The 72,089-nt window shown below is 41.1% G+C and overlaps 5 protein-coding genes and 1 long non-coding RNA gene across 7 annotated transcripts in view; 4 read left to right on the plus strand and 2 right to left on the minus strand.

Moving 5' to 3' along the window:
* Positions 1–743: 743 nt before the first annotated feature.
* egfl6 (EGF-like-domain, multiple 6) lies at positions 744–15,811 on the plus strand (the record flags this gene model as incomplete). The annotated part of the gene is made up of 13 exons (XM_080752813.1): positions 744–817; positions 3,688–3,797; positions 4,166–4,258; positions 5,115–5,234; positions 6,320–6,439; positions 6,945–7,079; positions 7,164–7,286; positions 8,217–8,279; positions 8,967–9,191; positions 12,982–13,056; positions 13,161–13,256; positions 14,017–14,279; positions 15,707–15,811. 13 exons carry the CDS (start codon positions 744–746, stop codon positions 15,809–15,811), a joined length of 1,602 nt encoding a protein of 533 aa, XP_080608939.1.
* A 2,682-nt stretch (positions 15,812–18,493) lies between these two features.
* On the plus strand, positions 18,494–20,879 carry rab9a (RAB9A, member RAS oncogene family). The gene is made up of 3 exons (XM_080753075.1): positions 18,494–18,705; positions 19,013–19,134; positions 19,432–20,879. Exon 3 carries the CDS (start codon positions 19,482–19,484, stop codon positions 20,088–20,090), a length of 609 nt encoding a protein of 202 aa, XP_080609201.1. The 5' UTR covers positions 18,494–18,705; positions 19,013–19,134; positions 19,432–19,481; the 3' UTR covers positions 20,091–20,879.
* A 656-nt stretch (positions 20,880–21,535) lies between these two features.
* trappc2 (trafficking protein particle complex subunit 2) lies at positions 21,536–24,181 on the minus strand. Its single transcript, XM_080753353.1, has 5 exons — positions 24,118–24,181; positions 23,754–23,872; positions 23,497–23,645; positions 22,052–22,133; positions 21,536–21,953 (listed from the first exon to the last, which is right to left on the minus strand). Exons 2-5 carry the CDS (start codon positions 23,844–23,846, stop codon positions 21,855–21,857), a joined length of 423 nt encoding a protein of 140 aa, XP_080609479.1. The 5' UTR covers positions 23,847–23,872; positions 24,118–24,181; the 3' UTR covers positions 21,536–21,854.
* A 904-nt stretch (positions 24,182–25,085) lies between these two features.
* ofd1 (OFD1 centriole and centriolar satellite protein) lies at positions 25,086–38,246 on the plus strand (the record flags this gene model as incomplete). The annotated part of the gene is made up of 19 exons (XM_080752816.1): positions 25,086–25,181; positions 26,286–26,489; positions 26,660–26,728; positions 26,816–26,843; positions 26,996–27,103; positions 27,246–27,382; positions 27,520–27,693; positions 27,804–27,910; positions 28,022–28,141; positions 28,579–28,652; positions 28,742–28,833; positions 29,000–29,189; positions 30,024–30,154; positions 30,772–30,883; positions 31,275–31,928; positions 32,170–32,320; positions 33,489–33,580; positions 37,496–37,639; positions 38,038–38,246. The coding sequence occupies 19 exons, from the start codon at positions 25,086–25,088 to the stop codon at positions 38,244–38,246; spliced, it is 2,892 nt and encodes a 963-aa protein (XP_080608942.1).
* Positions 38,247–38,691: 445 nt separating this feature from the next.
* On the plus strand, positions 38,692–39,806 carry LOC308308050. Its single transcript, XR_013963260.1, has 3 exons — positions 38,692–38,825; positions 39,019–39,092; positions 39,713–39,806. It is a non-coding gene; the product is annotated as an uncharacterized lncRNA (long non-coding RNA).
* Positions 39,807–68,654: 28,848 nt separating this feature from the next.
* gpm6bb (glycoprotein M6Bb) overlaps positions 68,655–72,089 on the minus strand; it is a gene marked incomplete at both ends in the record, with an annotated part of 50,489 nt that continues 47,054 nt past the window's right edge. Inside the window, one exon of one of the 2 annotated variants that reach the window (XM_080752477.1) lies at positions 68,655–68,804. In XM_080752477.1, the coding sequence (XP_080608603.1) occupies positions 68,655–68,804 (150 nt within the window). Of the gene's footprint in view, positions 68,805–70,732; positions 70,835–72,089 lie in introns of those variants that run through there. The other variant, XM_080752478.1, reaches the window with a different exon arrangement.

Here is a 72,089-nt window from a genome sequence, read left to right on the forward strand (position 1 = left end):
ACACAACATCAACGGGAGGTGGCCATTGAGCTAGAAATTCGGGTAGAAATTCTGTTATTATAAAGAGACGGGAGTAGCAGCGAAACCATGTTTTGTATTGAAAACCTGAGTGTACGAACGGCACAATTTGACCCTGCTGGGGTTGAAGGTTCTGCAGGAAGAGCTTTATGTGGTGCTGTATTGGGTTACAGGCAGCGTATAGCAGCGCACCCCTCAACATAATCCCCACCCCCCCTTACAAACCCATTCCTACCTCCTCTTAACCCTCCTCACACTGCAGTGTCATTTCACACAGAGTGATACACAGCCCATACCCTGGAGTTTAGGAGAGAAAGAGGGAAGGAATTATGGGACAAGGACCACAGCTACCGTCACCTTCAAGAACGTGAGAGAGAGAGAGAGAGAGAGAGAGAGAGAGAGAGAGAGACAGACAGACAGACAGACAGACAGACAGACAGACAGACAGACAGACAGACAGAGACACAGAGAGAGAGAGATAGAGAGAGAGAGAGAGAGAGAGAGAGAGAGGTTATTCCCTGGAGGAGACTGTGAGTTTGTGTGGGGGTAGCACACCAACTCTGGCTCGCCTTGCGAGAGGACTCAATTGAAACTTGTTCGTGGGATCACTGTCTAAGCCCTTAATGCGTGGAAGCCCCCCCCGGAGGACTAGTAAGAATTCACAGCAGCCAAAGACAGCCAAGAGTGAGACACGGTACTCCTGCTGCTTACAGTTAAGAGACAATATGCAGCCATTTACGTGGATCTGTGCCCTTTTTCTCCTTTTCTGCATCTCCTCCAGCAGTGCTGAGCGCCACAGGTAAGTCAACCGAACAATGACTCCACCTTTTGTTTGCCGGGAAGGAGAAATCTTTCATGTATCAGTGCAACTCTGACTCTCCACCAGCAGCAGCAGGTGGAAAGCAGCACACTATGGTCCGACATCCCATTATTCCAAGACTGGTGAATGCTAACCTGGTGAATTCTAACCCTAAACCTAATCCTAACCAATGTAAGACTAATGAGATGTTGGATTTATGGGCAGTCCCCTATTGTTGTGGATCAGTTCCTAATCCCACTGACATTCCAGAGCAATGTCAAAAGTACTGATGTTTGGACATCAGTACTTTTACATACACTACGTATATTGCAAGTGTGGAACCTAATGTTGTTTTTGACTAACACCATATATCATCAAGTATGGCATTATTTAACTAGTTGCCTAAAATAGGGACAACAAACTTTCAACATGTTCATGTTGAAGGTTTACCACAAACATGTTATTCTTAAGTGCAGCCACGAAACATCACGAATGCCCCTACTTTGCATGCAGTGTAACATGTGGTTGAAGTGTGTTTACAAGGGAAAACATTTTGTTTTGATGGCATGCACTACGGAATACGGATCATGACACTCTCCGTCTCTGCCTGGAGGTGGACTATGGGAGGTATGACGCTGTGTCAGCTAAATGTAGCACAGCAACTGTTAATAACCGAAGAGCACCTGTCACACACTTTGCGGCCGCATCCTGTAAGGCTATTCTGGTTGATTTCTATCAAGTCTCAGATTCCTCCAGTCCCACTGGAGCCTGGGCTGCTTTTAGGAAGTCGCTCAGACGACGAGGCCAGAATGCTAAACATCTGGGAGAGTACACTTTGGCACTGGGCTAGAGGTTATCATGGCAGCTGAGATTACCTGTAGGCCTGGAATTTCGATGTTCGGGCCACTGACGGATTTTCCAGACTGTTCTCTGGTTCTCCTGACAAGTGAAGGGGAAGTGGCAAATTAACTGCTTTCAGCATACCTCCCTGTTTTGGGTAGGCATATGTCATTAGGACTATAGATAAAAAATACAAAATAATATATATATATATATATATATATATATATATATATACTTTATATATGTGAGAAATGTATATAAGTATATAGGGCTTCAATGGTTAACGTAATCTAATTTACTGTTGAAAAATACACGTGCAAGAGTTGCTGACTTGCTTATGGCAACTGTTAATGACTGTATAGTAAATACTGTGGCTAAAGTCAGATGGAGATGGGGGTAAAAAGAAACACACACACACACACACACACACACACACACACACACACACACACACACACACACACACACACACACACACACACACACACACACACACACACACACACACACACACAGGAAGTAAGGTTAACCTTGATGTATCACTGTGTGCAACACAACAAGTTCCTGATTAGTGAGCTTCTCCATCTGTGACCAACAACATCCTGCCTGCTGGCTTTTGCTCCATGGGGGGCCGTGTAGTAAAGGAGCAACTTTATTTACGCCGTTTGTTTTCCACACTAGTGCCATTGGGGCCATAATTAGATGAGGGTGGCTGCAAGGACTGCATTTGGAACAGCTAAATGAGACTATGGATCAATTGCCACTCCCAAACGCACATGGAGCCAAGCCAAGTTCACTGACCCAGTTATGTTGTTATTTACCATTTAGGCATTTAGTGGGAGACTGGTCAACACAAATGTGTGAGACCAGCAAACAACAGGTGCAAGTGCAAAGAAACAATCTAGGGTCAATCCAAAAATCAATCCTTGCATCTGTATAAACAAAAGGCAACATAACTTCCAGCAATGATGATGAAATAACACAACATTTGTGAAGAAGTAAGCAAACATATATCCGCTAGTACAGTGGTTCTCAATTATTATTTTTTTGGCTCAGGGAACCCCTGTAAATAACTTTTTAATCCACGGCAGCCCTGAATCACATCATATTACGGTAGTTAATATGTAATCTTACCCCCTAAGATACCGTATGTCACGAGGAAAACTTAAAAGAATATCCATTTCCATTAGGACAGATTGAAAATTACTTTATACTTGACTTTTAACCACTTGAACCCCAGCATCCCTATCCTGGGGGGAGCATTCACCAAAAATAGCAGATCTACAAGCCCAGAACGCGTCAGAACATGCCACGTTCTGGGCTTGTAGATCTGCTATTTTTGATGAAGAGATTTTGGTGTAGATTGAAAAAGAACGCACAGTGCAACTCAGGTCCGTTTTATAAAGTATGTGGTCTAAGGGGTTAAACTATACATTCCAAATATTAAAGTATTCTGGAGGCACCCCTGGACTTGTGTCACGGCACCCTAGCTAGGGTGCCAAGACAACCCACTTTGAGAAACACTGCGCAAGTATACAATACATACAGCATATCAAAATAGGTGACAAGAAGGGATACAAGGAGAGAGTAGTGCTAGGGGGTGAGGTGGAGTCTTAAGGGACTGTCACTGCAGTGAAGAATGGTGACTGAACCTGCAATCCTAACTGGCTACAATTCCATAGCTTGGAGCCAGGAGGGAGAAGAGTCTAGGACGCATATTTGAGGCAGGTACGAATTGTTGCATCAAATGCAAAATCGCAATGTGCCAGGTTTGCGTCAATGACATCAAACAAAAAATAGAAAGATTTCATTGAACAAGCAAACTGTGGATGTTCCATTCACTGCTGAGTTGGTCTGTAATTGCCTTGGTCCTTTTTTTTTTCCAAATCTCTTCGCTGAAATTAGCTTGAGTTTGTAGATCTGCTATTTTTGGCAAATGCTCCACCCAGACCAGGGATGCTGAGGTTCAAGCAAGACTGTAATAATACAGACGCTATCCCCCTGTCCTTCCCTCTTCTTCTACAAAGGCACTACAGACAAGTCCCTACTGGAAACCACCAACCAGGTGTGTGTCGCTATGGCAGGAGACTGGAGTGCTGCTATGGCTGGAAGAAAAACAATAAAGGACAATGTGAAGGTAAGAGGGTTCACAAACTCAATAGACCTCATAGATCCAAATATAATATCTGTATAATATTATAATGTAATATTGGTGTTCCAGTAATCAAAACCGTTCATAAAGTGGAGGTGAATGTTCAATACCACACGGCACTTTGATATAAAAACAACAAACCCACAGAATCTAAATGACCCTCAATAGTGTTCTCAAATTTGTTTTTTGTTTTCCTTGTGGGGATATTTTCCCTTCTCTTCCAGAAAATGTGGAATAAATTACATTTCGGATAGAAAAAAAGCTGGCCTGTACATTAAAAATGTGTGGTTTGACTGTAACCCATCTTTCTCCAACCGCCATTTCTGCTGGTGGTATTTTAAATGTTTTACCAGCTCAGTGTGAGCACGGCTGCAAGCACGGAGAGTGTGTCGGCCCCAACAAATGCAAATGCTTCCCAGGATATGCCGGAAAGACATGCAATCAAGGTCAGTAATTGGGGTCAACAAAGAGGGTCAACCAAGTTTCATGAAGATCACATTTCCAGTTTAAAGCCACTTTACTAGCAACTTTCACTCACATTTCATTGTTAAACGATTCCATATTTCATGTGTTTCATCTCGACACTGCAAAAAGAAGAAAGCCAAAAGAGGTTCCCTGCTGGCTTTACTAGAACATGTAATAGACCACATGAGTGCAATCAATGCCCTGTGTTTCATTACTGACCAGAACCTGTGCTGTCTGCTGTGTGTCACTCCTTTCCTCTGCTCTCACTCTCCTGTCTGTCTTTAATGTCATAATCTAAATGAAAAAGAAATACCATAATCTGATCTTTCTAAAAGAAGAAGCCAGTACAGGTCTGGCTGTGTGAGTAGGGCTCAAACTATCGATTATTGTCTCACTGCCTATATGGACCACCAGAGGTCCGGAGCGAGACTAACCGACATTATTAGTCGTGTGTGACCAGGTTACATTTTTCTTTTAACAATGTCTTTTAACTTTTAAGGTCATGTGAGGGGTTGGCTTTAGCTTTAGAGCAAAACCTCTGGACATAAAAGGCGTTAACTCTTTCAAAATCTTTTGAACATTTTTGAAAATAGCTGATGTACAAGCTCACAACGCCGGCCGGGGATCGATTATAAATCGATTATTTCATTAAATTATAGATGTTTTTCCCTGAATCAATTAAATCTATCTATCTTTTTTTTCACTGCAATGATGGGTCTGCACAAACAAGAATTGCACCCATATTACCTGTAATGTGTGATGTGACAAATAAAGATTGATTGAAATCGATGAGTTAAAATAACCTGTTGCATCCCTAACTGTGGGCCTGATTTCTAGATCTGAATGAATGCGGACTGAAGCCTCGTCCATGCGAGCATCGCTGTATGAACACGTATGGCAGCTACATGTGTTACTGTCTCAACGGATACACCCTGATGCCTGATGGATCCTGTGCCAGTGAGTTCTTCTATTATGATGAAACTAAAGATATGCAGTTTGTTTATTTAGATCAGTGGTTCCCAAACAGTGGCTTCAGGACTCATTTGTGAGTCGCGGACCAATTTTGATGTGTTGCGAGTTAATGAATATCTATTTATTTTTTGTATTCTACATTTTGTTCTTAAATATGATTAAAATGTTCAATACAATACGTTGTCAGCTTGTAGGTCTGCTGTTTTCACTGTGTTTGGGTCCCGGGCAATCTCTCTCTTGGGTCTCAACCTGAAAAGTTTGGGAACCACTGATTTAGATAATTAGTTATATAGTTGGATAGTTATTCAGACCACGGTTAGTTTAGACGTTTTGTTTAAGTGGTTTTGCTAGATTATTTTAGTGTTAGTTTTATTTATTGTAATAGGGGGTAGTCAGTGGCAACATTAAAAAAGTGAAAATAGCAGATTTACAAGCTCTCAGTGCTTCACATTGTGACGTTTAAGACGGGCACAGCTAAATGACTTAGTTATGATTATGAATAAACTAAGGGCATTTTCTCTATTACTTTACTTTTGTAAGCACACAGTACAGTTTGAGATAGTTATTGTTTTTTTGTAAATTCTCATTTTATTTCGGTTAAGTAAGATCTTTTGTCAATTAGTTATTTTGTTTTAGTTAACTATAATACCCTAACTTGATGCAGACAGATGCTAGGATTGATGTTTACCTGCCAATGCCATCCTAACTACTTTGTAGCATTTAAAGTTTCTTAGCACTTAGACTAGCAATTTACTCAACCACATACCCTGTTGGTTGACTATAGGGTTCATGTCACTTACACTAATCTTGCACATTGTAAGTTGCTTTGGATAAGAGTGTCTCCTAAATGCCTAAATTGTACATTGTAAGCCAACCACGTGTGTGTGTGTGTGTGTGTGTGTGTGTGTGTGTGTATGTGTGTGTGTGTGTGTGTGTGTGTGTGTGTGTGTGTGTGTGTGTGTGTGTGTGTGTGTGTGTGCGTGCGTGCGTGCGTGCGTGCGTGCGTGCGTGCGTGCGTGCGTGCGTGCGTGTGTGTGCGTGCGTGTGTTTGTTTGTGTGTGTGTGTCTAGACTCCAGGACATGTTCTCTTGCCCACTGTCAGTATGGATGTGAGGAGGTACAGGGGGAGATCCGTTGCCTCTGCCCATCTGCAGGGCTGCAACTGGGGCCAGATGAGAGGACCTGTGTAGGTGAGTACTGATGCTGCGGACGTTTCCAATCACGTTCAAGGTTGAAGGTGGTTAGAGCTTAATTTATACTGAAAGTCTATCATGCAACCTGAAGATTTGTTATCGTCTGTGAGTGGCGCGGTCGTACAACAAGGTATGCTTTTGCAAAATGGCACAACTGTCTAGTATACTGACAACATACTAGCTCTGTCTCACAGATTAGCTAGTATGTGTAACTAGTTCATGCAGTGCATGGGGTCAGCTGTCAGACAATATAATGGACAGACTCCATTATGTGGTTTTTTGACTTCCCGGTTGGTTAAGCGGTCTCCAGTCGAATGGATAAAGTGGAAATGTATTTCTTTCCACAAAACTGTTTGAGCAGAGACAGAGCCAATTTCCATTTTTAGTAACATGGGAAAAGTAAAGCAATAGCATTGGGGGAATGAGGCCTACCACAGATCTAACTGTTTAATCCTAGGCTAACATTCATGCATTATGTGTCCTTGCTTTTTTTCCCCCTCAGACATTGACGAATGTGTCACTGGAAAGAACCTCTGCCCATACAACAGGCAATGTGTCAACACATTTGGTAGCTACTACTGCAAATGTCAGAATGGCTATGATCTCAAATATGTTGACGGCAAATACGACTGCGTAGGTAAGGTATAAAATCATATAAGAGGTTTGTAACTGCCCTACTGTATGTTATACAGTGTCGATGAAATCATAAGCTTTCTTCCAGATCTTGATGAGTGCTTGTCCGGCACCCACAAATGCAGCCACCACGCTACCTGTCTGAACACTCAAGGATCATACAAGTGCCGGTGCAAGGCTGGTTTCAGAGGCAATGGCTTTGAATGCTCAGGTGAGACCGGCCGTCTGCAACAAATAATCATCCCAATGAACACTTGACAAAGTAGATGTTGACACCGGCGCATTAAGAATCGTTTCAATAGATCAGTTCTGACTGAGACAGCTCAGGGCTATGAGATATGAGCAGAGTGATATTAGCTGTTTTACAGACACATATGTATTTAACTTGGGCTCTTTAAACATCAGACAAACATCAGTCCTGCCAAGAGCGGTTTCCTGTTTTCAGACGACCCCTCTGCTCTTAACAGATGTTAGCTAGAGAGAGTCCTATAGATTGAAATCACACCTGTGTAAATATCTGACAATGTACTGCTCCACAGCCAGCCATCGAAAGGACAGGGGAAAGGCAGGTCTCAGTGTACTCCCTGAACCAGATACCAGATATTAGGGTATAGCCGTGGCGGCCATTTTCTGGTTCCACCGTTCCAGACCCCATGCATTTTTCCCATATCTATATAACAATCAGTTTAAGCCTATAGAATCAAGCCATCCAGGATCCTGGTGAATCGTGACCATAAAAGATTTGATAGTGTCAAATATTTGTTTTGCGGTTTTCAATAAAAAATGTTCACAGAATAATATGTTTTATGGCCATGATTCACCAGGATCCTGGATGGCTTGATTCTAGGCTTAAAATTATTGATATAAATATTTTTTGAAATTTCTACGGGAAAAATGAATGGGGTCTGGAACGAACCAGAGAATGGTCTTAAGTGGCACAGGAACATAAATGTGTATAGTTTATCTGGCTTGTAGAGGAAAAAAGCTGCATGGGTGCAGCTTTTTCTTCTCTTTTTTTTGGTAGCACAATGTGACTTAAATAAAGTTTGAGTAAATAAAGTCGACATCAAAAAGCCCAATACAGAAAACACTGTGTGCGTGCGTCATACACAACAAATGAAGATACCTTTATGTCTTGTAGTCAAGCCATTTTATCAGAGCCCGTGGGACGGAGACAGAGGAAGTGCAGATGATTCCCTCAATGGTGAGATCGTTCGGAATGCAAAACTATCGGTTTCCTCTTACCGACTCCTTGCCAGGCACCCCCACCCCCACCCCCACCCCATCCCCTCGACCCCACCCCACCTCTCCCTTGCTCAAGGCTGGCAATGCTGCACATGCATTAGTGAAAACAAGCTTGATATGAGGCACAGAACCCTCAGCATGAAACCACTGCATAGTCATAAACGCTTATGCACTCAGGATGACACTTAAGAAATATACTGAATACAGCATCTAGCTGTCATGCTTCAAGTGCATGGAGCATGATATTCCTGTCTGTCCACCTGCCTTCTTTGTGTATTTGCCAATCATTGTTCCTGTGATATGGTTGTTTACTTCTTCCACAACATGGTAAGTAACTGAGACAGATGTATGACTACATTTGTACGCCCAGGGTCCCATTGGCCAAGCTTCACAGGACGCACTGTGATTGGCTAGCGGGACACTTGACTAAATTAACTCATAAATAGCACCGCTCACTTCACACTAGGTGTGATTTCCTTTAACACACATCTTTGACATGAAAACGTTTGAGAAGCACTGTTCTACACAGTGTGTAATTCCAATTACGGCTCCCGGAAAAGTCATACACATTCTGACCCTGGTAATGTCGTTCCCACTTGTGATCGTAGTTCCAGAGGTCTGACACACTTCCTTTCCCTACCTGCAGTGATCCCAGAGTCCCTTGTGCCCAGGAACGAACTGCCGTTGCCCGTGGTGACGCGGCCGCCTCCCAAGACCCGCAAGCAGCCGTTCGACTATGATGTGGATGAAGACGGGAATGACGTCTTTGTTGGAAACCCCGGCGTTGAGGAGGAGGTCCAGTTCCCCACGGAAAAGACTTGGCCTAAAGAAGAGGAGGAAGACAACCAGTTCAATAGGGGAGATGTTTTCAGTAAGCCTCCTTCCCTCTTGGTTACCTCACAGTAGTTTTTCACTGGCGCTATAGGTGCTCTTAAAATAACCTTGCTTGCACATATTAACCAACTTAAGCCCATCATCAAGCTTGTAGATCTTTTGTTGTTTTTTGAGGGGGAAATAATATAATAACATTAATGTAATCGTGATAGTGATTAAACAATACTTTGATATGCATGTGCACACAGTGATAAATCAGTGGGAAAAAAATAATTATAATTAAATTATTATTTTTGCATTCAATTACAACAATAATGCGTAAATCATAGTCAACTTTTATGCACACAGCAAGCTGCGCTGGGGTGTAGTGATCCTGTGGCCATTCCCATACTGACCTAATGACCCAGCTGTGTAACTGTTTACTCTGCCTTTCTAGGAGAACTTGCATCCTTGATGGTCACCTGTCACAGATGTCTCCTGTCTGTTAAAAGACAATTTATGATGGTTAAGCTCTGCCATAATTACAGGCAAAAAACCTTCTCAGGCTGCAGATTTCTGGGCTGTGTTTGAAGGAGGTCTAGTCTAGTTCAGGTGTCCTGGGAGACCCCTTTTCCACCAGGGTTGAACAGGTTTGGTTCTATTTCACCCCACCTAAACTTGAACCAGTTCATAGTGTTTCCACTGAAAATTAATTGGTTCAGAACCCTAAAAGTTTGTTTGGAACTGGAACGAAAAAAAATATCATCTTGTCCTGAAGGTTGGAAGTTGCAGATGCGATATAATCAATGGCAAAAGCAAGCAAGGGGAAACTGTATCTGCCATTGTTGATTGAATTTCCTCTGTGAAATGATCAGTTCAGCCGATCATATACGACACATTGCTGGCAAGGCCTGGAATCGAACCTGGGGCCCCACAAGTGGGCGCCTAAAACTGGTGCTCAAAACTGGTGGAAACGTAAGTTGGTTTTAGTGAAAGCACCATGGTCCCGAGAATCTAGAACAGAACCAGTTCTAGAACCAAAGTTCTTTTGGTTGAAAAGTAAAATCTTTCAATATAATAATTGGATGTCATTATCAGCGTGGCCTTTCTCAACACAAACTGAGCTGAGCTGGCGTATTTATTCAGACAAGGAAAGCACGCAAAAACTAAAAACTGTGGTTGTCTGATTGGCCAAATGTAATCCTGGGAAGACTTCCCTTTCTTCTCCGTTAATGTATCTGAGATCCTAAAGTTTCACAAAAGTGCTGGCCTGTCAGACAGTATTACTTTGAGGATTACCATTCCACTAAGATAGGTCAGTGTTAAGCCCCCAACTAGAAAGCCCTGGGGTCTGTTGTTTCATGTTCCTCCATGTGCTCTTCATCTACACACTCTATGGGTTCCATGCTCTCTGAGTGTGCAGACAGTTCTAAAATACTGGGTGGGAAGTTACATTTGACCACCAAGCAAGAAAGACAAGATAGTGTAACAGGCTGAATGCCTCTGATTCTGATGATTCTGCTCCTACCTTGATTAATCGAACATCGGTACCAATTCCTCAATGTCATGACATGTTCTGTTCCTTTTCCTGCTTGAATCCTGTCGCTTACTGCTGAATGCTGTGTGGACATGCGACTTGAGGACATTAAAAAAGCAGCTGTTGAAAAGCAAATGCTGACCTTGAGTGTAACAACAATCCCACACAGGGAGAACTGACAAGAGGGCTTGGGAAAGAGGTGATTTAGAACCGTCATGTCCAGTTCTGTAACATCACTGCCTAATCTGACTACTAAATTAAGCAGTGGTGGAAAAAGTACTCACATTTTTTTACTTAAGTAAAAGTATCAAGACTGCAATATAGAAATACTCTGTTACAAGTAAAAGTCTGGAATTCAAAATGCACTAGAGTAAAAGTACGAAAGTATTGGCATCAATGTACTTAAAGTGCCAAAAGTATACAAAATGTTTGAGCTTGTAGATCGGCTATTCAAATAGCCTAGGTATAAAATAGGGCTAAAGTGGTTAATATATGTTTTCTAATACTATAATTTATATCTGCAAAGTAACAAGTAACTAAAGTTTTCAAATAATTGTAATGGAGTAAAAGTACAATATTTGGATCCGAGATGTAGTGTATTGTCTGCAAGTATTGAAAATTGGAAATACTCAAGTACAAATAAATCAAAACTGTACGGTACTTGAGTAAATACTTTACACCATTGAAGTTAAGAAAACATTATGGCCTCGATTACATTTTTCAAAAACATCAAATTTCATACTAGGCCATTTCAGACACGCACAAAGCAAAGGCATTCACAATTCACTACAAATGGCTCAGGTTCAAACGATAGCAATGCTCTTGATCTGACTATTTGTTTAACCTCAACGCTTATACGCACAGGCCCTGCTGAATTATGTCTCCTGACTGCATCCTCAGATGGATATCTAGATAAGAGCGGGCAGTGCTGTCAAGCAACGGAATGAATCTGAGTGCTGAGACAAAACAGTAAATGAGAATGCCTTTCACCGCCAGTCTTGATCTTTATGGAAACAACGACTCTGACAGCCAACTGTGAGTCTCTGTTGGCAGGGGCGTCACAAGGGGGGGGGGGGGGGAGTGGGACTGAGTTACTAGGGCCCAAGGTGGAGGGGCCTTCATTATTTTATACTTCAGCTACTGAAAAATAGCAGATATACAAGGTCACAGCGCGACACCGAGTGCCGCGCTGTGAGCTTGTAGATCTGCTATTTTTGAAAAGTCGTGAAAACGTGTACAAATCTTTGAATATATGTATTTTTTTAAGCGAACTTTTGTAACTCAAATTTTGATTCTGGGTGGTCCCTGGAACTAAATATTTTGAGATGGGGGTCTGTGGCCAAATACATATAATTTTGGGGGTCCTTCACATTGAAAAGGTTTGAGCACCACTGACATGGAAACATATGTTTTTCAAAAAATCTTAGAAGGATTTGAAATATTCAAAGACTTGCACACATTGTCACGATTTTTTCAAAAATAGCAGATCTACAAGCTCTGTGAGCTTGTATATCTGCTATTTGTCAATAGTTAAAGCACAAAATAATGCGCCATGAGGGGGCCTGCAGTGAATCCTTGTACCCAGGGCCCAGAATTTGGTGCGACACCCCTGTCTGTTGGGATTCAGGTAGCAAGAGGAGACAGGCCCCAGAGACATCCATCACCTCCAGGGTGGAATTTTACTCTGTCGGCATGTGAGGAGCCCAGGGACACAAGCTCATCCTGAGCTCGCACCCCCGTCTCCCCTGGGAAGAAGGCAGGGGAAGGAGGGAGGGGTACTAAAGACTCCCAAGCCTTTTATTATACTCCCCCTCGGAACAGCTGTTGTGCAAACAGACTTGACTCTCGGAGGGAAAGTCTGTCATCAGCCCTCTCCAGACCTCTCTGACACCAGCCCACTCTGGCCGAGCAGGTTCAATAAGCACATGCCTGTCGTACATCTGGGCCATTCAATGCAGGGGGAGTTCAATGCAGGGGCTTTAAAATGCTTGGGTTACTTTATCCTAAGGTTGAAATGTGCTCCCTCGAGAGATGAATGACAGCAGGACAGGTTTACACCTGCAGGTTAAAAAGTCCCCGCTCTTGGCTTTTGTTTTATTAGGGAAAATCTCCCCCTACTACATTATTTTGGAACGATCACTTACAACCACCTATTTTCGGAGGAATGCGTAGGTTGGAATGCTGTTGATGTTTTGATCAAGCAACAATAAGGAATTCAATATTTGACAAAACAGTCATCATATTAACCTTCACGATCCTGTGGTTGATACTCTGCACCCTCTGAACTCTCTTCCCATCTCTTTTAAAACAGCAGCAGAGGATTTTGAGTCTGTATTTGGACCTGCAACAGAAGTGAAGGAGATCCCGATTACACCAGTTCAGGAGGGTAATCATCAACCAACAGTCTGTCAAATCTGTCAAAAATACTGAAATTGCCATGTAGTTGATTTAGCTGATTTGGCATCATTTTATTTAATTTTTTTAATCTAGAATTCCTCATGGACTGCAACTTTGATCAAGGAGCATGTGAGTGGGTGCAGGACAAGACTGATGACATGGACTGGAGTGTAGCCTTCCATGACAATGGTAATAAACACATACACACACTAAAACACATTACCAAGTTACGTCATGTATATAACTCTCTACATTTGTGTGATAAAAACAACCCTGAAGAATTACGTTAATTCTATTCTTGGCCTGGACGGCCGGCATGGTGATCAGGGCACCATAGGCTGTAATGCCAACCTGAAATGTCGGGGTATGAATCCTGTTCCCGATGACCTTTGCTGCGTGTCACTCCCCATCTCTCTCCCCATTTCCTGTCAGTCTACTCTGCCCTACAAAGGCAGAGTGCAGTAACTACATTTTCGAATTTCACCAAAAAATGGGTTTAAAAGTGTTACAGCTTATCAGCCAAATGAGATAAAGATATAAAAGAGATATTACACTGATTGTACATCTGTCCTTGAGGTAATTGTTCATCCCCCAATATCATGAAGGCTAATTTGACCGTTGGGCGACACAAATAAGTCGGTGTGTCCCAAAACGTAGTTACTGCACTCTGCCTTTGTAGTACTGTCCTATCAATAAAAGGCATAAAAGCCCAAAAATAAACATTACAATAATAATAATTCTGTTCTAGTTCATCTTTATTTACCGTATTCCTCCAGGGGTCCTATTTTTTCCCCAAATCTCCTCACAGAATATTGCCGATCTAGCTCACAGTGACGCATTGTGAGCTTGTAGATCTGATATTTTAGCTGAATGTTCGCCCTAGAATAGGGATGCTATTAGGGTCAAGCAAGCCCCTTATGAGTCCTGAACTCCCTATGCATTCTTTCAGGCGGTGAATACTACATGGTCATGAACGGACTTCTAGGGGACGAGAGAGACGTTGCCAAGCTGAAGCTGCTCCTCAGTGACCGGACCCAGCAGGGCAGCTTTTGCCTGACTTTCGACTACCGCGTGGTGGGAAAGAACGTGGGTGCTCTCAAGGTGCTGCTGGATAACAACGCCTATCCGGTGTGGGAGCAGAGCGACAGCAGAGCCCAGGGCTGGGAGACGGAGCTCATCACCGTGGCATGGAAGGAGGAGGCCCCTCAGTCGGTGAGTTCTTCTTCACATATTAAAATGAATGACGATGGAGCAGTTTAGTGCCATGACTAAGGTTGGGATCCGGAACCGGAGGAAACGCAGGAACCAACATTGAGGAACCAGGAATCGGTTCCATCACATTTTTATTTTTCACACTGAGCTGGTTATGTGGACTTCACGTCTGCTATACAATTCCAATACCAGTGGTTCTGAAACATTTTAATTTCAAGGACCACCATAACTCTGAGAGAGTGTACAAATGGAACCAAATGGACCCTTATCCATTTGGTTCCATTTGTACACTCTCAGAGTTACAGCCCTGTAAGGGACCATTTGGAACCCCCCAATAGAAATCATTAAGGAATCGGACCGTTAATAAGGAATCGTTAACATCCCAAACCTAACCATGACATTTCTATGTACACAAGACCACTGACTGCTTCCTTATCCACTGACTTAATTAGAGACAGGACTGTTCAAAAGCTTTAACGTTCATGTACATTGTACACTGTGACCGGGAATTGTTTAGCTATCATCCTAGACAACCACCTTATTTTTTAAAAGAAGGAACTCAGTGTCGTCCAGTGGACTATTTATTGACTTTTAGTCACCGTATATTTTGGTTTACAATTTCAGATCACTAACGTTGCAGTAAATCTCACAAGTCTCTAAACTCTTCGCTCAACTAGACTAAACTGATGACAATCAAACAGCTTTCGATGGAATTACAAAGATTTTAGTTTTTTAATATAAATAAATAAAGCTGTTCCAAAGCAGTGGGTATAGGTTTGTCGCCACTGTTCTAGCATCTACTTTGCATTTAGAAGTCCCCAGACATATATATATATTCCTTTGTTGGTTTGGTTTTTCTTCATGTATTTACATGAATGTAATTTATTCAGATCACATCTGGTCTGCCACAGGTTTCTTTGCCATTTTTATAATTGGTCACAAGGCCCAGTGCTCCAGATATTCCAGGGAAACAAGGGATGCACTGTTAAAGATGACTAAAGGTTAAATGGATAGCAAACTGTTAGAAATGCCTACGTCATGGATTTGGTGTGGCTAATGTCAGGTATGGAACTGAGAGGGGGGGGGGGGGGGGGGTTACACAGTCCTGTTCACCCTGTATTGTCTAATGCAGTGTTCATTTTGATAGCAAAATTTTATTTAGTTTTCATCAGTATTTTGAATACATTTTTATTTAGTTTTAGTCATATTTTGGTCTTCTGAAATGTTTTACTTTACTTGTCTAATAAATATCATATAATGTCTTAGTTCTACTGGATCTCTTGGCCACAACTCCCTCGCACAAACACCATCTGTCAAACATAGTTAGATTCTTTACTCCCTTGCTTGGTCGGTGAAAAAGAGTCAACGAACATTTTTCTTCATAGTTTCAGTCAAAAGGAAATTAACACTGGTCTAATGTCTTACAGATTATCTTCGAGGCCGAGCGTGGGAGCGGCATCGGGGGAGAAATTGGGCTGGACAATGTGGTGCTGACCTCAGGTTCCTGTCAAGAAGATGAAAGGATCTTTTAAGAATGTGTCACACACTCACAGCCCTTTTCAACACATTTGAAACGTCCTGTGTAGCTTAGTTTGTGACCAAGGACATGTGTCTGAGATTCCAATTTTCAACTCCGACTGGTCTTTCTGTGGATTTTCTAAAGATTTACCATACTTTTTTTTTTAAAGCATGCATACATTTTCTCTTGTGGTTTTTCAACCCAATTCATCCAAGTAAAATACAATGGATACAGTTCGACATCCTTGGGGAGTAATTGGTTCGAACAAGAGTGCTTCGCAAGCTCACATCATGCTGCTACATCATACAACAGTCTTGAATTTAAAAATACATGTTGTAGTGGTTTCCGTTTGTATACTCGTGCTCTTATGACACAGATCATAATAAGATCTCAGGTTTATGTGGAAACGCCAGTCTTTTCTGTCAGCTATGACTAAAGTAACAGTATTGCGGCTTGTTTTCTTTTGTTTATCTGAAAGTACATTGTTGAAGTTACCTGAAATCAATCTAAGACGTGTAATGTGAATTAATAAGTGAGTCTTAGGTTGGTTAATTTGAATGCTCAAAAGTATCACTGCATAACTGCTGTAAATTATATGCTTTCATATTGTATAATTACATTTAAACGTTTTTTTTTCTAAGTTGGCCTTGATGTTCATATTTTTTCTCATATGCTTCAGGGAACAAATCATCCTCAAATGTGTATTTACAGAGTGGAAGGACAAAATTGATTAATTTGGGTTATTTGTTGCTTGTTCCCTCTGGGTTTAATGTGAAGTAAGGCAAAGTTGAGTAGAATAGGTCTATATAGTTGGCCTTCACATTTTAGCAATTCATAAACGTTTTATTGCCTATATTGTGACAATGTAAGGGTTGAATTGATAAAAGCATAATCTGTATCACCCACCTTAAATTATAACTTTATTTATTTATTTTAGGGACAAAGCCCATTTATCAACATCAGCTTTCACATCTATGTAAATAGGCCAGAGTTAGCCATAAACTAATTTTCATCTGTAGTCCCTGAGCAGGCTGTAATAATACGAGTAGTAGTTTCCTGACAAGTGACAATGAACGTTATCAAATGTATATTTGTTAATTTTAGGGTTGCAGACACACATATTTGGCAGTTGGCCGAACTAGCTACCAATTAAACTCCACAAGTCTCTGATATCAATCTTACAGAAATTGAGCCTCCTCCTTACTTCCTTCACAGGTGTTACCAATGATAGCCTACATGACAGGCTCTATTCCATTCTGGCCAAACCTTATAGCTCTATGGGCCAAACAGTCAGGGTGCTGATAGATATTGTGCATGTTAATTGGCTCACTGGAAACACTCTGCTACACCAGTGGTTCTCTAAAAAGTGTAGTCCAGAGTGTAGTCCATTGTTCATCGAGGGGGTTCCAAATATGGACCCCCTGTGGGTGTGTAACTCTGTGTACACATCACCAAATGTGGACACAGGGTCCTTTTGGTTCCATGTGTGAACAGGCTAATAATAATAATAATAATAAATAAATAAATAAAACACTCTGATGAGGCTCCTTGCAAATAAAAGATTGTACATTCTCAGAGTTATGAGGGTCCTTGCAAATAAAATGTTGTACACTCTAGTTATGGGGTCCTTGAAATACACACACACACACACACACACACACACACACACACACACACACACACACACACACATTTACGGTCGCAATTAGAACCACTGTGCTACACTAAATGGAACGAGCCATCATTAGACAGCTTATCATTGGTAACACCTGTGAAGGAAGTAAGAAAGAGGCCTTCTTTATAGTATGGATGCTGTGCATAGAGCATAGAATAATTTAGCTCTGGTCCATAGCGTCAGAGTTAAGAATAACTCAGACTATTAAAGACTCCTTTATGCAACAACTTACTTACCTTACAGTCAGAAATTGTATTAAAGATCCGATTCTGTGAGTGTCTGTCTCGAGACTTCAGTCAGGTTATTATTGCTAATAGTTAATGAATACTGCCCTCTAGTGGAAGAAGGCGTATAGTGAGTGAAATACGGATGGATGGATGGATGCGTGTTCCAGGTGGATGGACTCGGGCTGCAGCCTGCAGAAGCTATTATCAAACCCCCCTAATCAATTATTTTTTATTGCTTAAGTATCTGAGTGATAACGTTTCTGTATTGAGTGGTGGAAAGTGGTGGAAATCAATACTGCAATGGGGAAATACATGTTCAAAATGTACTTGATTAAAAGTACAAAAGTAAAATTGGCATCGAAATGTAGACATAGAGCCTACCTGAGGTAAAAGTAGTCATTACGCAGAATGTCCCATTTCACGTTTTCAAATGTATACCGGTAAAAATGTTTTGAAAATAGCAGATCTACAAGCTCACAATGCGTCACAACATCGCCTAAATGTTTAATGTATCTAAATCCACATAGTAAAGTTAGTAGTAGCAAGTAAACTAAAGTTTTCAAATAGTGGAATAAAGAACAATATTTTCCTCTGAGATGTAGTGGAGTACAAGTAAAAATAGTGGAAATTGGTTGAGAAAAAAAAAGGAAAAAAAGAAAGTAAAGTAGGGCCTACAAATACCTCAAAATTGTCTGTCGTCTCTCTTGTTCTGGAACGTCACCATTCCACTGTGTTGTGTTTGCCCAGCAGCAGCAGATCACATGATCCACATTAGAAGCTGTGTGTGCAGCTAGTTGGCAGCTAACGACAGCTTGTTAGCTAGCAGCGGCTAGTTACGTTAGCAGGTACGAGTCGTTTTTAAAGTTCCCTGGGCGAACCTGGCGTTGATTTAGGAAAACACAAACGCCATCTGTCAAACATAGTTAGATTCTTTACTGCATTTGTGGTTGGATTCTTGGAGACACGGTACAGCTGAACTGCACAACCAGGTACGACACCTTTCTGGTAAGTAAAACCCCTGGCTAACAGTAACATCAGCATTTTCTAAGTTGTTATTTAGACACGTAATGCTTTTAGCGGGCACTTAACGGCCAACTGATGGTTCAGTTTGTTAGTTGTGTATTTTGGTAAATGTGCATTTCTACTCTGAAACCACGGGACTCCGATTAAGATTAAATATTATTTAATTGAAAAAGATGTCACATATTATATACGCTATACTTTTAGGGCGATGGGAGGCGAATAGGCCTCCTGCCTCTACTAGTTAAATGGTCACCACCACCAGTAAATAACTGCCTCTTTATTATTACAGCTGATTGAACGTCACATACAATGTACCGACCAATATGAACCAGCGGTGCATGTGACCAAGGCCCAGATTTTACAGCACATGACCCGTACGGAGTGGAGGGGGGAGACTGAAACCAAGCACGGGTGAGTCACATACTGTAGTAGACTGACTGAGAGACTTTGGCTTGGTCACCATTGTTTATCCTCTTATGAATTGGTACTCATGCGCCTCATTCAATATTAGCACTAGATTACTGCACATTCTCCTTATTCAATATTAATAGATTACAGCACATTCTCCTTATTCAATATTACTAGATTACTGCACATTCTCCTTATTCAATATTACTAGATTACTGCACATTGTTCTGTACAATGTTAGGTGTTGCATCAGTGGTCATGTACATACAAACCTACATGAATGTTCCATCTTCCTATCAGGTCACTCACTACAAAGGAAGTGTTGAGTGGACGTCATTGTCTCATCGACCATGGCAGCAAAGACATCCCTGCTGAAAGTCATTCTCCTGGGTGACGGAGGCGTGGGGAAGAGCTCACTCATGAACCGCTACGTCACCAACAAGTTTGACACGCACCTTTTCCACACGATCGGCGTGGAGTTCCTCAACAAGGACCTGGAGGTGGACGGCCACATGGTCACCCTGCAGATATGGGACACAGCTGGCCAGGAGCGCTTCCGCAGCCTGAGGACTCCCTTCTACCGCGGCTCCGACTGCTGCCTGCTCACCTTCAGCGTCGACGACAACCAGAGCTTTCTCAACTTGGTCAACTGGAAGAAGGAGTTCATCTACTACGCAGACGTCAAGGAGCCGGAGACGTTCCCGTTCGTGGTGCTGGGGAACAAGCTGGACGTTGCGGAGAGGCAGGTGACTGCCGAGGACGCTCGGCAGTGGTGCCAGGAGAACGGCAACCACCCGTATTACGAGACCAGCGCCAAGGACGCCACGAACGTGGCGATCGCCTTTGAGGAGGCAGTGAGGAGGGTGTTGGCAATGGAGGATCGTACAGACCACCTCATCCCCACAGACACGGTCAACCTACACAGAAAGCCTCGCTCCACTACCACCTGCTGTTCATAACATCGAGGGGTTGACTTTCATGTCAAGTTGTTCTTATGCTGTTCTAATGCGCGTGTGATGAGGCGCTAAGCCTAACGGCTATATACTAAGAAAATCTTATTTAATCTAATTATGCTACTGGTTTCATGGTTTGTTGTACTTTCACAGATTTGTCATGCTAGTAGTTGAAATTGTCCACTGGAGTAGGAGACGAGAAGAAAAGAAAGGAAAACAAGTAAAACACTAGTAATCATATTCATAACCCAAATACAGTACAGAAATGTCTACTTCAATCTGCTGCAGTTTGGAGGGCAGGGTTGTGAAAGAGTTCCTGATTAAAGAATCATTGTCTTGTCTTGTCAACCCTGGACTCAAGATTTCGCAAGGGAGCTACTGTACATGAACTGTATGAATTTGCCATTACATAAGATGCATGTTTGCCAACTTTACTTCATTTATCACATTGTAAGATGTTCCTTTTTATTTTATTTTGAAAGGCCTTTTATACTGTATGACTTAATAGGATCAATATTGTACAACCCTGCAGTGCGAGTGTCAGAATTTTTAGACTTCCATTCATGGTCTATGTAATGGATTCATATTTATAACCTAAGTGCACAACTGAGAATAATTTATAATCAAATAACTATTTCTGGAATCTATAAAGTAGTTGAGTTACTACTTTATGTAACAGAGATGAAGGGTTTTCATGATTATTGCACCTTTTGGCCTAGAATGGGTTATGGTTTTGTGCTGGAAGCACTGAGGGGATAAGATCCCATCAATAAGCATTAAAGCAAGTATAACATGCATGGTGTATTGTGTAATTACATTTTTGAAAACTTTTGTATTTTGTTTTTACCTCATACTTTTAATGTTATTTAAATTACATTAGACTGGTATATTTTAAGTATGACAAAATGCTGATGAGATGATTTGAGTAAAACGTGATTTTCTGTTTATGCTAATATCTGAAACACTTGATACTAATATCAACTCAAGTCATATTGTTGATATTGATTTAGTATTTTGTAAAACATTCATTTAGTTTCATGTTTGTCCACCTAGGCTTAATTTGTAATCAATGTATTACTGTTATGTCAAAACAAACAATAAAAACCCTATGATTCTCCTAACACAAAAAAGCCCTGCATAGGTTTAATCATATCCATAGGTTTCAGCTAACATTTCTGGCAACGTCATTAACAGCCAAACCTGCATTCCTGTTGATGTCACTGGCATCGCCAGGGTGAGCACATCTACCTCATAGCGTGCTCTGCTGTTGCACAAGTAGGCCATACTTGGCCTACTTGTGCACAAGACGCAAGTTGGCACCTTGACAGGCAATTCTAGTTGCATTTGTAACTAGAGGGACAATCATGTTGGTATTGGGTGGTAAATAATGCATACCACAAGAAAGTTGTCAAATAATCAGCAATGAAGAACTCACAAGAAATACAGGCTTCTCAGGCTCATTTAAGAAATGGAGATTACAAAGATGTTATTGTGTCTGGCTATATTACACAGTATCAGATAACCCTCTTCTAAATTATTAATATATTTTCCACAACTAAAGAGGGATTACATCACAAAGTAAAAAAAGCAATGATACGTCGGTAAAGGCCAGACCACACAAATGCAACTCCTTGCAACTGCCATTGGGGATAATGGTTGCAAGGAGTTGCATTGGTGTGGACTGGCATTAACATTGGTGTCAGAATGTACAGTACACAACAAACAATAGTAGAATGAGTTTAAATCAGTTCAATACATTGGTCATTGTGATCAACTCAGGAGATGCTTCTTGCCCAGAAACTGGACTTTTCTGTCAAATGCTGTTGAACGTATTGGAGCATTGATTTCGTAGAATGGATTCATGGCAAACTGTGGAAGAAAGGAGATTTTTCTTTACATGAATATACTTGAATCTCACCAAAACTCGTGTTTAGATAATGTTTTGGCAACAAAGAGGGTCAACTTACCTTAATGTATAAATCATAGACATCATTAAAGAAGTTTTTTATTCCATCTTCTTGTCGTACGTCATGCAGCATAATGAGTCTCATATGTAGAATGTACAGTTAAGGAAAAATGCAACAAAGTCCTTACAGTTGAATGAGCAAAAAGAGACTCAGAGATCCATATGACTGACTTCCATAAAAACAAATAAGAATATTGCTTGTACATCTACTGCACATGCTTGCAAAAAGGGGACTGAGCATTGGTTAGACCTCCCATTGGTTAGACCATTGGTTTTACTGAGGTTAGGGTTAGGGTCCTCTACAGCTCTTTAATGAATGGGTCACCAATCAAAGAAGAGGCCCGCACAGTCAAGGACTTGCAAAAAAGAAAAGTACCTTTATTTGACGTTTCGGTCATTTGGACCTTCATCAAGACGGACACAATTTTGTCTGTCTTGATGAAGGTCCAATTAATGACGTCGAAATAAAGCTACTTTTCTTTTCAGAAGTTCAAAATGTGTCTGCTCATTTGTTTGTGTTTCATCATCACCTTCTCTCTCCTAACTGGATGAAGTTATTATCCTGACCTGAAAATGTATTTTATGTTCAGGAGTCGTCTGTCCTGAGAGCTGGAGAGATGGGGACAGGCCCTGTTAATGAACACACTACACTCTATAGCAATAGGAGGCAAGAGGAGAAAGGAAGGCTAAGGAGGGGGTTAATGGATGCGGTGAGAGGGTACAAGCAGGTGTCCTGAGTGACAGATAAGAGGAAGAAGCAGTGAGCAGAAACAGATGGAAATACTGTAGTAGATTATTTGCTGTGACTATGTCTTCTGTAGTTGCCGACAACTTAGACAAAATAATATCACACCCTACAGCTGCATAAAAACTTAAAAGGAATCAAACAATATAAAAAGGTGACCCTGCACGGGACCGTACCTATGTTCCCTAGGTTCTATGTTCCCCACTTTCTTACCACCTAAACCTACCCCTACCCTCACTAAAACGAATGCTGTGAGGTGGGGAACATAGAGAGGGGGACATAGAACCTGGGGAACGGGTGCATCTCTCCACTCCGACATGTCTCCTTTCCGACATGTCTCCATTCCGACACTTAACCCTATCTCTAAACCTAATCCTAAACCTAAGGCTAACCCCCATGGGAGTGTCGCCACTCCGACAATAAGAAGTCAATTTCGGAGTGGCGACATGTCGGAATGGAGAGAGCCTCCCCTGGGGAACATAGGGTGGACCCCCCCCCCTGCACATGCCCAAAATGTACAGATTTTCTGGTATTTCTTGTTTTCTGTGTGGGAATTGTCATCACATGGATTGATTGGCATAGTAATTTGTGGTTTCTGTTTTCATTATATTAGATCACTAATGAACAGCATCACTAGCAAGTCAATGGTACTAACCTAACCTGTGCATTCCATAAAAGACAGCAAAGGTAAGATTGAAAGGATATGTCCAGCAGTGACAAAGGCAGAAACAAACCACTCATTGAACTTGTCCACAGTTTTCAAGTACATGTTGTTGGATAACCACATGTTTTCATCCACCAGATCCAGGGCTGCATGTGCAATGAACTGGTTCAGGTGACGATGGTCATCCTGTTGACAAACAAAACAAATCATTTCAAAGTCACTGACATTTATAGACCAATTGCCCGAGCTCATTTTGGCAGCAATAGAGTACGTGTAGTTGAAAACGCAACACACCTTTGATTCAGCCTTTCCCGGTGGCAAGAACTCCATTTCAAAGACAGGGTTGTCATGATGTCCAACCATTACAAAATAAAAACTTCCAGACATTTTCCTTGCAGTAATGAGTAGCTGCCCTGAAATCAAAATGTTCAAGAAAAGACATTTCGAAAAGATCATCAAAACTGACAAAAAGTCAACTCAACCATTTATGTAAGGGTTTCAACCAAGCTGATCGATATGCGCATGTTTTCAGGGGGTATGACATCAAAAACAAACCACGAAAACATTGCAGAACGATTATATCAACGCAGCCTATAAGGAAATTGAACACAACCAACTCTAATCATATTTAATTTAGATAAAACAGACATTTGTTTACCTGTCAAATCGCTTTCCGTGGAGTGAAGAGAAGAGTCGCAAGTAGATGACGACGTCGTTGCGTAGTTGCGCTGGGCGCGTGATATTGAAACGTAACGGCATTGCCGCAAGCAGCCGCATAGAGCGCTCGTTTTCTCAGTTATTGTCCACGACACTGCAAGCGGCGCGAAGGCCAGCGGACCTTGGTCCTGCTCTTCGCCCCCGAGCGCCGCAGGCGCGAGTGGCCGCGAAGAGCGGGCCAGGGCCGCGCGGCCGGCGGAGCGCCGCGCGAGTTACGAAGCCGTGGTGAATGCAATCGTTCTATTTATGCCCAGGCCGTAAGGCCTGGGCAAGCGCACGATAAACGCAATGATAATTGGGGTTTGGTGCACCTCGCGCGGTCCAAGAGACCACAACGGAGCGCTCCCTACGTCCGGTTCAGCCAATCACAAGCTTCAAAAATGAGTCCGGGGCGTGGCTTGCGGCAATGCCGTTACGTTTCAATATCACGCGCGCTGGGCGTATCCAAACCATAGATCCAAACGCGTTCAGTAATTTGTCGGTGTATTATTGTATTTGTTAAATATACTTATTTGGGAATAAGTTGTTGTCAGACCCGTTTTTGTATAAAATGTACTTGTTATCCGAGTAAAAAATTACGTGGGAGAGAACCATAGAGTTAAAAATAAGGAGTGAACTAATCTAATGGCGTCATAATAGTGTGCCTGCCCGGAAGTGCTAATGTCAGTTGGATTTAAAAACAGAAAGGACGCTGCTGGTTGCTATGCTGGATACAGAGTACACTCAAGTCCTGCAGTTTGTCCAATTTCTAATCTGTTTAGTGGCATACTAATGTGGTAATGTTGCCCATCTAAGTCGGGAGAGGACGGCCTCTTAATTTATGATGAAAACCTAATTGTTCTCCTAACGCTACACTGTTGTTTTTGGACATAATCAGTAACCTAGGTATCAACACTTAACTTCGCTATCATGTCTGCTGACAAGGAAGAGGCTTTATCCCCTGATGAGCTGCGGAAGAGACTTTACCAGACATTCAAGAATAGAGGGGTGCTTGATACACTAAAGGTAAGTGTGGATCACTAACATCCTTTAAAATTGCCCAAACCACTTGCAGGCAGCAGCCGTTCGCAACTAGTAAAAAAAACAAACCTAGCCCAGCCATACCCTCCCCTGCCCCTTCTCTGTATATTCTTACTGTTTGTTTAGACCTACTGTTTTCTTTTTTTTGTTCTTTAATTGTATTTTATTTACATATCTACTGCATAGTACTGTGTTCTATTCGTCTGTCATTCAATGTTATATGAGATACTTAAAGGAGCTATAGTCAACTTTTTCTTGAAAAACGGATGCTAAAATAAAAATAATGTTTCGAAAATATTTTATAAAAAAATAAGCTTCATATATGTGTTTCAATTAAAAAATGACCACAAAAAGCGTAAAATAATGATAAAATAATCATTTTGGCCCTTTGTTTACATTTACAGGGCCCGTACTTTGTTTACATCCTAGTCTGTAGACTAGGATGTACACCTACAATGAAAAAGTTGACTAAAGCTCCTTTAAATGGTTTCCTGTGGAAATAAGCGTAGTCTTTTCTAGGATCTCCTTTTAGTAGACCTTGTACCAGTGAACTGTACCGTCATGAAACTGTACCTTTTCCTATGCAATCTTCTAATAAAGTCTTCAATCAAAGTAAATAGGATATGTCGTGGAATACTACTGCTGTTGTACATATTTGTGCACTGGTTCCCAAACAGTGGGTCGGGACCCATTTGTGGTTCAAGGACACATGGGTCTATCTATGGGTCCCTTAACTTTTGGTTTCCTACATTTTGTTTTGAATTATTATTTAAAAACCATAATAATACAAAAAAGTAGTGAAAATAGCCGATCTACAAGCTCACATCGTGGCACAAAGCAACGCGTTGTGTGCTTGCTTGTACATCTGATTTTTCACTAGCCCTAGAATGTCTGTGATCATTCATATAGACTTTGTCAATGATACATGAAATATTCTAGACATTCTAGGGCTAATTTTTCACTAGTTTGGGTCCTGGGCAAACGTTTAATTTCTCTTTTGGGTCACAGGCTGAAATGTTTGAGAACCACTGCCCTATTGCAAACCAACCTGTTCCAATCACCTCCATGACTTTGTCATTTGTTGTTTAGACTCAGCTTCGCAATCAGCTCATCCAGGAGTTAAAGCATCCGCTTGTGAGTAGGGAAGACACAGTTCCCAGACTGGTGTCTTTGAAGTCAGACTCTCTGTTGGTGTCTGCCTGTAACAGTCTTGTGGCTGATCATCTACGAACATCTGGGTATGAATACACCCTGTCTGTATTCCACCCTGAAAGTGGCCTTAGCAAGGACAAGGTGAGCCCAAAACTCATTCAGTAAAGTATTATTTATACACAGTTGTCCAATGGAGGATATTTAGGCTCCAAGAATTCAGTTAATACCACAGAATGAAGTTAATATGATTTAGAAGTGGAACCTTCAAAGCTTCAAATGAAGAAGCCAAAGTAAATTGTTCTGCTTGGCAGGTTTTCACAACAGGAGACCTTCTTCAGCTCATGAAAATAAGTCCAGAATCGACACTCTACAGATCACTGGTAATTGGTAATACAATAATTCAGAATATATATATTTTTACATTGAAATATGTTTTTATAATCTGTTTTCTATTGTTGTTTTCACAGACTTCAAACAAACAAAGAGATAGAAAAGGTATGAAATGCACTGTATTGTTTCCTTATTTATTTTGATATAAATATATATATATATATATATATATATATATAGTCTAGATAGATAGATATGTTTTTTAAGGCTTCAAGGCACAGAAGCCTGATCTATAAGATATTCCCCATATCCTCCAGGTTTTCTGATAAGCCTTCTAACAGAACTAACAGAATATTACACCCATGGGATGGGCTGTGATGCTGATACGCAGACCGCCACCTCACCGTCTTACCGAGGGTCTCTTGGTATGATAAAACACTTCCACTCGAGTCTTCATGCCTATCTTGCGTTTATTGTGACCTACAATATGTTTTTAAATGTATCTGAATGTTGGCCATAATAACTTAAGATGCGGTTGGGTGCATCATGGTATTTGTCTGTTCACAGTGGAGAAGATGAAAAGGATTGACCAGGAATACGACGGTCTCCATTCCAGGGGAGACCGATGGGTCTCCTATGAATCTAAACTTGCTGCATATAGAAAAGAAATTGAAGCGCAGATGCATGCAGAAATTAAAACTAAGGTATGTGTATTTAAAAACAGAAAGCTGCAATCCATAACCTACCATATCCTTGCTATATATATAATTATTATATGTATATATTCGTTATTTATTTCTTTTTTGTTTGACATTGCTTCTGGTTTGACTTCGTTCTCAAGATGCAACACTTTAAAGATGTTGAAATAGCCACAGTGAAGATGGAAGAAAAAGCTAAATCGCAAAAAGAATTTGAGCAGCTTAAACGAGACATGGAGAAGACGTATGAGATGAAAGCGGAGGCATTGATCAAAAGGGAGAAAAATGCCATTGAGCGGTTACAAAAACAACAAGAGGTAGATTTTATACCAAGAAACTCTTCATCCAAAACCTATAGAAGATCAGTGTTTGTGTAACATCATCCCAATTCCACTAGTTATGACAGTTGGATTTCTCTCTGTCACAGATTGAAGAAAAGGGCATCTATATGCAGAGACAAGAGGTGCTGAAAGAAATTGAAACTGTCCGAAACAGAGAAAATGAGCTGAAACTCAGGATGGAAGCTTTTGAAAAGTAAGAGCAATTTCAAACCTTTGACCATACTAAACAAAAGACAATAATGTGTTCCACGTTAACTAAGTTGGCAAGTAGAGTGTGTTACTCACCTATAGTGTATGATGACAGGACATGCCAAATTCATGAGGAGAAGATTAAGATCACAGAAGAATTACTTCGGAGGAGAGAACTGACTGTGAAGACTTTGGAGGACACCTACGACCAAAATCTAAAGAATGAACTTTCCAGGTATTTTAAGCTTAAAGAAAGAGAGATCTTGTCATGCAGCTCACATTGAGACTGTCCTCATATGAACCAGAAGATGTCACTGTGGAGTTGGGCCATGGTGTAAGCTTGTAGTTCAAGTCCCTTCAACACAATGATAAATTCAAGGCTTCATGGGGTGTGTAGTTGATAGAAAATAAGTCATTTTTTGGGCTGCCTCTTCTGTGTGTGTGTGTGTGTGTGTGTGTGTGTGTGTGTGTGTGTGTGTGTGTGTGTGTGTGTGTGTGTGTGTGTGTGTGTGTGTGTGTGTGTGTGTGTGTGTGTGTGTGTGTGTGTGTGTGTGTGTGTGTGTGTGTGTGTGTGTATATATATGTGTATATATATTATATATATATATATATATATATATATATATATATATATATATATATATATTCTAAATCATATTTTGCAATCATTAGGTATCAGCATGGGCTGGATGAGGAATTTGCCAAGAGGACACAAAAGCTCAGAGAAAATGAGACCATAAACAATGGTATGTCTTTTTTTTAAATCTATATAAGAACTTCTATACTGCTTACCACTCAGTTATGGTGTCATATTTAAATTATGTTTCTGTCTCAGTGGAAACTGCTCGAATACAAAAAGAGTCGTCAGCGGTTAATGCCAAAATAGAGGAGCACAACAAAGCCTGTTCGGAGGTGCGAAGGCTGCAGGTAAATATAACATGCACATTCTGAGAGTCTGTTACATACATATGGGAAAATGTTTATTTAGCATTGGGTAATTCCATAACAATTATATAATGCACTTAAACTATGTAGGTAAATACACTTGTAATCCATTTAGACTGTTTCTTGTCTTTGTGTTGGTTCTCCTTAGATTGAGCTGGACACATCACAACAGCAGGCTTCTCTTCTTAGTCAGCAAAAGGAGCTTCTGAGAGAGAGACTGGAGACCATGAAGGACTACCCCAGCCTGAAGAGAGAGAAGGTAGAATTGCAGGGGCAGCTGCGGCTGTTGAAGCAGCAACTGGAAGAGGTACAGGAGGAGAATCGTCTCTTCCGTGCAGGTGAGGAGCGACCACTCATCCCATGAACCTCCATGGAGACGCATACATATTGCTATCGCCCTCCACATTCAGATGTCATACAAAGCTATTGTTATGTGGTAATAATCCCCTACTGCCGCTATTGTGATTAGGGATGTTTATTTTTTAAAGTAACTTAACTTACAATTTCAGCCTTTTACTTTTCCCATAGTATATTGAAGACTACTTCATTTGATGCTTTCAGTGGGTGTGTGTTTGATGCAGTGTGAACTAACTGGAGATGTACTGTAGTGTGAAGATCTCAAGTGTTGTTATCTGTACAACTGCTTCTGGCCCAGTGGTCGAAGATTTGTTGATGTTTCCCCCCCCCCGCCTGTCAGTGAGGGGCCTCCATGCTGTTTGTAGCTTTGCTAACAGTTCTCTGAAGATAAATGGTGGAAGAATTGGGGTTAGGAATGGCATGGAAGCGAGCAAGAGGCACAGTAAGGAGGAACAGAGGGCTCTCTATCCCTCACAGATTACAAATGTTTTTACTCTCTCTCCCGCTCTTTCACTGATACACACAATCTTCTTCCTGTAAAATGATAGATCATGGGGACCAGTGGGTCCCTTTTGTCTGTGTGCCATTTGCTCTCATCTCAAGTCAACACAACACTTCAGAATGCTGACAGTCAAATAGCCAGAGAAATGTTTTCTGGAGCCCAACGCCATGATCCACTAAGTCAAAACTGTCTTTTGGTATAATTATGAATGAGTTTTTTCACTGAATACTTGTGATACATGTGCCTAATTTAAACAATAGCTAGCGCCTTCAGATTCTGTCTGACTTTCAAGTTTCACATTTATCCCACTCAGATTTGGGCAAGCCGTCTGTAGAGCAGCTGGCGTTACAGACGGAGCTCCGGAGGCTGCAGAATGCCCGGAGGCTGGACGAGGAGGAGTTTGACAACCAGAGACAGGTGCTGCAAGCACAACTCCAGAGTGAGGTCAGTGTGACACCACTGCCTTATTACAGAGTGCGGTAAACAATGGTCCACTTTCCCAAATAGCTCCCATCTTGTCCTGGATAGTACTGCTTATTTAATTTGCAACTTGGCCTTGCATCTAGATCAGGGTGGGCAGCTTTAATGATGGAGAGGTCCACTACATTTCCACACTCACTCCAGAGAGCCACATTGCATGTTGTCACATCCTACTTTGTCATTCTAGTATGTCATACAATAGAAGCAAAAATAAACAGCTTTTAGATCGGCTATTTTTGCTTCTTTTGAATTGGAATCCTGAATTATTTTCTATATATATTTCTTTTTATTGGAATCCTGAAATGTTACATTTTGATTTAATTTCAAATGCATTTAGTTATACCTATGTAAGACTAACATTCTAATACTACTAGTCATTCTACTACTGATATAGACTGAAGTAATTAAAGCGGGTCATGTTTGCATGTTTGGAGTTGGAACAGCTGAAATCAATAATATATCAGTAATCCAGTATTAAACTGCGGGTGAAGGTGGGGGCCACAATCTGAACTAGATTGCCAGATAGCAAAACATTTCAGAGTTGTAGTTGTTTATGCTGTCTTGCCTTGTATCTTATGTAGGTGGAACGTTGTGCCCAGTTGAAGGCCCAGCTCATTGAGTGTGAGGAGAGGGCCCAGTGGATGAATACCCATGCACAGGAAATTAAAATGCAGCTTTCCCAGACTCAACAAGGTATTGAGTGTGCATGAATGATCTCCAATGTGCCTCATTGGTTCCTCTATATAATTGTGTATTTCCCTACACAACAATGCATCTTTTATGAACCCACTTCCTCTCCTTGATATATTCTTCCTATTCCAATGAATCAAGTCAATCACTGTAGAGCACACCTGGCACAACATCCATCAAACAGGGAGAGGAAGCCATAATATGTTAGATGCACTTTATGGAGTTCTTTGATAGTTTACAAATTCCCAGTTTTTCTTATTCTTGCTCTTCCATGGTGGTTGGTCTTTTTGTATTAGATCTCATAGTCTCTTTTTTCCCCTTCTTCTTCTTTCCATTTCCTTTTCTCCTTCTTTCTCCATCTTTGGTGTGCCGTCTAATGATGTGACGACTGCAGCTCTTGAGCGCGAAGTGCTGCGTAACCCAAAGCCCTCTCTTGTGGACCGTTCTATACTGGAGCTTAGTGCAGACAAATTGCTTCCCCCTGACATCTATGTGGACAGGGCTCTGCTGAAGGGCAGGGTGGGTCATGATGATGATGATGGTGTGTGTGAGGGAGCAGGTGGGCCCATGAGACGGCACAGGAGCCACGCAGCCCGGACTGACTCTCCGGACTCTGACTCGGAGTGGCTGGCCGGAGCCAAATCCCGGATTCGCGAGTTGGAGAGGGAATCGGATAACCTGGAGGAGGTGTATAGGAATTACCAGCAGAGGGCGCTGCATTCCACGAGAGCCCACTCCCCGCAGCAAGTGCATCCCATACCGTTCTCCCGTCGCACCCGCCCCCGCTCGCCCCAGAGACCTCAGCTCTCTCAAAGGCCACTTTCCCCCCAACACCTGCACACTGTAGCCTCCTGCCCAGCGCCCCAGCAGAAAGTAACCTTCTCAGCAGACCAGGCCCGGCAGCAGACCTCAGGTTCGCCGTCGTCTGCCGACCCACGGTTCAGAGCAGATGGCTGCCCTCGCGATGACAGCTCCTCTCCCTCCCGCCGGCTGTCCTCCACCCCGCGCTCGCTCTCCAGTACGCAGCTTCAAACGGAACTCATAGAAGGTACTGCAGAAGCACTTTTACTTTATCCTGTCAGATCACTCAAAGTTGATGTGTCAGTCCCACTGTAAACTGTGGGGAATATAACTGCAAAGATGTTTACACTCTGTCAGCGCCCTTACTGGTGCCCCTCTCTGAATTCAATAGACACAATAAACCCATATCCTGTCACTTCAGGTGTTTGAATTTATATTCTAGCGGTGCATATTACAAACAAAATTGTTACCCCTTTACTCTCCATTAGTTGCCGTTTCTCCTGTGCCATTCCCTGACCTGTCTCCCAAGAGACACCCCTCTCCTGCCCCCTGTGGGGGGGTGGTATCCTCAGGGGACTCCTCTGACCTCAGCCCACCTCGCAGCCCCCAGCTCAAGAGCACAGCACGAGACCAGCACAGGTAACACCTGGCATGGCTTTAAGACCTGGTACGCATCTGTGTCGTGTTAGACCTGAACACCTTCAACGATTATTTTATGCTTTAGTTATTAAAAAATAGTGCGAACTGCTATTTTTGAAAAGTCGTGAAAATGTGTGCAAGTCTTTGAATATTTTTGACCCCTAAGGGTGGGTTCTCAAACTTTTTCATGTCAAGGACCCCTAGAATTATATATATATATGGCCGCCGACCCCCATCTCAAAATATTATATATCAGGGACCCCCCAGAAGCAAGTTTTTGAGTTACAAATGTTCGCTTTAAAAAGATATATTCAAAGATTTACAAAAGATCTACAAGCTCGCAGCACGACACTCGGTGCCGCGCTGTGAGCTTGTATATCTGCTATTTTGTTTATAGTAAAATAATGGTTGAAGTGGTTCAAATCTAAAGTGTCACAGGTTTTGATGGGTTAACCCACTTAGGCCTGACCTAAGTTATCTGAACAATGTCAAATATTATTCAAAAATTACAAAAACAAATATGTTTCTACATACTGTACATGTACTGTACTACACAAAATTGTGTTCCCGGCCTGAATGGGGACAGTATTAGTCTCTACCGGTGATGGCTTTCACACTCATCACTGTATTTTATATGAAAAACTGGGCTGGCCTTCTCTCGCCAACAACATTTTGTTTTTATTTATTTATAAGGCCCTGTGTGGCAAGCTCCCATTGTATTTATCTTCGTTTTTTAGAACCAAAAGCTACGGGATATCTAACACGCTGACACAGACACACATTACACTTGTCACTCCACGAAAAGAACAGTGAACAAGGAAAGACTGCCACCATCTGTTATGCCCCAGACAAATGGAATAACTCCAGGAGACCAGGACTCTCTGAAACTGGATGAATTGGCCTCTATAGAGACATTTAAGGTACTACTTGAGGATGCATTATACAAGGACTGCACCTGCTTTGTGTAGCCCTTATGTATTTGCATTATGATGTTTTAAAAGAATATTGCACACTATTTTGTTTAAAATTGTGTTGTTATTTTGTATATGCTGTACTCAGTGCGTCCTTGCAAAAGAGTCGTACTCTCAATGGACTTCCCTTATTAAGTGCTTACTGAGGGACAGACTATGCTAAATACCCTTATCTGTGCGTCATTGTCCCCTTTCAGCCCACAAAAGGTCCAGCATGTCTTCTCCAGCACAGAGTCCTCACCACAGCCTGAGAAGATAAGCCTTCAAGATCTCACAGAGACGCTGCCAGGTAGCCCACATTGCTCTTGGATTAGTGTGTGTAACTGTGTATGCTTCTGTATAAACATTAAGCATAGAATACACAGCCTGACGTTATGAGAAGACAGGCTGTCATGTACGTTGTTAATTAGGCAATTGCGTATATTCGCACTATGTATACTCATAGATTAAAGTTCTGTCGCCACAACTGTCATTTGGATTCCATGAAGTCAGCATGTTTTCTATGGAATCAAGTTGTAGATTTATTGTAGGTATTTTCGGTTATTATTCTAGCTGTGAGGCGTTGTCGCCTCGCTAGAAGGTCTTAGGTTTGATTTCCGCCGGGGATGCTGTGGGTGCTTCTCCGCATCATCAGTTCTCCACGTGTCCCCAAGGGTAGGTACCTTCACAAAAACATGCAGTAATCCTGAGCCCCGTTTTCACTGAGCAAAACTTCTGGAAGTCTTGTCAAAAATGACGGCAATTTTGAAATTCACGCCATGTGAAAACGGCCACTTATTTTGTATTCCGGGAGTTTTGGAGGCCGAAATTTGACGGGAAAATACCTAGTAATTTTTGGCTAAAGTACCGTTAGAATACAAATTTCCCTTCTGTGAAAACGCATACCGTTATTTTTGACGGTTTTTTGACAAGCAGGTGCGTAAGGAGCCAATGATAACAGTTAAAGCATTGTATTTGGGATTGAAAACGATCAGAATGTGAATGGGATATAGGCCTACAGTCGAAATATAATACAGCTTCACCTTGCATTAGGGATAATTATTTAGGCTATAAAGAGTAGAGTGAGAGTCGCATTGTGACCATGGCTGGCTGCCTGCAAAAGTGCAACGATTTCTTAACGGCAGCTCCTTTTGGAACCTCTTCCTCCGCTATCTGCGGAGGGACTGGAGAGGTTCTGAAAGAAAGAAGCTGTTCTCAACAAAAGGTGCATCATTAGTTTATCGCCGTTGTCATGTGATGATTAGCCTAAAAGTCTTTTGAGCACCGAGCGAGTCCACAGACCACAGCTAATCTAAAGCCCACAGGTGCAACACGTTGCATTAGATGAGATCCTTTCTGAATGGACCTTATGTGTTGTTGTTGCTGAGCATGAAGAATATTTTGTTTTAGTAAATCCATTTGTAGCGTTCAGAGTGAGAGAGAGAAGAGACAGGACAGGCACCGATGCCACCGCAGTGAACGCAACGAACTGGGGAGAGTGTTTCTTTTTTTTTCATTTTTTTTTCAGGTCTTTCAGTGCAAGTGTTGCCATGTCTGCTAATTATAAGCGACTCTGGGCTTCATTTCCGTAAAGTTGTTTGTATATGATAGTTGCTGGTTTCGTTTTATTTGTTGTGAGCTTGTAGATCGGTAATTTTCAATTAGCTGATGTGGCGATGCGGGTAGTTTTAAAGTGCTCGTGTGGCCTAGATAATATCACTTTTTGGGGATTATTTTCGTACACCTGGTTGCTTAGTTCTCTCGCAAAGTCTGGCAACACGGACACGGACAACGGACAACACCGCGACAACGGTTTAGTGAAAACGAGGTATTTTATGGCTATGCCAGCATTTTTGCTTATGTGAAAACACCCAAAAAACTAAACTCCCGGCAAGTTGAAAATCATTATGCTAATTATTTTGCAGGAAAAATTCCGGAACTGTAGTGAAAACATGCCTCTGGTCTCTATATTGCCTCCCCCCTGTCAGCCAGGGCGCCTGATGGAGGGGAAAGGAACTGGTGGAAATAACATTTCACGTGCTACATCCCACTGGGGAAACTCCCCCCTGTCAGGTGAAAAAAAGCGACTTGGACTCCTCGTGCATAGAAGGAAGCATGAGGTCAGTCCGTTGCTCTCCCCAGGTTGGCAGAGGGAGTGTAGCGCTCAGGATTACACTTAGAAATTGGCACTGGGTGAAAAAATGTAAAGTAAAAAAAAAAAAGCATTTGAAGTGGTCAAACTAGCAATATGTTCAGAAGCATCTTCCATAAATCTTAATTGTCTATATAAAAGCAAAGGTTAAAATCTCATTCTGTGACCTTTTCACCTGGTTGGTAGTACGTAGAAGAGCAGGAACAATATTATAAAACATCATAATGTGACATTGTGTTTGACACTGTTTCAAAAATCACACATTAGGACTTGGTCATACAAACATTTTCAGTGTTGAGATTTTATTTCGATTTGTGACATGATGAAAAAACATGATTTGTGGTGTACTGGACCTTTAACCGGAAGGCGGAAGCATGATCAAGTGTGCGTACTCCACTTTGATGATTTTAGCAGAGACTGTGACATGTGAGAGAAGCACGAAGCGAACGAAACGGAAGGCAACGTTTTAGTGCGTGAAGGCAACCTGCATGAATGCGCATGGGCACTGGTTTGGTCCGCATAAAGTAAAATGTTGCCCAATCAGGCCTGATGCAAAATGATCCCTGTCAAAGTCTACTATTTATTTGAAGTCCTTCTGAGAGGCTTGTTGTTGGTATCAGCCGAGAACGCAGGAGTCTCTCCCTCTTTCAATGTGCTAGGTGGGCTGCAACACCTACAACAAATCCACTAGTTTTGTCCCAATAATTCTTTCAATGCTGTACATTTAATCACAGTTCTTAGGATTAATACATTCGCTCACATTTTATTGTGCTTACCGTGATTCTCCCATCATCTGACAATACGTGGCCCTCCTGTCTGGAAATATGACTGATATGCAGGAAAAGCTATTAAGTTACATATTGCATGTATCATATACATGGTATTTAAGTAGAATAGTGTGTACTTCCAACCCAATTCGGGTATAGAACTAACAGCAACTTGCAAACAAAGGTTTCTGCACATTGGTTATAAATTCAGATGTTTTTGTTCCAATGTAACTGGTATTGACCAGAACTGTGACTGAGGGTGGTTAATCAGCAGTCTTTCTTTGTATAGCACAACTAAGTAGCACCACTGATGGTTGTATTCTGTATTTCTGTATTTGGAGCATAGATGATGATTATGGTCTTGATCCTGCTGTGCACCGCCTGCAGGTTTCCTGTTATGTCTGATCCATGAAGCTGTGATCAGAGTCTGGGATGATCAGAGATAGCCTGGGATTTCCCTGGACATTCTCTATATTTTATCATTAGCCTAATGAGTGAGAGCTATATGCATTTGAGGACCCAAGACATTGAACACAAAGAAAATACCCTTCAAAAAGATTAATTTACAGCAGGCTTGTCCAACTGGTGGACAGTGGGTCCGATGCGGCCTGTGAAGGGGTCCAAACAGGATGATTTTTATTTTATTTTGTATGAAGCATTCCGCTGTCTCCACTGTCTTTAGCCTGTGTGACTGCCCATAAGTCCGAAGATTCATTAGTCCGAATTTAGTTAGGGTTACTGAGGTTAGGGTTAGAGTTAGGGTTAGGCATAGTATTCTTAACAAATTCGGACTAATGAACCTTCGGACCAATGCCATGGCACCGTGTTGGGCAATTTGTTGTGTACTTAAAGGAGCAATTCACCCATTTTCAACCTTATCTTAATAAAACATGACACAATTTCCTTCTACTCACTCATTGGTTCAGACTGCAGAGTTCAGAAAGAACAGTTCAGAAACTGCCAGCTAATTATTACATCATTGATGGTGATTCCAAGCTAATATAGACTACAGCCTTTCTGAAATGCTGAAATAGAAACCATTATGTAAAATTAGTTTGACACCCCTAAGTCGTACAGTATTATACCTGGACACTTTAGAGATGCTGTTAATTTCCCTCAGTTTTGAATTCTGCTAGTATACATTAAATGTATAATGTGTGACTGGCCTCCAAAGTGTCCTCTCAGTGGCCTCTGCACAATGGTGGAGATGAAGGGCAGCTGATTATGTATTCTGTGCTGGTCGTCTTGGCCAAGCCACATTATGGTGGAGCATGAAAGATCTCATTGTGTGTTTGTCTCCCTCCAGAGCCCAGCCGCATTCCAGAGCCGCTCCTGGACACGGCCATCCCTCTCTCAGAGGAGCCCCCCGATGGCCCCGCTGTCGCCCCTCTGCAGGCTCCACGGGACCTCCCAGACACCCAGGTCCACACGCAGGCTCACGGAGGAGGAGGTGGGTCACTTAAGTTCTCTTTAGTTGACCCCTCCACAAGCACGGCTGTCTTTCACCTTCCATTTATGAATTCCGCGATCGACATATCCATAGTACCACTGTCTCTCATGGAATAAGCCCATACGTACCAGTCTCTCATGCAATACATATATTCATACATAACCGTCTCTCATGAAATACATCCTCAACACAGTCTCATGCAATACATCCATACATAGATACCCTCATGAAATAAATCCACACCACAGCCTCTCATGCAATACATCCATACACACCACAGGAAAACTCCTCATCATGGAATATATCTTCAACACAGTCTCATGCTGGCAGGTGTACAATATATTGAAGCTCAGAGAAGCTGTAATTTAACTAAACTGAAATTGTCATGGTCGTGCAAGGCCAACAACGTCCAGGTGAACCATCCGCTCCTCAAGACGATGAGGAAGATGAAGAACTGAGGTGGGAGAGGGAGAGACGGGAGCGCCAGGATCGTCGTCAGAGGGAGCTAGAGGAGGCCAAGGAGTGGGAACTAAGAGAACTGGAGAGACTGGAGAAAGAGACGGTAAATGATCATCTAAACCAGTCGTTCTCAACCAGTGGTCCTTGAGGGGGTTCCAGGTGGTCCCCATCTAAATGATGGAGAGTTGGTAACCAAGTGGACCCTTAGAGAGCTTTAACTCTTGAGGGTGTAAAATTAAACCATTTTACGCTCTCAGGAGTTTTCGGCATTACTTAATTTACAAGAAGTCCACACAATTAGAGAATGTTGAAGGAAATGTTATTTTGATCAACGTTTGCCTGTTATCTCTCCTATGGTACAAATAAATATTCTTAAATTTATCTCAAATGTAATCGAATGGTGGTCCGTGGCACAAATGCAGAATAAATAATGGTCCTTGATATGAAAAAGGTTGAAAACCACTGATTCAAACACCACATTTCCCCTAAATGCCCACCTCTCATCTATGTGGATTGAGCATTAACACCATGTGCATCTGACCAGGCTTTTGAAGAAGTGGTGCAGTGTGGAGCGGGAGTGGAAGAGGAAGCGAAAGAGAGAGGAGGGCACGAAGAGGAGGAGGAGAAAGATAAGGAAGCCGGCGGGGAGAAGTCCTCCTCTGGGGGAGATCCTCTGGAGAAGTACATGAAGATGGTCCTGGAGGCCAGAGAGAAGCAGCGTACACAGGTGAGTCACTTACACATAAACTTGGGGCTTTGACATTTTGTGTGTGCTGCTTGGCGTGCGTGGCTAAAGATCACAGGAGGGACGTGAGGCCTTGTCTGTTTGGAGGGAGTCCAAATGTTAACGTTCCACCAAATCATAACTTGCATTTATTGGGTCATTCATTATATTTGTAAATATTCTATGTGTGTGTCAGAGCCCCGGACAAGAGGAGCCACAACAACACATGAGCCCAGTTTTCAAGAGTTTGTCTGAGGAGAAAGATGACAGGTAACTAAATTGTTTTACTTTGTACTGAATGGGGAGAAATGTATGCTATTTTGCTGCCGGGTACACTCAAGAATACCCGTCGCATGATCTGCCATTTTTAGCCCATTGATAATAATGTACTGTATACTCGATGTCACTGCTGCCCATTTTCCATAGTGTGTTTAATTTTCAGTGAAGCCATTAGATTCATAATTTCAAGAACAGAAAAATCTACTTGCAGACAAACACTTTATTTTTATTTCTTAATTAGTTTAGTTATATTTTGTGTGTGATCTCACCTTTGGATGTAGAATAACTTTTCTCTCCCTTCCAGATATAAAGCTCAGTAATAAAGGTTTATTGATTTAGTGTTCTAGATCAGGGGTTCCCAAACTTTTTTGTATCAGGGCACCCCATACATATTTTTTTAATCCGAGGCACCCCTACATTATAATCTTTGTATGATGAAGCAGGGCTTTGCTTTACCAAAAGACGTACACATTTGAAACTTGGAGTTACAAGGTTTCTGCCCGTGGCATTCTGTAATGTAGCTTGTATTGGTTGATTGAGCGATGCTAATTATTTCCCACATTCATATTGGCCAGAGGCTTCCACTAATCAACTGTCCTTTGTTTCCTCAGCATTGCTGTCTACTCGCATGAGGCTGTGGATGATGACTTCTGGTGAAGTACTACTCAAGATGCATAATGAACTGAACACAGTTACTTGACTTGACATGTACTTTATATATTTTTGTTTTAATGGTTGTCGGAGCTTGTATATTTTTTTATTAGTTTGTTTGTTTTTTGTATCGAATTGGTTTGACCAATACATTCTTATTTTTTTTAAACGTAATTCTTATTTGCAGATTTTCCTTCACGGTTACAGTGCAGGGGTTCATATGTATCATTATCAAGCATGATATTGCTGCATATCGTCTTGTTGGGTTCTATATTCTGTCTCCCTTTGGAGGAATATGTTACGTGTTCACCAATACCCGTCAAGCGGCACATATACATGTACATGCACAAACCTAAAGTTGTGTGATGTGTGTGTGTCTTTGGCAAGGTGAATGACGGTAGGGTACACTCTACTAGGACTATGACCCTCATTGCATGTATGAATATACAAGCCAAAGATGAGTATTTACAAATGGAGTGTGAGGCATTGAGATTCAGGAGATGATAGCAAGGGTGAAAAAGGGGGGGGGGGGGGGGCACACGCATTGGCTGTCTTGGAGCAGTGGTTCCCAAACCTTTTAGCCTGTGACCCAAAAGAGAAATTAGACATTTTCCTGGACAAACTAGTGAAAATGGTAGATCTACAAGCTCGCTTCTCGTTGTGAGCTTATAGATCGGCTATTTTCACTACTTCTAAAACATTTGTTTTCTAATTTATGGAATTTTGTTGATTTTCTTTTATTTATTCATTAAATTACTGCTTTTGGGGGGATGTTTTTATATATATATTTTTTTAATAATGATTAAAAACAGAATGTAGGAAACAAAACTAAGGGACCCATAAAAATGTGTCTGCGGCCCACAAATGGGTCCCGACCCAGTGTTTGGCAAACACTGTCTTAGAGTGTGCATTGGCGAATATGTACCACAGTGACGGAACAGCTCCAGGATGAAAACTTTAGCCTGATGTCACCACAGAGACCCAGGAGAGAATGAAATGACAGCTGGCAGATTCACCAGGTTACCCGGCTAAGAAATCACAGCTTTATCTAAGCTCTGGGAATGAAGATTGACACTGTCAACTTCCATTTGTATATTCACATTTGCACAAAGCAGTTTAGCAATGAATATCTCTGAATTCCCCTCGTAGGGTCTTCGGGTCACTTTGACCCGGTTTTCAATTTTCAACATCAAGAAAAAGTATGTTAAAATATGATTTTTTCCATGAAACTTCTTCTGCTTGGCTTATTTACTGTACTAAACATGTGATATGAAAATGATACATGTCATGCATTTGCAACACAACCCTGTATCAACATATAACACCCAGGGTCTTCGGGTCACTTTGACCCGGCCATTGAAAGTGTATGCTAAATGGCTAATATTTAGAGCATTTCTTTCTGATAAAACATTGGACATATGAATTCTGGAGTACATCATTTGCTCACCATTACAAACTACATTGATAACAATTCAATCAATATTATTATTATTATTATTACATTTACTCCCCCGGGAGGCCTCGGAAGATATTCAACCCCAAATCGTCGTTTTATTGCACCACCATGAGGCAGAATTGAGCAAAACAAGTTGTGGGGGTTATTTACAATACCGATTTTGACTCTTGTCATTTGATCAATGTCGTGACCTACAGTATGTGTCACATTTTCTATTCAGATTGGCCACGATTCCAAAGATGCTTACGATTTTTGCGGGAGTGGCACATTTTGCTACCAAATGGGAACTTCATCCCTATGCCACTTTACAAATACCAAGTTCCATAGCATTCCGACGTGATTTGTAGCATTTATTTTATTTTGAGTAGCCAATTATAGTTTGTGTGTGTGTGTGTGTGTGTGTGTGTGTGTGTGTGTGTGTGTGTGTGTGTGTGTGTGTGTGTGTGTGTGTGTGTGTGTGTGTGTGTGTGTGTGTGTGTGTGTGTGTGTGTGTGTGTGTGTGTGTGTGTGTGTGTGTGTGTGTGTGTGTGTGTGTGTGTGTGTGTGTGTGTGTGTGTGTGTGTGTACACGCGCGTGTGTTTGCTAGCGTGCGTGTGTTTGTGTACATTTGTGAGGGTGTGTATAATATTTTGTGTGCAACATTTTGTGGAATATTGGGATGCTCAATGGTAAGGACAGTTAGGGGTGAGCTGCAAATGATTTTGCCTTTTTGGATCAAGAAAGTTATCTGAATTTGGTAATTTGCGGTAAGAGGATGAGTCATGAGTGCACTGCTAAAGGATTCATAATTTCTCCAGAGTAACTTGTGATGAGCGAGATTGAGTTTCGCTATCAAAGCGTCCTGTGCCTCATAGCATATAAATAGCAAACCCGTCCTTTTGGTCGGCTCTCAGAAACCACCATTGCAGAGCACAGCTACCAGCACAACTGACTTTGCATTCACACAAACGTGCACCCATAAATAATCAGAATACCGTTTTGTGTATCATTATTTTATGCTTTAACTATTGAAAAATAGCAGATATACAAGCTCACAGCGCGGCACCGAGTGCCACGCTGCGAGCTTGTAGATCTACTATTTTTGAAAAATCGTGAAAATTTGAATTTTGACCCGATTCTATAAGTGTCTTTTGAATCCTTCTAAGGTTTTTTGAAAAAACCTATGTTTCTATGTCAGCAATCTGGCCAGCCATCGTCAAAGAAAAGGTCCTTTTCACTTTAACTGGAGCTCAGTTAGTCTGTTCTTGAGAGACTACTATGTCAGTGGTTCTCAAACCTTTTCATTTGAAGGACCCCCAAAATGATATTTATTTGGCCACGGACCCCCATTTCAAAATATCTAGTTCCAGGGACCACCCAGAAGCAAAATTTGAGTTACAAACGTTCGCTTTGAAAATACATATATTCAAAGATTTGCACACATTTTCACGACTTTTTCAAAAATAGCAGTGAGCTTGTATATCTGCTATTTTTCACTGGTTAAAGCATTCAATAATTCTAGGCCTAAATGGGTTAAAAGACAACATGGCCACCATTAACAGGACAGTAGTGGACAGGGTGCAGTGTCAAGTAACTTGGTGTGCACACTACTTTGGACTTGTCATGGACTATACACACAGGCAATATGGCAAAGAAGGCTAGGCTAGGCAGTGTGTTTCATCTGAGACCGTTGAGACTGTCTGGTATGGAAATAGCTCCTCCAAGGAACTGTGAAAATGTGTCGCCAACATTTTGAGCTTGTACCTCTGTGAGTGACAAATAAACCCACTTGAATAGACAATTTAAACTTTTTGCCTTATTTCCTTTACATAATCAATACATTGTTCCTTTTGTTGCATTATTATGCTTTAGCCTACATACCATTAAGACATCAGCAGGAACAGTCATTTAGCATGTAGGGAAAGTATTAATATTTACAGTCGACATGGATTTGAAAATAATAGGCCCAGATTTTCTGTGACGTGCCTTTGAGAGGAGATGCAGAGCCTTTTGATTCAGATATCAAATGAAGAATGAGTATTCATCAGTGTCAACACACAAATATGTTAATGTTTTTGTGTGTGTAGAGGGAAGCTGGCATATTCATTTCCTACATATTTGCATCATGTTAGAGATCAGCTCTCTCAAAGTTGCATTGATTAGCCAAACTAATAAAAGGTCAGATGTTCATGTAGAAGGTTATTGGTGCCACCTACTGTTGAAACAGTTACTTGTGGGGAAAACTTTAGTCAGGCCTGAAGCACTGGCTAAATCTCCAGCAAACTAAAGTCATACCTAAAACATTTTGAAATGTTCACCTTTTAATGAAGTGGATTTATTTTTTCCACATTTAATAATGCATTTTTACAATAATCTCCACACCAGAGACAATTTATTCCCAGCATCAGCGTCATCTTCCTCCCTAAGATTTACTGTAGCCTACATTAACATTTTGCTGACTACCATCATTAGTGGTTTGTTCGCATACAAAGCCGTACTTTTGAAGTTTGAAACGGGTCAAAAACCTATATTAATTATTTAGTTCATCCTTGCATGTTAGTCCATACAAGGATGTCATCCTTCTGTATAATGGGATGGTTTCATCATTAATTATGCCATTGCCATAATTAATTTGCCCTAGCCAAAATGACTATGCATGAGATTGGATCATTGCAAAGTAAATCAGAACTGCTTAAGGACATTAGTTAATAATTAAAATGTACGTTTTCAACTGTTCGATGTAAATGTACAGTATACAATGTTTTATGTGACAATGTTGTAATGTTTTTTTTTTGTTAAACTATATTTTTATCCCACGTTTTTTGCAACCCATTTTCTCACCCAGTGCCAACTACCTAACCTGTAGTCCTGGTTTCCGCCCTCCCCCTGCCGCGCCAGGGGAGCACCTGGCTGGCTAGGGGGAGATAGTATAGAAACCAGGATTACTGCATGTTTTTGTGAGGGCATTTACCCTAGGAGACACGGGGAGAACATGCAAACTCCACACAGAAAGGCCCTATCGCCAACCCCACCTAGGGTGTGGGCACTGATGACGCGGAGGGAGGAACACGCCCCCAGCACCCACAGCTTCCCCCGGCGGGAATCGAACCCAGGACCTTCTAGCTGTGAGGTGAAGCGCTAACCACTGCGCCACCGTGCCCCCTTGTTGTAATGTTGAGTTAAAATGTAAATTGTTCCATCACTGAAGCAAGCTTTAGGCTTCCTATCTTCCCTTCAAAACTGTGGGATTGGATCATTCATTGTAAAGTAGGTCAAAATCAGGACTGTTTAACGAGGAGTACAGTAGCATTAGTAAATGTAAGTTTTCAATTATTCAACATAAATGTAATATGTTTGTTGTAACTGAGGTTACATTTACAGTAAGTTGCAGCAGATATTCCACCACTGAAGCAAGCTTTAGGTTCCTACTTCCTATACTGTGATAATTTATCGCATGCTGATCTACAGATATAGCTTGATGGATGCTCTCTACTGTATGTACTGTACTTCTCCTTGTCCCAGTCTTTGTTTGGTCGCTGATCACATCCTGAAACTGCCCACCTGACACAGCACATCACATGCCCCTCATTATTACTGTGCTCTATGGGCATTTCTGTGTGCTTGCACAGGGCTACTTCTTGAATACATTTCTTCCATATTGGTAGACAAGTTACAGCTTGTTCTTCATCACATCGGCGTGGGGAAAATGATCACAGTGTAGGAAGTAGGACAGTTGAGGCAAGTTGAGTATGTCCAAGTGTATGATGACAGGACATGTCAAATTACGGAAACAACTGGCGGTGAAGACATTCTTCTAAGATACCAATAACATTAGAATTAACTTACCAGGGTGTGAGGCTAGCAAGCATCTTGCAGCTCAATGGACCTCAACATTGTTGAAGCTTATGACTGTCCTCATACTAACCAGAAGATGTCACTGTTGTGTTGGATGGACCATAGTGTAAGATTGCCTTAACACATAATTTAATGAATTACACATTTGTCCTGGGTTCAACTGGTGTAGAGCTGATGCAGTGCGATGCAATCCAATGATGATGTTTTGGTCCCTAACAGCCTTGTTTATTGTTTTTGGAATGACTTCAGGTCATCAATTGCTCTTTCATTGCTCATTCCCCACAGATGAATCACTTATTCAGTTAATGCATCCATTTTTAGAGAGAGCACATAGCAGGCTGTCATAACCATCAACTTATACAGCATTGCATTTTATTTTGGCCAAGTGATATGTGGCCTTACAATGTTATACATGTTGGATAGCTACATGGATTATTGTATGTGATTATTATGTGCAATGAGGCTCTAGCTTTTTCTTTGTCTTTGATGTAGGTAGTCACTCTGTCTCCAATGATTGATGCAGTTGCTTACCATTAACACACAAAGCCAAGAAACGTAATACTAAATCTATTAATTCATTCAATATATTAGATCTCTTAACTTAATATACATGTGACACATAATTGCAATATGGTGGTCAAGAAGTAAAATTATGAATACATTGTCATAAGTAAAACCTCATTTGATTCCTTCAGTGGGTGTGTTCTGAGACAGTGTAAAGTGTAAACCAGGGGTCTTCAACAGGGGGTCCAGGACCCCTATAGGGGGTCCTCAGAGTTACTACAGGGGGTCCACAAAATCTTTGTGTGATAGAAACCTTTTTTTCTCCTTTTTTATATTAACCACTTGAACCCTAATGTACTTATTCTGAGAACTTAAGCCAAAAATAGCAGATCTACAAGCTCACAATGCCTCGCAGTGCGAGGCGTTGTGAGCTTGTAGATCGGCTATTTTCAGCAAAGAGGTTTGGTGTAGAGGGGGAAAAAAGAGCAGACTCAGTACAGAGTGAAAGGTCAAGTTTATTAGGCCTAAGTATTGGGGTTCAAGTGGTTAAATATCTGAAAACACAAATTGACATGAATTCAAAATACACTGATGATTGTGCTGTCAAAAAATGAAACTATATGGAATCTATGAACAGGTTGTGGGGGTCCCTGCTTCATCTCTCTCTCAACAAAGGGGTCCTTGGCCTCAAAACGTTGAAGACCCCTGGTGTAAACTATCTGGAGATGCACAGTAGTGTGAAGTGAACTCCAATCTTGTTCTCTGTCCAATCTTGCCTCTGGCTCAGTAGTTGACTCTTTTTAGATGTGCCCTGCCTGTCAATGAGGCGGCTCCATGCTGTTTGTAGCTTTGCAAACAGCTCTCTGAAGAGAAAATGGGGAAGAATGGAGGGTTAGATATGGCAGAGAGAAAGGAGCACAGTAAGGAGGAGCCGAGAGCTCTTTCTACCCCTGGCAGAGTACCAATGTTTTAACTCTCTCTCGCTGAGGCGTGCAATCTTCTTCCTGTTAAGGATAGAGGGTGGGGATCAGTGGGCCTCTTTTCTGTTATAACTCTTTGCCATTTTCTCTGATCTCTGCACAACATCACGTCATAATGCTACCATACAGTGGCAGTAGGCTATATAGAGTCAGAAATGTTTGCTAGTATCCTAAACACAACCCACTAAGTCAAGACATTCTACTTTTGGCAGTTATTAATCAATTATTTTTTTGCACAGAATACCTGCAATAGAAGTAGGCCTAACAGTACTTTCCTATTTGAACACAAGTTGAGACATAGCTGGTACCATCAGATTCTGTCTCGCTCTCATATTATCCCTCTCAGATTTGGCCAAGCCGTCTGTAGTAGAGCAGCTGGCGTTAGAGCTCCAGTCCGGAGGCTGCAGAATGCCCGGAGGCTGGACGAGAGGCTTGACAACCAGAGACAGGTGCTGCATTAAGCACAGCTCCAGAGTGAGGTCAGTGACACGCTTGCCTTCCCGTAGCGTGGGAAACAATATGGTCCATTATTATGTATTATCTCATCTGCAACTCCATTCTCGACCACAAGGAGCACTTATAATTTCCACCAGGCCTGAATGGCCAAGGGCTGGAGAATACGTTTCGCTCCTGTCCGTGTGTGTGTCCGACTGTCCGTGTGTGTGTGTGTGTGTGTGTGTGTGTGTGTGTGTGTGTGTGTGTGTGTGTGTGTGTGTGTGTGTGTGTGTGTGTGTGTGTGTGTGTGTGTGTGTGTGTGAGTGAGCAGATAATCTTGAACACCGCTGGGCCAATCGGTGTTAAACTTTGCACGCTCTACCCCAGTAAGCCAAGGAAGAACCTTTACCACGTCCATGACTGACCCTATACGCAATAACGCCTGGTGGAGTTCTTCGCTCCAAGGAGCACACTTTTCTAGTTTATTATGAATTTTCTTTTGACTGTTTACTGTAAACACCACCATCAAGACTATTGGCCCACAATGCCAGTTGAATAATTTGCCTTAGGACTAGACCTTTGTGCAAAGTTTTGTTTATTTTTATGCCTGATATGGCTGATTTCCTGATCGGATCGATTTTATCCAATCAGGAAATGTATTTGCCGTTCTTCTGTCTTTTGTCCAATGAATGACAAATATAAGCTAGCCTCTAATGATAAACAAAAAGTAACAGCAAAAGGCTGTCCAAAAATAAACAAACCGGTTATAATATATGTTTTAATTCTTAGTGCTTGGCCTAGGCTACAGCGTATCAGCTTAGTGCAGACAAGCTGCTTCCACCTCACATCTATGTGGACAGGACTCTACTGAAGGGCAGGGTGGGCCATCCCCACTCTTAATAATGATTATGCTGGTGATGCTGTGTGCCTAGCAGCAGGTGTTCCCTGCAAGGGCACAGGAGTGACTCTAGGACAGGGGTCTTCAACATCTAAGGGGCCAAGGACCCCTTAGCTGAGAGGGAGATAAAGCAGGGACCCCCACTACATATTGTATAAAATTGTGTTGCAGATTTTCACAGATTTCATGCATGGATTCATAGACTTGTTTGACAGCACTGTCATCAGTCTATGTTCGATTTGTGTTAATGTGGGGGTTTTTCTTCAGACATTTAACCATTTAACCTCTACACCAAACCTATTTGCCAAAAATAGCCTATTTACAAGCTCTCAAAGCCTCGGAGGCTCTGAGAGCTTGCAGATCTGATATTTTTGGCTAAAGTTCTCCACAAAATAGGGATTCGAGGGTTCAAGTTGTTCATTTAAAAGTATTATCCTATCACACAAAGATTTTGGCGGCCCCCCTGTAGTAACTCTGAGGACCCCCTAGAGGAGCCGGACCCCCTGTTGAAGACCCCTGCTCTAGGACTAATGGAGGTGTCTAGGAACTACCTGCAGAGGGCAGTGTGCTCCATGAGACCCCACAGCAAGTGCATCCCTCCCAATCCCATACCATTCGCCCATCTCAACCTTCAGAAACCTCCCTGGGTCTCTCCAAGTCCAAGGACGCTCTCTGCCCAACACCTGCACTGTATAACCTCATGCCCAATCAGGGAACCCATCGTCAAAAAGATTACGGTACTTCATGCCCTGTCCCCCAGCAGAAAGCAACCTTCTCAGCACAGCAGAGCAGAGCAGGCCCAGCAGCAGATCTCAGGTGTGCTGTCTGTCATCTGCCGAGCCCCAGTTCAGAGCTGACAGAGGCCCACGTCCGCACTCGCTCTCCAGTGGCAGCTTCAAAGAGAACTCATAGAAAGTACAGAAGTGGTTTTATTCTAGCCTGTCAAAATCACTCAACGCGATATGGAAATCCACTTTAAACTGGGGGGGGATATGACTGTCTGTAAGTGTGTTTGTTTGACCCTGTCAGCACTCAGCACTGGTGCCCGTCTGTCTCTATATTTAATACAGCTTAAGAAGGTTTTACACATTTGACACAGTAAACCCATATCCTGTCTGGTCAGGTGTTTGAATACTTGAATACTGTTCATGTTCTAGGAGCGGTGTATAATCAAAATTTAAACCCCTTTCCCCCATTTCTCCTGTGCCATTCCTGAAAGGTAACACCTGGCATGGCTTTAACGAGGACAGGACAGTATTAGTCATTACAGAGGGACAGTCTATGCCTAGAGTCTTCAAATGTTTTTCAGACCAAAGACCCCTTAGTTGAGAGAGAGGAGAAGCAGGGACCCCCACCACCTTTTCATACATTTTATAGTTGCATCGTTTGACAGCATGATCATCATCATCAGTGTAATTTGGATCCATGTTAATGTGTATTATCAGACATTTAACCACTTAAACAGTCAATGCCTATTCAAACTTGACCTTTCACTCTGTACTTGGTCTATTTTCCCGAGTCCCCATAAACCAATCCAGTGACTTTGATTGGTGCAGAGCTGAGCATGGATCAGATTATAAATACCATCATTTATCTATTTCACTCCCTAACCCTTAAATTCAACACATTCTTTCAATGTACTAAAATCTTGTTTTATTTGATGGCCTTCCTGCCCTGGCAGTTGGCCTTTGTGCCCTAAAAAAATGGACAACACCAAAGGCCAAGTAGCCTCGCCCCTAAAATGACGAAAAACCAGGCCTCTAGTCAGCGCCATGGTCATTAACCATATCAGCACCCTAGTCAGTCGACAGGCCTTGACCACATGCCTGCAAGCAAGCCTGCACTGGCCCTGTCCAGGGCCACTTAGGGCTGGCCAAACGGCCCCCTGTAGGCGGCCCACACTGGGCCCCAGAGGGTTTGAACATTGGCAAAGTGTTGGCCCCAAAGTGCTGGGCCTGCGTGGGCAGCCCTTACTTAGCCCTCACATTGTGAGGGCTAAGTAAGGGCTGCCCTCACAAGCCTACACTGGGCCGGCATAGGCCCACTAGGGGCCCTGAATAGGCAGCCCTCACTTGGCCATCAAGAAGCCCTATTTACTGCCCTAACTAGGCCCTCACTATTCCCACAATGGTTTTGTAGTCTATTTCCTCTGTTGCATCAATAATTATGTTTAAACCATTTCAACTACTGTAACTTAAATTCACTTTAGGAAAAAAACAAAACTATTATTCTATTCATCTAAAATGTATAAAAAAAATAACAATAGTCAAAGGGATTAAAATCAATGTATTTATTAAATGCAAAACAAATATAAAACACCACAACATATACATTCAGTTGAACAACATTGGGGTTTCCAATTTTCAATACTTTTACTTCACTATATCTTAAAAGGCAGACATTGTACTTTTATTCCACTACAATCATTTTAAAACTTTAGTTGCTATTTACTTTTTAGATTTTGATTATTATTAAAAACATACATTGAACACCTCAGCCCTATATACATTTCGGCCATTTGAAAAAAAGAGCTCTACAAGCCTGTGATGTGACGCATAGTGAGCTAATAGATCTGCAATTTTCAAGATCTTACATTTGAAAACTTGTGAAATGGGACATCCAGCATAATAAGTACTTTCTACTTCTGGTACTTTAAGTAAATGTTGATACCAATACTTTTGTACTTGTACAAACTTTGTTTGTTTTAGAGTATTCAGGGATTAGGATAACATTATTTACATGCATCATCTCTTAATTAAATCCCTTATAACTACTCCTTATACCCCGACCTCAGCACTACCATGCAACTGTGGGTAATAAAAAAATACCCACAGAAAGAAAATACAATGTCAGGAACTGAATAGCACAGTCTAACTTTGCAGTTTATTGTCAAGTGTTGATCTGGGTGGGGTGGATTGTGATTAAGGTCAACCAATAAACTGGAACGAAGGACCCAGAATTGTGTGATTGATTTCAAACAACAACAAAAGCACACACATTTTTAACAAATCATTTTTTTTAAACAAACTATAAACAACAACAAAACAACCAACCTCCAGATGCAGGAACTCTTCAACTATGGGCTTGGATTGGCTTTGTCCCATTTTCTTGTATCCACTGTACCCTATAGATGGAGGTCTGCAAAATGTATCGGCCGAACTTATGTTGTTTGTCAGCCACTCTGACATTTGCAGGACTTGCTCTAGCAGTTACATCTGATTCTGTGATGAGCAGAGAAAAGAATACATTCTCACTTAGAAAATAGTGGTAGATGAAGACATCCGAGTTTACAATGTAGAGTTCTTTGTTGCAAAGAGCATACAGTCATCCACTTCGAAATGCAAGTGAGTTGAATATACTATTGACACCTTGATCTTGATGTACCTGGCAGGATGACTCGGGTCTCTTCCCTCTTGAATTCAACCCTAGCGCTGTCGGCACCTTTTCCAGACATTGTGGAGGTGCTCCTCCAGGTACCCTGATGCTGGTTTATGACTCCTCCCCGGGGTGAACCATTCATCTTAAAGTAAAGGAAATAAGCAGAGGAACACACACACGTTAGGAAACAACAGGCAGCAACACCAAGTTGACAATGTGTGTTCATAATTTGCTTTGTGCATTATATAGGATAAAGTGTATAGTAGTTAGTCTAGCTCAGCTAGACAATCCACCCATGTTAAAACAAGGTGATATTTACTGCAGTTAGCGGCATTAGTATATAATCTGGCTAAGCCAGGCTATATAGTAGTAGCTTTACTTACATAGCATGTGCCCTGACAGTCCCTCAGATATGGAAATTGATCCACTATCGATAATGCCAGGGTTGCCTTCATAGCTGAAGTTGGACTTACTGTAGACAATAGATATATAAATGCTACTAAACAACCTAAACTATTAATTGAATACAGTCCTTACAAAATATTTTATGTAAAAGCTTTTTGAAATGGATTGCTTGGATGGAACCCTACAGTATGTGGTTCACATAAGTGAAAATGTATCTACCACTAGTTAAAAAATTGCTTAATCTTGATTGATACTCACTTCTCTCCGAAGCGCTCCTCCATCAGGTGGGCATACAGTATATGGACCATTGATATGGAGATTGATCAGGAGAGCTTCTTCTGAAAACCACAAAACAAACATTTCCCATCATCTATTTTGCTGAAGATCTAACAGATATTTTTAATAAAAAAGAGAAGGCAAAATAAATTAAAACTACAGAACATTAATTTCAAAGTAGACTAGACCACCCTCCCCTCCCTACAGTCAATGAAGCAAGGCTGCAAAGCTGCTCGCCCAGACAAAGTGAACTTACGAATGTTGCTCCATCTTCCACCAAAGCTCTTTGCTGGTCTGTAGGCAATACTGGTTGTGGTGAGTCTTCTGGTGCTGGTATGGGCTGCAGCAAAATAGTAGGCTCTGGTGTGGGGCTAGAATAATAGAAAAGTATAAAAGTATGAAAAGAAAATTATTAGCACCAGGGTCAGAGCTACATTGTTAAAATGATAATAAAAAAATACAAATAAAAACATTTACACAAAACATTGCATACACTTACTATACAATAGTTCACCCTGTAATCCAGTGGTTCTCAATGTGTGGGTCAGGACCCTTCAGGGGATCTACAAGCTCACAACACCAGTTTGCAGTTGAACTTCTGAGCTTGTAGATCTGCCACTTTCACACTAATTACCAATGGAACGGAATCAAACAGTCCATGTGCTTGTCAGGGTTTTGGAGTCCCCAATTCAAATATAATATTTTTAGGGGGTCATCAATTCAAATCTGATTACCGTATTTTGTTGGGGTCCCCAGTTCAAAGTGGGGTCACAGTTGCCTGAAAAGGTTGAGAACCACTGCTGTGATCCATATTTAAAATGCATGTCACATGGCTTAGACCAGAAGTTAACTACAGGCCCCAGCTTCCTGATAAGTAATGAAAGGAGCGATTCCCAGTTTTGAGGGAAAAAAAAGAAAAATATCCTTTATCCCCAAATACCTTAACTAATAACTACATTTTGAAACACACATAACACATTTTGTCTCTTTAGACCTACTCTGGTGTACCTCAAGCAGGTGTCGTTGAAATTTCAGCTGTGGTCCAAGGAGATATACAGTATGAGGGATGCCAAGCGTTCTCCATTCCAGGAGAAAGAAGCACTCTGTGTCAATCCGTTGCTCTGCAAAATATTGTTTTAACAGAGACACAAACTGTTTTTACAAGCTGTTTATAAAGGCTGTCTGTTTCAAGGGATAATGTGGTTATCTAATATGAGATAATGCCATAACAGTCATGTGTACTATTGTACATTCAGTAAAATGCATTCAGTAAAATGCCCATTACAGTACATACCTTCAAAAGACGTGACCCACTCAGTCAGATTCCATGTAGGCTATATGGTTATCTTTGACAAACTCATCCAACTTTAGGAAAAGAAGTAAGGAACAGAAACATATTTAGGGCAACATATGGATGGTGTGTGAGTGTGCACAAATTGTTAGCCATTTCTCACTAGTTTTTACACAAACCAAACTATAGCTAGCTAACAAATAATTCACTTGTTGCCACACTATTTTATAACTTGCTAATTTAGCTAGATATGTATTTGACACAACAAGGTTAAGCTTTATTTATGCTCCATGGCACAATGTATTTGGTATCCGAAAATAGCAGATCTACAAGCTCACAAAGTTTACAATAATAACTTGGTGTAACTCTGGGTAAACAGCTGGCCAGCTATGGCCAACATTAGCAAGTTGAGTTAGCTAAGTTAGCTAATGCCAATATCCACCCTTTGTGGTTTGTGTGAACAATGCTAAGAGAAATGAAAGAACAGAAAATGCATTATCTTATTGGCTATTATCTTATATTAATGTCAAAAGCAGGTCCTTACTGTACCATTTCACCATTAAATAGCAGCCATGTCCAAATCACTGGTTCATCTCCTCCTGTCATTAGCTGCTGTCCAGTGGTAGTGAATGAAAAGGCGGGAACAATAAATAAATACATAAAAAAGGTGAAAAGAGCGGTAAATTTTGAGGGCTGCCCTCAGTACGCCCGTTTAGGCCCATAGCATAGTTCTACCTTTGGGCCCAATGCAGTTTTTGTGTGGGCAGCCCACATCATTTGCCGCTCCTTTCACACGTACGGGCTGCCCACAGTACGCCAATGGTTAGCCCATGATGAATCAACAGCTGTGGGTCTTATTTGGGCAATGCCACTATGGGCCTGTGGAGGTAAAGAGAGGGCTGGCATTGCCCTCACTGCCCACACATAGCCTGCAGAGGCCCAACCAGGGCTTGCTTGCAGGGATGTGTACTGAGATTTGGACACAATCTGTCGGAGTAATATTATATAACATTTGGCTAGTGTAAAAAATCCTTGTGTTTCATAAACTTTCATTTTGTAGCATTATTTCAGTGGGTCCTGTTTTCAGTGGTTAATTACATTAGGTTTTACTTTGCTCTTGTGTTCCTTTTATTTTGTAGGCATCATTGTTCCTAGTTTGCTCTTTTTACCCTTGTCCTTGTTACTGTTACCTGTCTTGTCTCACCTGCCTATGCTTGCGCGTTTTCTCCACCTGTGTCCTGCTAGTCTCTTAGCCAATCCCTGTGTTGATTGTCAGTTGTGTTCACCTGTGTCTGGTTAACCCTGTGAGTATTTGAACCCTCAGTTCCATAGGTTCTCTTCCAGTTCTTGAATGCTGTTATGTGCAAATCAATTATTTTCTAGTGGTTGCTGTATATGTCTACGGTCATTCTTGTCGTCCTGTGTTTGGTGGAATAAACTATCTTTTATAGACCTGTTTCTGCCTCCTGACTGTCTCTTGAGTCACACCCTGACTTAAAGGAGTTTAGGATGTTTTAAGTCAGCTCCTGCATTGGCATGGAATATTCTATGAAAAACATCATACCCTGACAAATTAAGTCATACAGTATTGCAGTTAATAAAATAATGTCATACTCTCTTGTGAGGCAAAATGTTTGCAGTACAGCTATCAGTTCAATTTAAATGATTGGTGTTCGTTGCAATAAATACATAAAATGTAAGTGTTTGTTTTCAATTTAATACGTAATTTCTTATTAGAAGAACAGCTCAAAGCAATACAGTTTAGAAGTTTTCTCGAATAAACTTAATTAAGATAAACAATGAAGCTGGGGTTATAATACCACAATGAGAAACTAGTTGCAAACATAGTCATATGTTTTTATTCAACAGTCAAAAGTGAAAACCGCAAATGCACTTGATTTTACAAAAACATATTTAAAAAAGAACTTGGTAAACAACTGCTATTGTCTTGATCATCTGAAACTAAGAAATTGTGCTTTCAATGAAAGTGTAAATCTGGGTGTTCTAATAAGATGCTTTTAAAGAACAACCTAAATTGCAGTTGTCATTATGAACCCTAGTCATATCTAGTAGAATCATGCATTCTGTCAGGGGTAGAGGTGTTTGCTGTGGATTTTCATCTTTTGACCTGTCGGCTATCCTTTTCACTTTAAATGTAACCTCCAACCTGTTATTAGTGTGAAAAGCCTGGTGGTAGAGTGGTAAAGCAGAGGACTCACAACCTGAAGATGGTGGGTTTGAATCTTACTACTTACTACTAAGTCTTTAACTATGGTCTTTTTAAGGCGAAGAGCATGGAAGCAGCTCCACCTCCCTCGTCACGCCCTCTTTTAGCTCTGGTATGAGAGGGAGGAGCATTGGAGGCAGCCCAACCTCTTTTAGCTCCGGTAGGAGAGGGTGGAGCATAGATAAAGCCTGCCTCCAGGGGGGAGGAGTTTAAGAAATTTGCATATTCATCATATAATTAATTCTTACATTTTTATCCCCATCTTTGTTTGCTTCTTTTGAGGCATTTGTTATTGTTTAATTATGTTCTTTATTTTACCCCATCGCAGGTTTGACCTTACCAGGTTATTTTAGTGAAGCTTTTGAGATTTTTTGTTATTGTTTGTGCTTTGGTTTTGTTTGAGCTTTGAACCTACAACCTTTGATGCTTTAACCTTTGATTTATCTTTTGAGCCATGCTGGCATAAAGATACAATTCACCGTTTGTCAGCCTTCTGATTGGTCCCTGAGACTCCCTGACTGGCCAACCAGAAAAAACCATTCACTTTTTGCTATCGGGGGTGGAGTTTGTGCAGTGGAGAATGTTGCTTCAGGCTTTCAACAACTGTCTGCTCTGCGCGACACGGCGTTCGTCCAGTACGGCCGCGGGCGGTGATAGCGATCTCGCTCATCATAATGAATAAGCTTCAACAAACTAGTTCACATGGACCTTATCAATGGTCTAAGAGTTACGATTGGGTACATATATTTTAAATGGGCAGAATTACGAAAAGCCAGCCTATTATGTGAGGAGAACTATAATCTGGCTCTCCTCTTCCTACCCAAGATGCAATGCGCTTTCTCTTTCTATTTCTATTCTCTCTCTGATCCAGAGGATTAAACTAATTAAAACATATATTTTCGGGGGAAAACTACTGTATTGCTATGTAATTACTGTACCTTTTTCTTCCCTTTTTATTAATATCACGTAGATGTGTTTTTTTTGGTACTTTATATAGCTGTAATGAGGCTATGAAAAAATAAAAAAATACCATCCACTTCCACTATAAAAGAATCGGCAATGGATGATTCTGTCCCACTGGGATTAAACAAATTAAAACATATATTTTCGGGGAAACCCCCTGTTTTGCAATGTAACTACTGTACCTTTGTCTTCCCTTTTTATTAATATCACTTAGATGTTTTTCCTTTGGTACTTTATATAGCTGTAATGAGGCTATGAAAAAATAAAAAAATCCCATTCACTGCCACTATAAAAACAATCTGCCCAGGGTCAAATGTCCCACCATAGTAACAGGGCAGAATGGGGGGGATTTGCAAAAGCCTGAATTGGGAATGTAATACTTGACCCACTTTTTAGAATTCAAATGGACAGTGAAAATGTTCATCATGAGTTTTGAACCCCAAACCTTTCATATATGAACCCTTGATTTATCTCTTGAGCCACGACAACTTGTAAGAAATAACTGAAACGTAATACTTAATCCATATTTTAGAATTTGGATGGACAGTGAAAATGTAACCTGACATCGCCAGCCTCTTTCACACACTTCGTCGTGGGGTGGAGTTCAGTCGGGCTGGAACCCAGGCTATTGAAAATGCTCCTTTAGGAGCTTTGAACTCCAAACCTTTGGTGCACAAACCACATATTTATCTTTTAAGCCACACTGGCCTACAAGATGCCATTGACAACCTAATACTTAACCCAGCTTTTAGAATTTTGGTGAAAATGTTCTTTGTGATTGTTAAATCCGTATTTGAAAATTAGCTGGGAGGGAATCCGTCAAAAAACATCAACTTTGGGCACTTGGTGACAAGTTTTTGATTTTTAGTATGGTGTTAGGTATGGTTATAAGGTTTACAAAAACCATCGCAAACAAGTTGGGCTCGCCCCCTAGTGGTCTGTTTGCGATTAATCAAATATTCGATACATCAGTATATGGTTGAAACCCCAAATAATTGATAAAAGAGATTTTTCAATGGATTCTGTTGCTATTGGGTATGATAAACAACATACTAAAGAATCTTGAAAAAATAACTACCGGAAAGGCACCATTTTCAAGATGGCGTCCACGATGGCTGCCGGGAGCTGAAAATGCCTATAAACTGGGTTTTAATGTCTAAAAATTCATAATAAATCTGCACTTGGTGAAGAGTTTTTGATTTTTGGTATGGTGTTAGGTATGGGTATAAGGTTTTCAAAAACCATCGCAAACAAGTTGGGCTCACCCCCTAGTGGTCTGTTTGCAATGAATACAATAGTAGATCTGTCAGTACATGGTTGAAACCCCAAATAATTGATAAAAGAGATTTTTCAATGGATTCTGTTACTATTGGGTATGATAAACAACATACTAAAGAATCTTGAAAAAATAACTACCGGAAAGGCACCATTTTCAAGATGGCGTCCACGATGGCTGCCGGGAGCTGAAAATGCCTATAAACTGGGTTTTAATGTCTAAAAATTCATAATAAATCTGCACTTGGTGAAGAGTTTTTGATTTTTGGTATGGTGTTAGGTATGGGTATAAGGTTTTCAAAAACCATCGCAAACAAGTTGGGCTCACCCCCTAGTGGTCTGTTTGCAATGAATACAATAGTAGATCTGTCAGTACATGGTTGAAACCCCAAATAATTGATAAAAAGAGATTTTTCAATGGATTCTGTTACTATTGGGTATGATAAACAACATACTAAAGAATCTTGAAAAAATAACTACCGGAAAGGCACCATTTTCAAGATGGCGTCCACGATGGCTGCCGGGAGCTGAAAATGCCTATAAACTGGGTTTTAATGTCTAAAAATTCATAATAAATCTGCACTTGGTGAAGAGTTTTTGATTTTTGGTATGGTGTTAGGTATGGGTATAAGGTTTTCAAAAACCATCGCAAACAAGTTGGGCTCACCCCCTAGTGGTCTGTTTGCAATGAATACAATAGTAGATCTGTCAGTACATGGTTGAAACCCCAAATAATTGATAAAAGAGATTTTTCAATGGATTCTGTTACTATTGGGTATGATAAACAACATACTAAAGAATCTTGAAAAAATAACTACCGGAAAGGCACCATTTTCAAGATGGCGTCCACGATGGCTGCCGGGAGCTGAAAATGCCTATAAACTGGGTTTTAATGTCTAAAAATTCATAATAAATCTGCACTTGGTGAAGAGTTTTTGATTTTTGGTATGGTGTTAGGTATGGGTATAAGGTTTTCAAAAACCATCGCAAACAAGTTGGGCTCGCCCCCTAGTGGTCTGTTTGCGATTAATCAAATATTCGATACATCAGTATATGGTTGAAACCCCAAATAATTGATAAAAGAGATTTATCAATGGATTCTGTTACTATTGGGTATGATAAACAACATACTAAAAATCTAGGAAAAAATAACTACTGGAAAGCCATCATTTTGAAGATGGCGTTCAAAATGGCTGCCGGGAGCTAAAAATGCCTATTTAATGTGTAAAAATTCATATAAAATATGCACTTGGTAACTAGCTTTTACATTTTGACATGGTGTTAGGTGTGGGTATATGGTTTTCAAAAACTATCGCAAACAAGTTGGGCTCACCCCCTAGTGGTCTACAATATACTGACCTATCTAATATTTGATTCATTGCAAACAGACCACTAGGGGGCGAGCCCAACTTGTTTGCGATGGTTTTTGAAAACCTTATACTCATACCTAACACCATGCCAAAATTCAAAAACTCTTCACCAAGTGCATATTTTATATGAATTTTTACACATTAAATAGGCATTTTTAGCTCCCGGAAGCCATCGTGGACGCCATCTTGAAAATGATGGCTTTCCGGTAGTTGTTTTTTCCAAAACTTTTAGTATGTTGTTTATCATACCAAATAGTAACAGAATCCATTGAAAAATCTCTTTTATCAATTATTTGGAGTTTCAACCATATACTGACAAATCTACTATTGTATTCATTGCAAACAGACCACTAGGGGGCAAGCCCAACTTGTTTGCGATGGTTTTTGAAAACCTTATACCCATACCTAACACCATACCAAAAATCAAAAACTCTTCACCAAGTGCAGATTTATTATGAATTTTTAGACATTAAAACCCAGTTTATAGGCATTTTCAGCTCCCGGCAGCCATCGTGGACGCCATCTTGAAAATGGTGCCTTTCCGATAGATATTTTTTCCTGAATTTGGAGTATGTTGTTCATCATACCCAATAGTAACAGAATCCATTGAAAAATCTCTTTAATCAATTATTTGGGGTTTGAACCATATACTGATGTATCGAATATTTGATTCAATTGCAAACAGACCACTAGGGGGCAAGCCCAATTTGTTTGCAATGGTTTTTGAAAACCTTATACCCATACCTAACACCATACCAAAAATCAAAAACTTGTCACCAAGTGCCCAATATTTACGAATTCCCTCCCAGCTAAATGTGGTCTAGAACCACAAACCGTGAGCTTACAAACCACTGACATAGCTGATGCCACAGAAGCATGGAATAGCTTTGTCATTTACCATAGTCAGTACCATGGAAGATCTGACCAACATGCCTTGACATATAAATATGTGTACTGATTTGCATGAGGTTTGAACACAAATTGTAGAAGTAATATAAAACTTAGCTAGTGTGAAAATCCTTGTGATTGATTTTGTAGCATTATTTCAGTGTCCCTTGTTTTCAGTGGTTAATTACCCTAGGTTTTACTTTGCTCTTGTGTTCCTTTTATTTTGTAGGCATCATTGTTCCTTGTGTTCCCTGTCTACCCTTGTTACTGTTACCTGTCTTGTCTGGAGAGGGAGGAGCAATCTCCGGTAGGAGAAGGTGGATCATAGATAAAGCCTGTCTCCAGTGGGGAGGATTAATTATATATCCATTATTTTTTACATGTCATTTTGATTCTTTTGAGGCACTTATTACCCCGGGGCGGCATAGCTCAGGGGTAGAGAAACCGTTATTAGAGCACGAAGGGTTCCCGAAGGGTTCCCAGTTCGAATCTGGGCTCCCCCTGAGTTAATGTCGAAGGATCCTTGGGCAAGACTCTGAACCCCACATTGCTCCCGGTGAGCTGGTTGGTGCCTTGCATGGTTTCCTCCGCCACCGGTGTATGAATGTGTGCGTGAATGGGTGAATGTAATGCACAATCTCTGTAAAGCGCTTTGGATAAAAGCGCTATATAAATGCACCATTTACCATTTTATCCCATTGCAAGCTTGATTTCATCCAGTTTATTTTTTTTATTGAAGCTTTTGGGATCTTTGTTGTAGTTTGAGTTGTTTTATTTTGAGTTGATCTTTAGTTTTGTTTTGAGTTTTTTTTAACCTACAGCCTTTGGTACATGAACCTTTGATTTATCTTTTGAGCCATGCTGGCATGGAGAAATAATCAGGAATGTAATACTTAACCCACCTTTTAGAATTCAAATGTGCAGTGAAAAGCCTTTTATATATAATCCTTTGAATTATCTCTTGAGCCACAACAACTTGAAACAAACTACTGAAACGTAATAGTAAATCCACCTTTTAGAATTTGGATGGACAGTGAAAATGTAGCCTGGCGTTGCCAGCCTCTTTCACACACTTCGTCATGGGGTGGAGTTCAGTCGGGCTGGAACCCAAGCTAGTGAAAATGTTCCTTCAGGGGCTTCGAACCCCAAACCTTCGATATACAAAGTTACAAACCACACATTTATACTTTAAGCCACACAGATGCAATCAACAACCTCATACTTAACCCATCTTTTAGAATTTTGGTGAAAATGTTCTTTGTGATTAACCTTTGATTTATAAACCCCAGAATTAACTTATGCCATGCCAATGTATTGTGACACCTGCAGTGCAGACATATTTCAGGTAGACAGCTCAAAGCATCGCCAACTCCTGATCAATTGATGTAGTCACATGCACAGTTGGGTATTTCAGGGTAGAATGTCCAATAGTCAGTGTCCTGTTCTTCAAAAAATAAGGTTAATTGTTTTCTTTACAATTTATTTTTCGTTCCCACCACCCCAGTATCCCCCATGATTCTCTGGGGTCTTGTCAATTTGCAGATCATTTATTTATAATAAATACAGTATAATCATGCTTACAGATAATGAATAAACTGACACAGGCAAAATACATGGTTCTGCACCAGGGCAGGAATTGTAGGGAGGCCATGAAGGCCATGGCTGTCTTTGCCTCTCAGTTTGGCCTTGTGTGCCCCTCCAAAAAATGGCATGCCCGAGGCCACAGTGGCCTTAATGCCCCAGCCCAGCTGACTGTACTACTTTTTCCTCTGTCTCTGTCTTGTCAATATTTAGACTCCACTTATGTCTCTTTCTTGTCATGTAGACACCTGATAAGAAAGAGACATTTGTTAACCAATACAGTATCTTTGATTTGTGCAGGGCTGAGCATGGATCAGATTGTGAATACCAATTTATTTATTTCACAGCAGATAGTCTACATTTTACATTTAAAATAATCCTTAACCCTTAAATTCAATCAATTATTTCAATGGACTAAGATCTTGTTTTATTTGATGGCTTTCCTGCCCTGGCATTTGGTCTTTGTGTCTTCAAAAAATAGACAACCCCAAAGGCCAAGTGGCCTTGCCCTAAAATGACGAAATTCCAGGCCTGCTTGAGTTGTCTACTATTTGAACTAAAAAAGACTGTTTTGCAAAAAAAAACTTTTTCTCTCATTGCCTGTTGATTTATGATCACAGTTCTATGGATTAATCATGAATTCACTCTCATTTTATTCAATATAAACGGTATTGCCCAGAAAAGCACTACTAAGTAGGGATGGAGCTCAAAACACTAGGCCATTACAAACTCGTTAACTAATTTATCGAGACCCTGTATCAATAAGCTTTGGGCTTATCATGTGGCCCACGATTTCATGTTTAAACAATCAAGACAAGAGGCGATCAAGAAATGATTACAGTACTATTCATAATATAAAGCAATTTGTCATCTTCATTTAATCTAAGATGCTGGTCAGCCACAAACTCACAGTCACTCACAACTGGCAAATAAAAAAAATATACCAGTTCTGTTCAGAATTTGTCGTCTCGAACGTCTTTCCACAAAATATTAGAAAACACTCAATAGCGGGCTCGATAAAAGCCCAGATCAATAAGCAGGATTGATAACGTGCTCATTATTTTTTTTAAATAACGAGCTCCATCCCTACTACTAAGTAGCACCACTGATAGTTGTGTGTTGTTAGGATGTGGTACAGAGATGATGAGTAAGGTCTCCATCCTGCTGTGCATCGCCTGCAGGTTTCCTGTTCTGTCTGACTCCATGAAGCTGTGATCAGAGTCTGGGATGATCAGACAGAGTCTGGGGAACAAATTAAGACATTCTCTATATTTTTTTCATTAGCCTAATGAATGAGAGCCTGAGCCATAAGCATCTGAGGAAGCATCACACACGCACGCACGCACGCACGCACGCACGCACGCACACACGCACGCACGCACGCACGCACACACACACACACACACACACACACACACACACACACACACACACACACACACACACATATATATAAGTACATTTTACAGTACATTTTTAAATCCCATTAATTTCCCAGAATTCCTCAGTTCAGAATAGATATATCAACTATCAATCTGCAATGGTGGGTTTTGGATCTCAACACGGCTGTTTAATTTTTAATGAATGTGTGACTGGCCTCCAAAGTGTCCTCTCAGTGGCCTCTGCACAATGGTGCAGATGAAGGGCAGCTGATTATGTATTCTGTGCTGGTCCTCTTGGCCAAGCCGCATTATGGTGGAGCATAAAAGATCTCATTGTGTGTTTGTCTCCCTCCAGAGCCCAGCCGCATTCCAGAGCCGCTCCTGGACACGGCCATCCCTCTCTCAGAGGAGCCCCCCGATGGCCCCGCTGTCGCCCCTCTGCAGGCTCCACGGGACCTCCCAGACACCCAGGTCCACACGCAGGCTCACGGAGGAGGAGGTGGGTCACTTAAGTTCTCTTTAGTTGACCCCTCCACAAGCACAGGCCATCTATTTCCTTGATATTCTGTAGTATACATATACATTCACACCACAGTTTCTCATGCAATACATCCATACATGCAATACATCCTCACCACAGGCTCATGCATTACATCCATACATACAGTACCACAGTCTCAAGCAATTCATCTATCTAGATCACAGTCTCATGCATTACATCCATGCATACCAGTCTCATGCAACACATCTACACCACAGTCTCATGCTGGCAGGTGTAGAATATATTGCAGCTCAGAAAAACACACAGCCGTCATTTGACTAAACTGAAGTTGTATGCCCTGGAACCTTAGTTCCCCCATAATGGGCTCCAGCTATTTTACTTTGCTTTGTTGAGATGATAGATATGAATGATGGATTGAGGCACCACCTGACCAGGCTTTTGAAGAAGCAGTACTTGACTGCTACTTGACTCCAAAGCATACCGTGGTGTGCTTGATTGTCAGTGGATTGACAATGCCATAGGATTGCATATTAATTTCAGTACGGTATAACAATAAACTCTGTTTTAAAGATATTTGTTGGGCCTTGATTGGTGGTACACAGTAGAGAGAGACAGGTGTGTGTGTGTGTGTGTGTGTGTGTGTGTGTGTGTGTGTGTGTGTGTGTGTGTGTAAGCATGTGAGTGCTGAGGGGGTAATGGTGTGTGCACTTTCTGCATAGTGACATATCATTGGTTAAAGGGCCACTTCACCTCTGGGACAACCCTATCTTATTTTATTGTTGTTTGGGACACGATCAACACAATCCTGAGTTATTCTTTGTGTTCAGTCTGTTTTTTGAGATATTATAGTATTTCAGATGTACTGGTGATGCGTTTTGCATCATCAGTGATGCGTTTTGCATCATATGATGCAAAACGCATCACCAGTACATATGCTGATATGCTGTGATTGTGTTGATCTTGTCCCAAATAACAATGAAATAAGATAGGGTTGTCCCAGAGGTGAAGTGGCCCTTTAATGAAAACATTATAATTTAATCCATAGCCTGATATAGTAATTAGATGTACAGTAGAGTGAAAAGGTTCCAAAAGCAGGGTTTTAACCAGCAATAATGGAATATTGTGTGTGTAAGGCATGTACCTCAATGGTTCATACTTAATCAGTTCTTATGCAGGCTCTTCAGTCTAATCTTTAAAAAACCTGGAAAAACAAGCATCTCTCACACACATGTGAGACAGTTTGTACACAATGTGTGAGAGACAGTTTGTACACAATCTGTTATTTGAGGATTGTTTTTCTTATCAAATCAATTTCACAAATAAATTCCAGTGGTTTTGTTTAGTAGCTTAAATATGAGATCCACATTTGGTCCACACATGAAATATTTTCTCTATTAGTGATAATGCACAAGTAGACAGATTTATCCATCATGCATACTCTCTAGTTAAAAAACAACAATATAACAAGAGTGGCGTTCATATTTTATTTGCCTTTTTCATAAAAATGGTTGACAAGACTGGTTGAGTGACATCATACAGGGTGTTCCAGTCAGACAGGACATTACATCGTTGTCCTGGTGATTGATAGGTAGGGTAACCGGAAAACTCGCCCTAAAACAAACTCGACCCAAACTCGTTTCCTAACGGGTCTGTGGCCTTAAGCTAGATGCAGAATAGACTAAAATCAAATATTTGCTTCTGGGGGTTCCTGGAACAAAATATTTTGTGATGGGGGTCCGTGGCCAAATACATATAATTCTGGGGGTCCTTCACATGACAAAGTTTGAGAAACACTCATGGCAACATAAGTTTTTTTCAGAAAATTGTTATGATTTAGAAGACATTTGTAGAATGTGCCTATCAGTGGTTAAGGACCCCCAAAATGTGTTTTTGGCCGTGGACCCCCATCTCAAAATATTTTGTTCCACGGATGGACCCCATCGGAAACTTTTTTGTTCCAGGGACCCCCAGAAGCACAGATTTGATTTTAGTCTAATCTGCATCTAGCTTAAGGCCACAGACCCGTTGGGAAACGAGTTTGGGTCGAGTTTGTTTTAGGGCGAGCTTTCTGGTATTCATAGGTAGCCTTGATTCTATTGTTTTTTGGTTCATTACACAGGAAACAGCATGAGGCAATATGATGTTACTGTATGCACAAACATAGCATACTGTACCTGTGATTGGCTGTTTTAGGTGAACAACACGATGTGCAACAAGAATAAATCAGGCATCACTGTGTACACCTGTGACTATTCTGCTTATCACAGGCCTGCTACTGAATGAGCTCGATATTCTCTTACAACACCCACTGTAAAGTCCTTAATGTTAGTTTAACTCTTGAGAGTTTACAAATGGACCCCTAAGGGTCCACATGTGTACACTCTGGGAATCTGAGTTACAATGGGTGAAGTAATACTGAGCATTTACTGTGCGTTGGCCAAAAAAAGGATCACAATGGTCTACCTTAAATTAATTCACAAAAGAAGCCCTTGACACTAAAATATGGGTATACTATGACATAACAACATAGTATGAGATTCATATACCTTTAACTTGGTAAAAAGAAACTACAGAACAGCTATAATGACTATGCTACGGACATAACAGTACAGTAGATTAATTTGTATTTGGTTAGAAAATAAAAAAAGAGGAAACAGGCAAACACTGCCTACTATTTAAGTAAGTATAAATGATGGTACATCATTTATATCACTGGAGAAAGGTTTTCTTCATCAAATAAAGAAAGAAAACAAGATATCCCTGTAATTCTCCTATCTAACAGAATCAAAGATTACGTAAGTAATTATGTCAGCATTATAACAATTGCACATCAAAAACACATGCAATTCCAAAGTTTTAAAAAAAAAGTCTCATTTTTTTGAGTGGTTTTTATCTCCAATAATAACAAAAAATATATATGTAGCCTATATATCACTACAATTCCTGATTTGTACCACCTTTTTTGCAGGTCTTCCAAGATGTGGACTTAAAACGTGACTAAATACAAACCGTCTCTAAACATTTTCCATAGTAACAAAACAAGTTACATACATTTTGAACTTTGTTACATAACCCCATTTATACAGTATGTAATTGCCACAAATGGGAATTTAGAACAATCGGGGAGAAACCTTAAAAAAAAGACATACTACATGTAGAGAACATGTAGCATGTATTTTTTAAAAGGTTCTTTATGCACCTATTTCACTTGCATATTCTAGGGTAGTTATAGTTTGTCGTGCAACGGTGTCCCGTGCCGCAAATAGGCGATCTACAAGTTCACAATGCAGCACGTTGTGAACGTGTAGATTCACTATTTTCGTACACTGTTGCACAACTAAGTATAAATTAGGCATACATATTTAAGTGTGCCAGACGAGTGGTTTGAGGGAAAGCTGGCAGTTGAGTGTGTGGAGAGTAGAAAGGGAGTGTGCATCAATCAACTCTCACCAGGCCGTCCCAATCTGAAGTGCCAATTAAGCCTAATTTATGCTTTATCGTAAAGACCATGTCGTTCACCGACTGAAACGTGATGGATGGGTCATGTCTTTCAGTTTGAAATCAGTTCCTTTTCGACAAGGGACATGGTCTTACAACAAAGTAGAAATTAATGAGGCGTTTGGCCGGCTTTTATCAGTAGTTTATGACAGTAGGCTATTTAATATTTTGGCTGTCTTTTGCGCTTGGTACCTTTGAGTCACACATGCTTCCCCCCTGCCCGAAGAACCAGCCTTGGGAGAAGTGTGTGTGTGTGTGTGTGTGTGTGTGTGTGTGTGTGTGTGTGTGTGTGTGTGTGTGTGTGTGTGTGTGTGTGTGTGTGTGTGTGTGTGTGTGTGTGTGTGTTCTAATATATAAATGAATACAAAGAGGTCCATCATCCCAAGATTGGCAGCAGTCCACGCTTACAAAAGCAAGTTATTCTCATGAAGTCATGCTTGACATTGTGTAAAATCTGAAGATTTTCGCAAAAGTTGTGATGTCACAGCCACAATCAAAGTGCCATGCAGTAGAGGCCCAGCACAGGTGTAGTTCTTTCCAATTATCTTTACAGGTGTTCGTTTGAAGCACCTTGAAGCCTAATTAATATGTTTGCCGTAAGACTGTTAGGCTTATGGGTAACATTCAAACAGCTCATACTAGACAGAAGTGGAGAGGTTGTGGTTTGCAATGTTATACAATGTTATACTCTATTGTACTTGAGGTAGTGTCATTTAGGCCATGAATGTTTTGCATAAATGTAAAGATTTAAATGGTGGTGTAGGTAATTCAACTGTCAATTGATTTAAGCACAATGACCACTAAAAATACTAAAAACTGTATTGTTTGCTTGAACCTAGGCACTGTGTTAGAAAGGAATGCTGTACCCAATGTGTAGGATTGTATCTAATGTCTATCCAAAATGTCTGACGTGTTTTATTCACAATTGATTCTTCATTGTTAAGTAAGGCGTTTCATGTTGTGCTGTGCTGGGAAATTAAATGAGGACTGCGTCTCTTGATTTGAAAAAGTAAGAAAGTATTGTGTCATGTACAAAATGCTCTGCGTTCTCTTATTCGAAACTGGCCACCACACACCAGAATACTGCCATCAACACTGTAAAACAAAATGTAATTGGGTGGGTCTAGAGAATAGTGCAATGTTTCAAGCTTCAACAGCAACGACTCTCTCTCTGTGTGTGTGTGTGTGTGTGTGTGTGTGTGTGTGTGTGTGTGTGTGTGCACGCGCCCGTGCGCGACGGGATGGGGGTTACAGAAAAGAAAAGGACGAATCAAGATCATATTTCAAGGCTACTATTTCTTCCAGAAAAAAAAAAGCAAACAACAGCATTCGTCACATATATACATTATGCAACACAAAGCAGAGGTTCCAACACACTTCTTGGTAAGTTAGTGCAGAAAGCAACAGTGATGCATTAGTTTGTTAGGAGCCTGGTTAGTGCTGCGCTGCACGGTGTGAGTGCAATTGGCAGGTTATTGTAGCTGAAGGTGTTCTTGGTCCAGAGAGGGGCACCCCTAAAGACTAATGTAAGCCCAACTTACACTTTTGTCGTACAACGGACTCGCACTGTGAAAATAGCAGATCTACAGGCTCACAGCGCGTCGGTCGCATCACGACACGTCGTGAGCTTGCAGTTTTGCTATTTTCAGTGCGTGACCTCATCATACGATGGAGCATAAATTTAAGCAAGGCAAAACAAGCCTTTATAGTGTCTGAGAGTGTCTGCGTGTGTTGCTGCGTGTGGAATTCTGGGTGTCCTTTATGTGTAGGAATGGAGGCATTCCTTTGAGCGTGATGTCATGTCCTGCAGCTCCCGCTCCTCCTTCATTTTGATGTCTTGGTAGGCATGCAAGTGACTGGCGTCCTTTAGGTAGGCCCAGTTTGCTGACAGAATCATGAGGAAGTGTATCTGTAAGAGAAGGGTGGGGGTTGGATGGCCCGTGAGCATGTCAAAGACGCAAAGCGAGCTACAGGAAGTCAGAGCTACATCACAGACAAAAAGTTAAGCTTTGTCAAAGGACATTACACAGAAGCGTGACAAACAAACAAAATGACTGACTGTTAAGATTATTATTGAAATCACTGTACTGGAGTCACTAGTATGCTACTGGCAGTGCTGCAGAGAAAGGCACTTTGAAGGGGAAGAGATGAGAACAGGATAGGGATGGTGCTGGATGTTAAACACATGCAGGAGGCTGTGGAGGTTAGTACAAAGCAAATTAAATGCCACGAGTGTCGTGAGTTTGAGCCTATTCAGACCACAGTAGATATTATGATTGATTATTACGTTGCGCTCTCTGTCTCCGAAAGTGATAAGAAATAGACAATTTGTGGGATATTTCGTAAACAAAGATTGTTTATTTTGTATAGAAAGAGAGGAAACAACTACAGTCTTCAAAAAATGTAGGAGAGAATTAAATATAATGAAATATGGAGTATAAGTAATCATAAACAAATCAAAGAAAGAAAGAACTGTAAGCATGCAGGCTCAGTGTTAAAAAAAATAACCAAATGGCTCTTTTAATGGCACTTTCTGAATGAATAAAGGAAAATAAAATATGGAAAAAAAACATCAACTTCATAACTGAAGCTATAACAGCATCAGATCAAAAAAATAACATTTAGCCTTCTTCTCTAAAATAGGAAAATGTCCTTTTATAAAACATTATGAAGAAATGAGCCGAGGCTAATGGCCTCACGCAGAGGTTTACCCCTGGTACTGGCCTAAACCTTCATAGTGGTGTGCTAGATATGTGCACTTACTTTACTATACACAACTGTTCAGCTTGTCAACATCGTCATAATTCTGCAGATACATTTCTCGTTCAGTTTAGGACCGTGGTTTAGAGACAAAGGCAATAATCAATACTGAAAATGTTCTGTGTAATACTTTACGGTTTTGCTGGTTGGCACCAAAAAAAACAGAAATGTAAATTATCGGTGAAGAAACGAAAGAAATGTAAGGACAAGGCACTGAGCCAGTGTTACATATATTTACTGTAGCAAGTCCATTTACAATTGTATTTTCACTAGAATTCTCTTTCACCCAAAACACTAACCTCCACTATCAAAAATATAATGCCTGAGAACGCTGTCAAAATATGCAAAATAATTTTGCTTTTCTCCTCCAGTCTATGGACAAATTAAGAGCTATTGTTCTGTGTTCATTAAGTTCCTTTTAAAACTATTTGCGCATCTGATTCATAATTAAAAAAAAAAAACTATCACCAAATAAAATCCGCAAAAGCTGTCTGTATTTTACAAGTACAAAACGCCTTTAACTCATTTGATTGCAACGGATCGATACTTTTTCTGTATTAACATGGAATACTGTGTGGAAAATACTGTCACGCGCTGACACAGAACCTTTTGACGTTAGGTTTCAAGGATTATAAATAACAACACTGATGTGATTTTCCTGCTGTGCTCGTTTCTGTGAATTTTAGTAACATATTTCTCTAAAATAAGGCCCCAAGAAGAGTAGCACAATCCAGTCAATTATACCATATCAGCCCATTCTGAAGACGACACACATCAGGTACACGGTAAAATCTTCAGTGTTCATTCATTTTCCCTTTCGAGTTAACTGAACACTCAGGATTTTACAGTGGACCCTGTGACAGGCATATATCCCTGGATATCAAAGGCTAAATGCAAACTGTACGGTCAGCTATTTACACTTCATGTGAATACTAATGCAGAGTGTTGGGTTTCTATTCTCAGGTTTTTAGTTGATTTTTTTCTTCTTTTTTTATATTTGCCGTCAGTGGCCACTGACTCTACTCAGTACGATGTCCCCTCCACCCCCACCCCCAACCCCCCCCCAAAAAAAAGACGCACTGGGCTCTTAAATGGAATTTAAAATTTAGTGCAGCAGTCTTCTCGACTCTTAAACTTCAAAACGGCAAAGTTATAAGTGGTAGCCATCATGTAGATCAGCTGGTGAAAGAGAACAGAATAAAGGTGGGTAAGAGAACACTCCAGCAACTAGTTTCCAATACCATGTAATGCTTAGCTTATAGTTTGTCGTAGAATGGTGTCGCGTTGCCAAGAATAGTTCACCGCGCTTCGCTATGTGACATGCTGTGAGCTTGTTGAGCACACGACACCGGCACGCAACGATGTATAGAGCAGTGGTTCTCAACAGTTTCAGGCCGCGACCCCCAAAATAGTCATATTTTAACTGGGGACCCCCCCACCCTGACAAGCACTATAAGAGTTGAGGCATTACATTTTGTATATCACGGTTCTATTGTGAAAATAACAGTCCCGACCCACAGGTTGAGAACCACTGATATAGAGCACCGAAGTTTGACGTAATTTACACATCCCACTGTACCTGGGCCGCGTTTCCCCCCCCCCCCCCCCCCACCCCCCCCCCGTTCTGAATACCCACTTTTTTTTATATAAATAAGAACTGTGTTCCAAAAATAAACAAATTATCCCGGCGGTTTGACTCATATGGATATGAAGAATCAACTGACTGAGAAAACACTATAAGGTTTCAGCTGCCGAAGTAGTTACATTAAACGATCTTAAACAATACAGAATCACCTCCCTGACAATATCGCAGAGACAGTACGTTTATTTTTGGACCACAGTGCTTAAAAGAGACGATTCTGAAGATGAAACCAATGCTATTTTCCATAGAAATAAACCTCCGTGACCCAGGGTCTCTTGCTTTGGTACAGTACGTGAGCACGTTCCTTCACGTTCCTTGTGGAGTCCGAAATCGCCACTGTCGGGCAGAAACCTTGTGTCTCTGAGTTTCAAATTTGTACGTTTTTTTGTAAAGTAAAGCTCATCATTAAAGGCTTCATGGGGTGCGTGATTAATAGAAAATAAGTACGTTTTTGGGTGAACTACTCCTTTAATATACTTTGTTGCGTGCGGTGTCGCACATCGAAAATAGCCGATTTAACAAGCTCACAGATCAGCGATTTCCGGAGTGCGGCTCAACCCCACAGGCAAGTGCAAATCTGGCAAAAGCTGGACCGGGGGCTTCTTAGCAGATGGTGAACAGCGAATGGAATTTGAGCCGTTGGAAAGAGAGTCTATGTGTGTGTGATCTCCCTTAGCGTGATCGCATAAAACCATGTGAGAAATGAGGAGAGGGAGCATTGCACTCAACGATTCTACCAAATACAAACCAACCATGCAAGGATAGGCTAAAGGGAGAGGATGAGTGGAGAGG

This window comes from Nannobrachium achirus (assembly GCF_963921795.1).
Source record: "Nannobrachium achirus genome assembly, chromosome: 22".
Lineage (NCBI taxonomy): Eukaryota > Metazoa > Chordata > Actinopteri > Myctophiformes > Myctophidae > Nannobrachium > Nannobrachium achirus.

What these genes read in the sequence shown, in the direction of transcription:
- rab9a (XM_080753075.1), top strand. Translation starts at nt 19,482, where the DNA reads ATGGCAGCAAAGACATCCCTGCTGAAAGTCATTCTCCTGGGTGACGGA.
- trappc2 (XM_080753353.1), bottom strand. Translation starts at nt 23,846, where the DNA reads ATGTCTGGAAGTTTTTATTTTGTAATGGTTGGACATCATGACAACCCT. An exon ending in CGGGAAAGGCTGAATCAAAG is followed by an intron (nt 23,646 to 23,753) that starts GTGTGTTGCGTT and finishes GTTTGTCAACAG; the next exon opens with GATGACCATCGTCACCTGAA. An exon ending in TCTATGATTTATACATTAAG is followed by an intron (nt 21,954 to 22,051) that starts GTAAGTTGACCC and finishes TTTCTTCCACAG; the next exon opens with TTTGCCATGAATCCATTCTA.